This window comes from Bos javanicus, chromosome 24 (assembly GCF_032452875.1).
Source record: "Bos javanicus breed banteng chromosome 24, ARS-OSU_banteng_1.0, whole genome shotgun sequence".
NCBI classification, from domain to species: domain Eukaryota; kingdom Metazoa; phylum Chordata; class Mammalia; order Artiodactyla; family Bovidae; genus Bos; species Bos javanicus.
This window is the reverse complement of record NC_083891.1, coordinates 34,010,792-34,082,880: the sequence shown is the minus strand read 5'-3', so window position 1 is coordinate 34,082,880 and position 72,089 is coordinate 34,010,792. Positions and strand designations below refer to the sequence as shown.

At 43.6% G+C, this 72,089-nt stretch overlaps 2 long non-coding RNA genes across 5 annotated transcripts; one reads left to right on the top strand and one right to left on the bottom strand.

Moving 5' to 3' along the window:
- Positions 1-819: 819 nt before the first annotated feature.
- LOC133237577 (uncharacterized) lies at positions 820-14,305 on the top strand. Of its 3 annotated transcripts, XR_009733255.1 has the most exons (5): positions 820-1,656; positions 3,365-3,512; positions 7,058-7,193; positions 7,552-7,669; positions 11,848-14,305. It is a non-coding gene; the product is annotated as an uncharacterized LOC133237577 (long non-coding RNA). The 3 variants fall into 3 exon arrangements; XR_009733253.1 differs by lacking the exon at positions 7,552-7,669 and having other exon boundaries at positions 823-1,656; XR_009733254.1 differs by lacking the exons at positions 3,365-3,512; positions 7,552-7,669 and having other exon boundaries at positions 831-1,656.
- Positions 14,306-52,599: 38,294 nt separating this feature from the next.
- On the bottom strand, positions 52,600-62,955 carry LOC133237576 (uncharacterized). Of its 2 annotated transcripts, none has more exons than XR_009733251.1 (3): positions 62,737-62,955; positions 56,806-56,922; positions 52,600-53,809 (listed from the first exon to the last, which is right to left on the bottom strand). It is a non-coding gene; the product is annotated as an uncharacterized LOC133237576 (long non-coding RNA). The 2 variants fall into 2 exon arrangements; XR_009733252.1 differs by lacking the exon at positions 62,737-62,955 and adding an exon at positions 61,229-62,715.
- Positions 62,956-72,089: the final 9,134 nt, after the last annotated feature.

The following is a 72,089-nucleotide window of genomic DNA, read 5'->3' as shown; positions in this document are numbered from 1 at the left end:
AACCATTTTGTAAGTATCCAGTTCTATGGCAGTAAGTGCATTCAGTGTTGTACAACCAGCACCAACATCCATCTCCACAACATTGTCATCTTCCCAGACCAAAACTCTGTCCACATTAAACACTAACTACCCTCCTTTCCTCCCTCCCAAGCCCTGGTGACCTCTGTCCTAGGAATCTGAATATTCCAAGTACCTCGTATAAAAGGAATTTACACACACGCACACATATTGTATGATTCCACTTGTATGAGGTATTTGGAATAGACAACATATAGACTATGTATATACACACACACACATGTATGTAGGTATATATATGACTACACTTACAACAACATGCAGGAAGAAGGTATAAGGCAGGGAAAAATCTGAAGTTTTCCATGCATTTTAGACAGAATTGAAAGGCAAGCAAAGTGAGTTCAGATTTTTTTTAAAAAAGGAGTTGGGTATAATTTATGCTCCCAGAGGGCACAATTCATTTCAGTCCCCAGGAGTCTAAATCCCCGTTAAAATGTCTGGGCTGATTGGAGCCCTGAGACAGCCTGGTCTTGGGGACTCCAGCAGGCGGGCAGGTGGGGGTGGGCAGGCGGGGGCGGGCGGGCTGGGTGAGGAGGGCCCCGTGAAGCTGAGCCTGCCTGGAGCCCAGGCTCCTGTGTGGCGTGCCCTGCTCCCAGCACACAGACTGGCCTACTTCCTGTTCGTGTGTTTTCACGGACTTAGTAACCAGTTCATAGCAGCTGCCCCCTCATCTCATAGCATCCAGTGTAAACTGTTTTTCTTCTGTACTCTAATCATTGATTCAACTTTATGTCTTTTCAAGAAGTTGGGAGAAGAAAGGAAATATTTTTAGAGTTTGTTGTATTGACTTTCTTGTTCATTACGTAGTTCTCATCATTTGTGTCTGTAGTCAATTTGATATTTTCTTACTCCCATACAACTTTCCCTCCATCCAGGAAGTGTGAACTCTGCATTCATCTTAGCAGCCCCCGGGGCACAGGCAAATTTAGGAATTACCTGAAGAGGCCGTGGTGGCTCAGTGGTAAAGAATCTGCCTGGATTGCAGGAGACCATGTTCGCTCCTTGGGTTGGGAAGATCCCCTGGAGAAGGGAATGGCTACCCACTCCAGTAGAGAGATTCTCTCTTGCCTAGAGAATCCCCATGGACAGAGGAGCCTGGCAGGTTACAGTCCATGGGGTCACCGAGAGTTGGACACTACCGAGTGACTCACAATTCACTTTGGGCAACTCTGGGAGGTGCAGCCAGCCCAGTAGCTGGTTGATAGATTAGCAGGGATTTGTTCCTTTAATCACTTCCATTGTTAGGGAGATGAGATCGAGCCCTCAAAAGTCTGGGGTGAGGAAAGGTACAGTCTCAAGAGGAAGAAAGGAGGGAAGGCAGGGCCATCTAAGTGGGTGGGAGCCCCTCCCCATGGCACAAGGGCACCAGGTCCCCAGGAGGGAAGAGGATGGGGCCCCTGAAAGGGGAAGGGTGGAGCAGCAGCGGCCAGCTGTTTGCATCACCATTTGCTGAGCACTGCCCCTTGTTTTACTTCTTGGAAACAGCTTGTCCCATGCTGTTGGTTGGTCAGGGAAAGTGAACAGATTTGTCTAGAGTTGCTTAAGTGCTCATTGGATCTGTCTACTTCTCCATCCTGGGTAAGTGTTCACACTCTCTGTGGATCCTGCTGGGATTCTGGGAAAGACAGGAGGAGGACCAGGCTGAGCGGGGTTCCTGCTTCTCCTACCGCACCAACTGGAAGAGGGCAGAGCTGACCACCAGCAGGGGTGGGCAGGATTGATGGAGCCCTGGAAAATCGCACTGAGCTGTGTGAGCGCCTCTTGCTCAGGGTAGAGTAGGACAAGGTAAGAGGAAGGGCGTCCAAGACAGATGCTCAGGAGAGAGCTCACTCCTCTTGCCTTGGCCACCATCGGTGGAGCAGCATCCTCAATGGGAGATTTTTCCTTTCTTCTCTGGTGGTGGCTTTCCTAAATCTGTGCTGTGCTATGTCACCTCAGCCGTGTCCGACTCTGCAACTCTATGGACTGTAGCCTGCCAGGCTCCTCTGTTCAGGCAAGAATACTGGAGTGGGTTGCCATGCCCTCCTCCAGGGGATCTTCCTGACCCAGGGAAGGAGCCCTCATCTCTTGTGTCTCCTGCATTGCCAGGCAGGTTCTTTAACGCCAGTGCTAGCTGGGAAGCTGTAAACCTAATGGAGGTTTTATTCCATGATGGATCGCTCAAGAGTCTTTGTGCCCAGGACAGCAAACATATGCCTGGGTTTAGTGGACGGCCGCATTGGGTGGAGTTCCCTGAGCTGCCTGTTACAGTCTATTGCTTAACTCTGACCCTACCCCAGGAGAGAAACACCCCCCCCACACACACACCCGCCCACATTCCCCAGTTGCCAGAGAGGTAGTTTACCGCTCCCTCCCCTTCGCTGACCTCCACCCCCACCCCAACCCCAGCCATCATGATCACCAGACACTGGAGAGAATGAGAAGATGAAAAAGAGGGCAAGACAGCCCAGGACACTGAATGAAACTTGAGCAGCCTGGATATTTAAATATGGATTAGTGTCAACAACCAGAGCATGTGAACTGAGAGAAAGAGAGAGGAAGGAAGAAAGGCAGCCCTGAGGTCAGCAGAGGGGAAAGGTTTGCAAGAGGGAACCCTGGTTACCATCCCATCATTTACTGACTGCTGTGTATCGAGTGAGCGCTGGCTGTATGTTTTATTTATTTGTTTTATTATTTATTCTCTTTTCATCTCAGAAGACTTCTGGAGCCAGACTGCTTGGGTTTAAACTCTGGTTCCATCACTTACTTCCTATGTGACCTTAGGCGACTGTCTTAAATACTTGCTGATTCAATTTCCTTGACTGTAAAATAGAGATAATAGTAATACCTAGCTCACAGGGTTGTCCTGAGAATTGTCTGAGACAGGGCTCGTAAACCTTTTAGAGCAGTGCCTCCCACGCAGTAAATGACATTTGTGTTGCATGTATATCTCCATCCGTGTGGATAAAGAAACTGAAGCTCAGAAAGGTTAAGTAATGTGCCAGAGGCTGCCCGGCCAAGATTTGAGCCTAGGCCTGTTTGGCAGTCTTACTTGTGGTCGCCTCAGTTAGCAGGAAGGAATGTTTTTAGAAGCAGGATTCCTTCCCTGAGATGATGATGGTAATGAGGAGGAGGAGGAAGAAAGCTTATATTGTGCGAGGTGCCTTGAATACATTATTTAATTTAATTCTTATTATGGCCCTTTGGATTATGTATCATTTTCTCCACATACTGGGTTGAAAAGCGTCCCTTTGAGATTCATGTCTACCCAGAACCTCAAAATATGGTATTTTATTGGGCTTCCCAGGTGGCGCTAGTGGTAAAGAATCCATCTACCAAAGTACGAGACATAAGATACGTGAGTTCGATCCCTTGGTTGAGAAGATCCCCTGGAGAAGGAAATGGCAACCCACTCCAGTATTCTTGCCTGGAGAATCCATGGACAGAGGAGCCTGGTGAGTTACAGCCTATGGGGTCTCAAAGAGTCAGACACGACTGTGACTGAACTGAACTTAGAGGGCTGTCTTAAGTAGGATATGGACAATCATTTCAGAATAAATGTTTAGCCCCTGGGGAAAGACTGGCTCTCTCCAGGACACAGAATCAGCGATCATTCCTGGCTCACGCATGTGCTACTTACTTACTCGGTCTATAACAAACACCCACGACACCACCAATCAGCCCCAGAATACTGACAGTAATTCCTGGGGACCTGTATCCTCCTCCCTTATCCTCCCCCATCCCTCTTTATAAACAACCACCCTCTTGAATTCTGTCTTTATTGTTTCTTCTAAAAAATTTTTTTTTATTGTGGTAAAAGTCATACAATATAAAACATACTATTTTAACCATACTTAACTATACAGTTCAGTGGCACTAAGTACACTCACATTGTTGCACAATTCTCACCATCATCCATCTGCCAAACTTTTTACTTTCCTAAGCTCTGTCCCCATTAAACACTAAGTCCCATCCCGCTTCCTACCCCACTTCTGCCCCTGGCATCTACCAATGTACTCTCTGACTCGATGAATAAAAATGCACTCCAGTATACAGTTGGTGCAGACAAGTACTGTTTGATTCTACTTATACAAGGTACCTAGAATAGCCAATTTATTATTTCTTTTAAAAAATAAATCCTCCTGTCAGATATGGGAGTCTGGTCATTTCTTCACTGCACACCAGCCACAGAGGCCACCTTCCTGTTCCTCGAACTCGCTGAACACATGTTCACCCCACGACCCTGCTCCTCACCCTTCCCGTGTGCCGTGTGCGCTCAGTCACTCAGTCGAGTCCGACTCTGTGCAACTGTGCTGGCTCCTCTGTCCACAGAATTTTCCAGACAAGAATACTGGAGTGGGTTGCCATGACCTTCTCCAGGGGATCTTCCTGACCCAGGGATCAAACCCGCATCTTCTGCATCTCCTGCACTGGCAAGCAGATTCTTTCCCACTGAGCCACGTGGGAAGCCCCACCTTTCCCTATTTTCTCCCCTAATTGGACTTCCTATTTCTGTACATCCAGGCCCACCTGCACCTCTCAGAATTACTGTCTCTGACCCCAGCCATGTAAAATAGCACTCCCTTCAGCCCCATCTCCTCACTCTGCTTTATTTTTCCCCTTAGTACTTGTCACTGGCTGCCGTTATGTAGTTCTGCATTTTGTTATATAGTTCTGCATTTAGTTATTATCCTACTATAATATAAACTTCAGAAGACAGTGATTTTTTTTCTGTTCATTTATTTCACCCTAGTGCTGGGCATATAGTAGGTGCTTAATAAATCATCTCAGTTCTTCTCATAAACCAGCATCTCTTCTGTAGCCCCTACATCTTGGGCAATGTGCTAGGACACACAGTTGGGCAGAGTTCTGTTTTCAGGCTTCAGGATTTATAGTTTAATGTGGAACTGAAATATAAGCATTAATTCTGCCATGTGATCAGGGCATGCACAAATTGCTACAAGTTATGGTGGTGCTGGACGACTTCCTTAGAGAGCATTGGAGCTGGGCCTTCAAGGATGAGTGGACTTAATATTCAGGAGACAGAAGATAGGTGTGGCCTTGTAGGAAGAGGCAATAATACAGGCAAAGGCACAAAAGAGTGGAAGAGCTGGTAGGCATTTCTGCACGACTAGGCAGAGGGATGGGAGAAATTCGTGCTGGAAATGAAGGCAGAAGCCAGATCACAAAAGGCTGGCCGTGTGGCATGATATAGGCTGGACTCTGTCCTGCTTACACCTGGAGATGCATGGAGGGATTTGAAATCAAGGAACCACAGGATCTAGTTGGCATTTTGCATGGTTCACTGCTTGCGTCTGTGTCTAGATTGGATTGGAAAAAGTGGAGGATGAGGCAGGGAGAGGGCTGGGAAGGTGGTCATGGGCAGAAATCCAGGCAAGAAGCAGGAAGCAGGCAGGGGCTTGGATCACGGTGTGGGCTCTGGTGGAGGTGGTGGGTGCTGGGGGGTAGGGGGCAGTGCTGCCAGGTTCAGTTGTCCATGCGCTGGCTTTGGGGGTCTCTGTGGTGGTAACACTCTGCTTCACTGTACTTTGAACAGAACATTCTGAGTGTTATTTGGTAAGGAGGACTTTACAATTACGACTTCATTTTTATTAGCAAATCCTTGAGGAACGCCATTGTTAGAGCCTGCATCTGCAGTCATAGATTGAAATTCAGACTTTTTTAAATTTTATTTTATTAATTTATTTTTGAGTGCACTGGGTCTTCATTGCTGCGTGCAGGCTTTTCTCTAGCTGCGGCGTGCAGGAGCTACTTTCCAGATGTGGTGCGAAGGCTTCTCCCTGCAGTGGCATCTCTTGTTGCGGAGCACAGGCTCAGTAGTTGTAGCACGTGGACTTAGTTGCTCCAAGGCATGTGAGATCTTCCCAGATCAGGGATCAAACCCGTGTCTCCTGCATTGGCAGGCGGATTCTTTATCACTGACCCTTCAGCGAAGCCCTGAAATTTAGACTTAATCCATCTGGGAAAGACTGCTGTGTGATCGTGGGCGTTCTCCTTGCCTTCCAGAACTCCACTTCCAGGAGAGGGCAGGGTGACACCCACTAAGGTTTTATGACTCACTGCTGTTCCGACACACAGCATTTTCAGGAGGTGGGGTTTGATGGTGAGTAGGGCTTTCTGTCAGTTTCTTCCTCTTTGAATTAAGGTTTGCAAGAGTCTCGGGGGCTACCTGAACTCCAGTTTATTCATCTTGGCTTGGCAACCAGGGGGTGGTGGACTCAGCAGTGCAGATGGCTCACCAAGTAACATTTTTGCAGTCCTCGTAAGTGCCTAGCACTGTGTGCCCGCTGACCATATCCTCAGATGGTCCTCTTGCTCATCTTTGTGGTCCCCTGCAGTAGGGCGTCCTGGCTGCAGAGCCTCCTGATGGAGACTAAAGCATAACTTGCAGAGAAACGAGCGTCGGTCTGGAGGTGTCCTAGGGGAATGGAGGCCAGGTTCCAGATGAGGTTTATTCGCAAGACCATCAGGTGACCTAATAGTTCATTTAGCCCTCAGGCACCCTGGCTATTTGTCAGCTCACACTTCTTTTTGGAAAGGACTCTAACAAAGGCATATGCGGCATTTTTATACACACAGGGGCTTTTTGTTCCCAGCTTTCCCGCATGCAAATCATAATTTTAAAGCAGTTAAACAAATCTCCTGGTAACCCTGTATTTTCAAAGGGAGCAGGGGGACTGGGTGAAATCACAAGAATTTTTTACTGTGGGCAGCAATTCTGGACAGGGTCTTCTGGGCAGGTGGCTAACCCCCGACTTAAACCTCAACACCTCTCCCAGGCAGGGGAGATGCTGGAATTGGCAGGAAGAGGGGATGAAGTTGGAGATGAAGGGAGCGGGTGGCGGGCTTCGGTCAACACTATCGGTTTTTGCTGGAGGGAAGAAAGCGAGAAAATGTGTCCTGGGCTGACTCACACAGAGAACTGACTGTACCATACTTTCCCTCCTGATCATGGATATTCTCCTCCGCGAATAAACAGGGAAGGAGACAAAGCGGAAAGAAGACTTCTAAGTAATTCCAGTAAGCTGTGCCTCCAGCCAGAGCCTAGCCCAGAGCCAGCATACTTCAAAGGCAACACGATGGACTGTCAGCTGCAGCGTGTCTCTTGGTCCAAGGTAAAATATGACATGGAGGGATGAAGTGAAAGTGTTGGAAGGACAGGATGAGAATGTGAAGCCAAGGAAACAAAGGAGGAGTGTTACTCCAGCAGGGAGATGGGCTCAGGGACCAGGGGGACAATTTTGGCCTAAACCTAGAAGGTAAAAATGTCATAACAGGCGAGCAGATGTCCTCTGGCCGAGACATCAAAGCTGTTGCACTTGGAAACTTGTCACCATTCATTTTAAAAGGTGGCCATCCTCCAAATGGATGTGCAGTAACCGTTGAGTGTGATGGAGAGAAGTACTTGGGGGGAAATATCAGAATCCAGCAATGATGGTGCTTTTCTTTCCTTTTCTGGGAAATTAATAATAGGCGGGGCAAAGATGGAGGCCAAAAGGATCTAAGGGTCACAGGCAAGGAGAAGTCCTCAGGGCTCCTGAATGGAAGCTGGGAGGCTGTGTTTTGGATGTGGCTGGTGACACTTGGGCAGGTAATGCTTACTAGACACTAGTTCTGTATGTGCAGAGTCTGTGATCAAAGGGTGGAGGACGGGGGCTTTTGGCCAAAAAAGTAGCCCATAAAATGCTTTATTAAGCACAGAGAAATGAGCTCTGGCAAGAACACTCTCTTACGTGTGCAGGAAAATTGATCAAGGTAAGGAAGCCAGTAAACACCGCTAACAGCTAGAACGGTGGCCATTTTTCAACCTAGATGAAAAGAAAGAACTGTCATCCTGGTGACAACCGTAATCAAGTGACTTTTCCAGCAATTAGGGAATCACGACTTTAGGCTGTTTCCTCAGGGAAAGTTGGCTGCGGTTTTGGAAGTTTGGACTTTTGGGGGGTTGCTCTCTGAACAGCAGGGAGGTTGATAGATTTGCAGCACCTGAGTGCTGTTGGCAGCACCATCATTCGGGAACAACTTGGAAACCTGTGGTAAGAGCTGGGCCCCAGGAGGGTTCCAGCCTGGCCTGACCACTCCCTCTGGTCTCCGCATCTGTCCTGGTTTTCCTTACAGCCAAAAGCAACCTTCTGCTGATGCCTCACTGATATTTTTTGGCGTGTCCCTTGCTTGTGGTCAGGTCAGGGGATTTGAGTAGAGTTCAGTTGTACCTGTGCAAATCTTACTGAGATGTTTCTAAATGACATGTGAACTGACACCAGTTCAGGAATGGAGACAAGAAGGGGGCTGAAGGTGTGGTGCGTGTAACTCCAAGAAGGGGTTTCAGGGAGCAAAGCAGGCTAAAGTCACTTTGAGAAACCAAACCAAACTGAAAGGTGCATTAAAAGAAAAGAAGGAGAATCCATCTCTTACATGACGATGCCCTGGTTCGTTGGCTGGGTTTATGAAGCCCTCGGGGTCTCTACCTGCCTGCCTCCACCCTTCTGCTGCTGCGCCATCCTGACTGTAGGAGGCAGCCTCTCAGAGACCTCTGTGATTTCCCTTGAGCATGAGTAACTTGCTTCCAACTGTGATAAAGGTGATGAGCTGCGTCACTCTGTCTTGCTGGCAGACTCTTGGTGCCTTCCTAGTTTGCACATTTCAATGAGGCCACTGGTCACATTGGGAAGTCCCATGTGGAGAGAAACTGAAGGTGACAACCAGCCAGAAACTAAGGCTCACAATCAGCAACCCTCAAAAAACAGAAACCTGCCAACAGCTACGTGAGCTTGGAAAAGTGATCTCCTTGCAGCCTTGATTGTGAGAGACCTTGAAGGCAAGGACCCGGCTAAGCCAAGCCCAAGCTGCTGCCCCACAGACACAAGTCATAAATATGTGCTGTTTAAAGCCTCTGCATTTGTGGGTCATTTCTTAGGCAGCAATAGATATTAATGGGCTTCCCCAGTTGTTCAGTGGTAAAGAATCACTTGCAATACAGGAGACCCAGCTTCGATCCTTGGGTTGGGAAGATCCCCTGGAGAAGGGTATGGCAACCCACTCCAATATTCTTGCCTAGAGAATCCTATGGATGCAGGAGCCTGGTGGCCTATGGTCCATGGGGTTGCACAGTCAAACACGTCTGAAGCGACTGAGTGCACCCACACCCACACACACGTATTAATAAGGAGCTCTTGAAATTTTGTAAAAGTGAAGAGGTATAAAGGGAACCTCCAAAAACAAGGGGCTACCTGTATTAGGGGAAGGATGAATGAACAGTTTGATGAAATGAGTGCATGAGTGAACCTGTAGGGATTTCCAAGTGAGAATGGAGGAGGGTCCAGGCAAAGGATCAGGCACAGAGGAGGGGATGAGTTGGGAAAATTCTCTCTGTGGCCCATTGAGTGGCTGGAGGGGGATTATCCACAGGTCCCCCCTTGAGAAGGAGATCGTCTTAGTCAGCTCAGGCTACTGGAATGAACTACCCCAGACTGCGTGGCTCATACAACAGAGATTTATTCTCTCACAGTTCTGGAGGCTGGGACATCCAAGGTCAAGGTCTGGCAGGATTTGGGTTCTGGTGAGAGCTCTCTCTTCCTGGTCTCCCTATGATGTCCATACACAGTGGAAGAGAGAGAGGTTTGTCTTATAAGGCCACCAATCCTTGGATTAGGGCCCTATCCTTAAGCCTTCCTTTAGCCTTAATTACCTCCTAAAGTCCCCACCTCCAAATACTGTCACATTGGGGATTGGGGCTTCAACATAACACATTTCACGGGACACACTCAATTCATAGCAGGTGTTTTCTTCCTGGCCAGAGACAGTTCAGGTCTCCCTGCTCTCAGGCTATATGCCCAGGTGAAGGGCCAGAGCTCCTCCCTGTCCTGAGTGGGGCTCTGGGTGTATCTTCCTGGATCTGAAGGGACTTAATACCCTGGGATGTTAAAGAATATTTCAAAGCACTGACTTCTAGAGCTGGCCAGACCAGACCTGCAGCAGCCATGATGCTTGCATTAGAAGCAATCGCCCTGTCTTGGCGGTATCTGCTGGCTGATCATGCCCATTCTGCTGCTCGTGTCATTGTACAAGATCACACAGCACCAGGGAGAGGAGGGTGTTCACATCCATTATCTCCCCAGCAGTGTGATCGACAGAATGCCTCTCTCCAGGATGGGCTTGGATGTCAGCCTGGAAAACCTATCTGAAGGCTTGGGGCCCAAAGGACTTGCCCTGGGTTCCTGAGCCTCCCTCTGTGGGATGGACTGAAGTTTCTGAACTGCCTGCAGACTTGCTTCAATCACAGAAAATTCCCCTTCTCCAGGCTCCCTTCCTCCACACACTGGCTTGGTGGTATTAATACATTTGGCATCTGCAAGTGGGGACAGTGCTTTGAGCAAGGGAGGGAGTGAGGCAGTGGCAAAGAGCATGGAACAGACACTTGTCCCCTTGGGGAACTGCAGACCTCCTTGACCCAGCCTGACCTATTTGGGGAAGTAGCCCACCTTGAAAACATAAAACTATGCATAAATTAGATAACTAATGAGAACTTACTGTATAGCACAGGGAATTTGACTTAGTATTCTGTGGTGACCTAAATGGGAAGGAAATCGAAAGAGGGGATATTTGTATACGTATAGCTGATTCATTTTGCTGCACAGCAGAAACTAACACAACATTGCAAAGCAACTGTACCCCAGTAAAATTTTTTAAAATATCATGAACTATTTTTCTATTGGAAAGCAATACAAGTACATTATAAAAAGTTAGAAAATATGGAAAAGGATAAGGAAAAATTGTTGATAATCAAACTATTCAACACCATCACTATTATGATAGCTTGGTATTTTGTTCATACTTTAATCCATGATACTTGTGTTTGAATGAATTCTCAGTGGGAGTGATCATTGCTCATGAGGGGACTAAAGTTGATTCTTGGGGGTGAAATAAATCTTACTCTTTTAATGTATAAAATACAGATACAAATGCAGGACAGAAACAACCATATAGTATGTCTGTGATATAAAATGGTGGGGGAGCCAAGGGGAAAAGCATCTAAAAATAGTATCTAATTAAGGGCCACTTGGGAGAAGGCAATGGCACCCCACTCCAGTACTCTTGCCTGGAAAATCCCATGGATGGAGGAGCTTAGTGGGCTGGGGTCCATGGGGTCGCTAAGAGTCGGACACGACTGAGCGACTTCACTTTCACTTTCATGCACTGGAGAAGGAAATGGTAACTCACTCCAGTGTTCTTGCCTGGAGAATCCCAGGGACAGGGGAGGCTGGTGGGCTGCCATCTTGGGGTCTCACAGAGTCGGACACGACTGAATCGACTTAACTTAGCAAAGGCCAGTTAATAAAAAAAAATGTTATGAAACACTGCCTTGGAATAGAGATCCAGAAATGGAATCATTAACTCAAAGGACTTGAACACTTAAGGGGTTTGGTGCATAGTTCCAGTTTGCCATTTACAAAGGTTCTACCCGTACATACTATCTCCAGCAACATAATTGTTTTATCCTAATTATCCTTCACACACACACACAAAACTACCATCTCTGAAGTATCCACAAAAGAAACCTCTATAATACAATTTTCATTTTGAACATTTCATGATTAGTATTAAGAATGCAAGCTTTATAATCAAACAGGTACACGCTATGTGACTTTGGGCAAGTCCCTTCACCTCTCTGAGCCTCAAATTCCTAACCTGCAATAAAATAATTTTAATCTACTATATCAGCTGGGTTTTTTGGTTGTAAATAACACGGATTTATTCTGATCAACTTAGGTATACAAGGACTTTTCTACTGGGATTTGAGTAGCTCAAAGAATCACTGAGAAGGCTGTATCAAATCAGGCTTAGAAAATATGCTGGAAACAAGAAGAGCCATGTGCCCTACTGCTTCTGGAATCCAAATGTTGCTACCAGTGTTGCTGCTGGAACAAATTCTCCCTGTCCCCTTTATTTCTGCCACTTGCTCCTGATAAAGATCTGATGGTTACACCAGCTCACATGTCCATGTCCTGGTTGCTGGGTAATGGAGGAAGCAAGGGTCTGGGCTTTGCAGCCTCTGGTCAGCAGTGTGAGAAAGGGAACACAGAGCTCAGAGAGGGAGAACTTGACCACACCTGAGAAGGGGGATCAGATGCTGGGCAGCCAAGAACACAAACATCAGAAAGTGTCAAGATATCTTCTGCAACACTTTAGAGGGTCTTTGGGAGGATTACATGAGCTGATGCATTTGGGAAGAACTCAGTAGATGGGGGCTGTTTCTACCATGTAACTATTCATCATAATCAACCCCTGCCAAGCCACTCTGGGCTTCCCTGGTGGCCCAATTGTAAGGAATCTGCCTGCCAACGCAGGAGATGCAGGTTTGATCCCTGGGTTGGGGAGATCCCCTGGAGTAGGAAACAGCAACCCACTCCAGTATTCTTGCTTGGAAAATCCCATGGACAGAGGAGCCTGGCAGGCTATAGTCCATGGGGTTGTGAAGTGTCAGATATGACTGAATGACTAAACAACAAATCCACTCTCCATCAGTCCGATTTCCCACTCGACATATCCAGTCCTGGCCATCCTGCAAAGTCCAGGTCAAGTCCACACTCATTAATAACCCTCTCCAGACTCAGTTTCTCATCATCCAACCTTCCCACAGCCCTCTTATTCCATTTAGTGCTTAATTACCCACAGTATCATCTTTCTCTGGCATTTCCCCCTGTGTGTGTTACTTTCCCACATGACAAAAGGGCAGACCTCTCAAAGGAGGTGCTGAGGGCAGCTTCAACCTCCCCACGCGGGGGCTCAAGAGCCTGTCTTCTCTGTGACCTTGAGGTTGCCGTCTTTCCTTCGGAACAGGGTCGTCCTTGGGAGTGAGCTCTGTGTGCATTTATCCTTCATTTGTTCAAGTGTTCATTCTACTAACGTGTGTTTATTGATGGCACAGGTGCAACATTTGTAAAGAAAGAGTGCATTCTCAGAGAGTCTTCAGGCCCCTGGCAGAGGGTGTGTTCTGAGATCGGGGGTCCAATCGCGCTAATGTCACAATGTGAGAGGACCCGAATTTCTTTCTGGAAGGTTTGGAGGCGAATCCATTTCCTTGTCTTTTCTGGCTCCGAAAAGCTGCCTGCATCCCTTGGCCTGTGGCTCTTCCTCAGTCTTTAAAACTTGATGTGGTGACAGCACACCTCCCTCTTGTTGACGGCAGCACAGTAGGTTCTTTCTCTCTTTTTTTAAGGTTTCGTGTGATTACGTTGGGTCCAACCAGGTAATTCAGACACTCTCCCATCTCAGGTTCCTTAACGCATCTTCAGAGTCTCTTGCAGGACGAGGATGTGAGAATCCTTGAAGGCCTTTTATTTGACAAACAGAGGTCCGTATACAACTAACTAAGACTCCAAACTTGTGCCTCCTCAACAGAGCTCAACTACTGCTCCTGACAGAAGCTTCCGAACCACACACACACACACACACACACCCCCCTATTTAAAGAATAATGCCCTAGGCACAAGTTCCATATAGGATGCCAGGAGTGCCACAAGGCCACACCTAAGTGCCCAATGGTTGGTGCAGACAATCAGAAACTGAGAGGAGGAAGAGGAGCTGTGGGTGGGGGTGGGGGGTGGAGGGAGGCAGGTTGGGAAGAGGCTGGAAGACACAAGTGATGGAAGCGATGGTGAAATCTGGCTCATTCCAGGGAGCCACATATATCACAGCTCTTTAGCACAGGCCCAAAGCACCCAGGGGTGACTTTCAGTTTGATCTGTAGCCTCCCAGGCTTGGGAGCTGTGTTGCAGATGTGGTCCAGAGTCACACATGCTGGTGGGCCATGTGAGCCCATTCAGAAAACCCCACATGGCTGCCAGATTGTCTGAGAGTCCCAGCTCCCACTGTAATGTTTGAGTTGATACCTGTGACAATGGTCTCTAGCTCCTTCGATATTAGATGCATACCAGCCCCTTCCCAAGGGTCCCTTCCAGCTCCTTCAAGCTATCTCTGTTTCCTTCCCGAGGCTGGGGGCCTCCACACCTGCCCAGGCAATGAGCAAGACGCGCATCTCCTCGCCAGATGGGGGGAGTTGGCTTCTGTCTTTCAGTTGGAGGTGAGTTGCCATTTTATGATTTGCACAGGAAAGTCCAAGCACGCGGGGAGAAAACAGATCCACTGAAAACCTTTCCTGGGTCTCCTTTGCTGCCCTGCAAATATTGTAAAGTAATTATCCTCCAATTAAAAATACTACATAATTTTTTTTTAAAGCAGATTTGAGATCAAGGGAAAAAAAACTTAACTGGGGCAGCTGCCCTTTCAGCCAATGGATGAGTCAAGAGGAAAGAAGGGAGGTGGTGAGGTCTCAGCCACTGCATTAAACACCAGTGACTTTGAGGTGCCCCTGGAGCCTATTGCTCAAGAAGGATAGTAGAGAAACCATACTTCTTGGGAGGACGGATGATCCTTGGGAGGACCTTGACCAATAGGCCAAGAGGTAGGATGAGAAAGGAAGAGATGAGAGAGTCATTATCTTCTGCAAACAAGGAATACCATCAGCAAGGCCTTGTTGGCACTCAGGGGACAAGAGAAGGCTCGGAGTGGAGGGCTGGGGTCCAGACACAGGAGACCAGGGAGGAGGCCCAGTAAAACAGACAGAAAAAGGGATCAGCAGATCACCTTCCAAATACAAGAGGACAGAAGAGAAACAGCGTACAAAAGACTAAAGTCAAGGTAAAGAGGCTGTAACGCGAGCTGAGTGGCGGTGGCGACTTGGGTCTCTGCCCATCAGATAAGACTGCGACTCCTCCGAGTCCTCCAAGCAAAGCAGAAGGGTCAGTACCCACTGCAAAGCTGTGGTGTGCTTTTATGGCTTTAATTAAATCAAATGAACTATAATAACCAGGGCTTCTGTTTGCCTCACTCTCCAATTCCAAAGGGGCTATTTTAGCTCTAGGCACGATGCTTCTGAGCTGAAAATCAGAGCTGCACGCATTTTTTCTCATTTTTTCTTGTACTAGAAGGGCAGGCTGATTTCTTAAGAGCTGAATTAAGTAACGGGAATGGAAATGAGTTACACATGGCAGCCCCGAGTCTCTAATCCTGTCACTTCTCTGCATCTGGGAGCCCCATGGCATTGGCCAGTGCTCTGGGTAAAGTGCAGCATTTGGATGCTAGAGACCCTGTTCTCTCCTTTTACTAGCTGTGAGATGTTGAGCAAAACCCTACAGAGCAGCCCTGAATCCATACAATGGGCATGACGGCAAGTGCTTCTCAGGGGTGTTTGGGGATTAAATATTGCACATACAGCATCAGCTATGCCTCGTATTTAGCAAGTGCTTAATAGGTGTTGGAGCCTTCCCTGGTGGCTCAGTATTAAAGAATCTGCCAGCTAATGTAGGAGACACAGGTTGATCCCTGGGTGGGGAAGATCCTCTGGAGAAGGAAGTGGAACCCACTCCAGTATTCTCACCTGGGAAATCCCATGGACAGAGGAACCGGGTGGGATACAGTCCATGGGGTCACAAAGAGTTGGACACAACTGAGCGACTAGGCAGCAACAAATAGGTGCTGCCAGTGACAGACATTTTTGAAAAGTCCACAGAATCCTTCTTGTTCTCAGAGAGGCTGGGGAGGTAAAGCCCCTGTCTCCCCTTCCACTCTTGGGGATGCTGTTACTCCAAAGTTACAGCTCATTTGCTCAGGGACTAAAATTGAAGGTGTGAGAAGGGCGCTGCCGTTCCTCCAGCTCATCTCTGTTGCTCCTTGGCTGAGTTGACATGGTTGCCCCTCAATGATGAGACCCCTTCCCTGGACCTCTGTTGTCCATCCCTCTCCCCCATGGTCTACTCCGGGGTCTTTATCCGGGGTCTTACCTGCAGCTTTCTTTCTAGCTTCCCTTTGAATTTGATATTTAAATAGAATTCAAAATGATCATCTCAATAAGTCTAGTTAACATCCATCACTAACCATAGTTACAGAATTTTTCTTTCCTTGTGAAAAGGACTTTTAAGATCTACTCTCTTGGTGGTGGTGATTTAGTCACTAAGTTGTGTCCCCAAGGACTGTAGCCCACCAGGCTCTTCTGTTGAAGGGATTCCCCAGACAAGAACTGGAGTAGGTTGCCATTTCCTTTTCCAGGGATTGAACCCAGCTGTCCTGCATTGCAGGCAGATTCTTTACCCACTAAGCCACCAGAGAAGTCCAACTTTCAAACATGCACTACAGTGTTATTAGCATCGTCAGGCCATACATCACAGCCCCAGGATGTATTTAATTTTGTAACTGGAAGTTTATACCTTTTGACTCTCTTCACTTTCTCATTGCATGCCCACCAGCAAAATCAATGGAAGGTACATCTTCAATTCTCCACATCTGAAACATAAAACTCCGAATGCTGCCAGTTATTTCATATCTCATCACTTGCATGAGGCGATTATAACCTGCATTTGCCCACTTAGAGTGCCAAGTGGGTTGCTGCAGAATTATTTAACGCGTTTGCTTACAGGATGCTATTCAGGACTCCCAGACCTGGTCTTCGGGGGACTTATACATAATTCAAGGAATGCATAGAACCATCCCCCCGAAAAATGGAAAAATTCTGAATCAAAAACACAGTTGGACCCCTAGGTTTCAGAAAGGAACTGCACACCCATAGTAACAATGGCCGACCTTCTCAGAGCTCTTATACTGTGTTATCTCCACACAGTCCCTTGGGTAGGTTCTTTTTGCCTCCCTGTTTGGCAGCAGCTGAGAAAGACAAAGAAACCAAGCAAAGGTTGCACACTTGACCAGCGCAGAGTTAGGACTGGAGTGGGCAGCCTGGTGGCAGGGCTTCTGCTTTTCACCACCTGTCTTTATTGCCCATGTTTTCTGTTTCACCCTCACTAAGATATGAATTGGGCTTCCCTGGTGGCTCATATGGTAAAGAATCTGCCTGCAATGCGAGAGACCCGAGTTCGATCCCTGGGTTGGAAAGACCCCCTGGAGAAGGAAATGGCTACCCACTCCAGTATTCTGGCCCGGAGAATTCCATGGACTGTATAGTCCATGGGGTCGCAACAGGTTGGACTTGACTGAGCAACTTTCATTTCCCTTCAAGATATGAATTACCTCTTTAAACTAGAGAAACATGGGACTTTGGGGGTAGTTTAGAACACAGACTTAGGAGACAGAATGCCTAGGTTCAAATCCCAGCTTTGTCATTTAGCAGCTGTGTGACTTTGGGCAAGTTACTTGACTTCTCTGTGCTTCTGTTTTATCGTTTGTGAAATAATAATAGTAGCCGTTTTTTTTGGATTGCTATGAAAATGAGTAAGTGAAGTGCTCACGTGACCCATATTAGTGTTAACTATTATATCCTCTCTTCTACGTGCAGCTAACCAAGCACTAAAAAATCTCATTATGTGTTCATTGAATTAGTGTAAGCTCTGGGATCTAAAGCCTGAACATTTGAGGTGGGGCCAATATAATAAAAATCATAGAAATAGGACTTCCCTGGTGGTCCCATGGTAAAGAATCTGCCTGCTAATACAGGGGACGTGGGTTTGATCACTGGCCCGGGAAAAATCCATATGCCTTGGGGCAATTAAACTTGTGCACCACAACTACTGAGCCCACACGCCCTAGAGCCCGGGCTCCAACACGAGAGAAGCCACCGCAAAGAGAAGCCCAAGCACCTAGAGAGCTGCCTCGCCTGTACAACAACAAACACCCAGCACAGCCAAAAATAAATAAACTAAAAAAAGAAAGAAAGAAAGTGCATAATAAATGTAATGTGCGTGAATCATCCTGAAACCATCCCCATGCCAACCCCACTCCATGGAAAAATAGTCTTCCACAAAACCAGTCCCTGGTGCCAAAAACGTTGGGTACCACTCCTCTAGGGGCAGGTCATGACCCCTTTTATAACAGGGGTTAGTGACATCTTTGTCCCAGAGTGCTTCCCATGGGCTCAGAGGCTGGCTGCATTCTTAAACCAAGGGCTTCCAACTTCATAGCACAATAGCATGGTGAGACAGGAAATGACACTTGTTGGCCATCTGATGGCATTCTCAATTCCAAAGTAAATTTATTTTACCTTATCACATTCTTACCAGACTGTTTGTGCATTTCACTTCTAGAGGCCTAACTTTGGGAAGGTGAAAGAGTTAAATTTTTACAGTTAATGCTTTACAAGCCCAGTTTGGAGAAAAGGTAAAATAGCATGCAGATGCCCCATTTTGCAAAAGAACAATAGGAGGCCTCCACTGGCAATGTTTTCCCAGGCACTTTAGGGAGGTGAAGGTCAAGGTGTGGAGGCCCAGTGGGTCGATGCCACATTCTGCCTGCTCAGGGGGAGCTGTGCCTCTTCCCTCTCCCCAGCCGGCCTTCTCTCTTTCCTGAGCCTTGTTGAAGATTCTTGGGGGCTCCACATGGGTGTGCTGGGATTTTGCAGCTTCCCCATCGCAACCAGTTCAGGCCCAGTGGAGGGTCATCTTTTGAGTCATCTATTCTTACCTGGGCTTCCCAGTTGACTCTAGTGGTAAAGAACCCACCCCCAGGTTAGAGGTAAGAGATGTGGGTTTGATCCCTGGGTCGGGGAGATCCGCTGGAGGAGGGCATGGCAACCCACTCCAGTGTTCTTGCCTGTAGAATCCCACCAACAGAGGAGTCTTGAGGACTGCAGCCCATAGGGTCGTACAGTTGGACATGACTAAAGCGACTTCACATACACACACACACACACTATTCTTACATATTCAGGGGAAAACCTCTTGAAAATGACAGGAAAGGCCATCCTTTCTAAATAGCATATTATATTATGTTATATTATGACTCAGGGAACCTACAACAAAAGAACAGAACAGAGAAAAATCAATTTTCCTTCTGTCTTAAAAATCCAATTACAGATGACGATATATCATAGTGGCTTGTGTTTCTCCTGGGGCTGACTCTTAATAGAGCTGCAGTTCTCAAGGACTTTCTGGATGATGATGGCAACCATGGGCGGAGGAGGGTTGGTGTGGCCAGGGCTCCTCCATTGCGGGCTGGGGGCTGGGGGTGGGGCTGGGGAGGCATATGGCATGCAAGGAGAGGGCCGCGTGCTGTGGCTGAGCTCTTGCAGGGTGGCCGGCTGGCCTGAAGCTGTCGATTCACTCTGCATCTCTGGGGCTTTGGGCAAGTAATTTATTCTCTCTGCCTCAGCTCCTTGGCTGTAAAATGGGGTGAATAATGCTCACAGGATTGCCGGGAGCATTATATGAGTGAAGACATGCGGTGTGTTTAATGCCTGGAACATAACAGTTAATCACCTATGTTATTTATTATTGCTGTGCTCCAATCCCAGTTGTGCAAGCAATCTCTCTGAGTCTTCATTTCCTTCTTAAGAAATGGAGTAAAAATACTTACCTTGGGGCCATTAAACTTGAAATGGAATCGTGTACAAAGTGGTGTTTATTGAGTTGGATTCGATGAATGGCAGCCTTCCCAGGAAGGATTTTTTTTTTTCCCTTCTCTGAGTTTTCTACACTTTCTTAGATTCTTCATGACATCTTTCCAAACGCAAATCTGGTAATGCTCCCCTGCTTCTTGAACAAGACAAGGTGTGATCCTTGCTCAGAATGGCAAGAAGGAATGGCATGAAGCAGCAGCAGGAAGGCAGGCAACCCTCCAGCTGACCGAAACAACCATGGAAGAAAAACATTTATGATATTGTATGTGCGCTAGGCACCATTCTAAGCATATAACAACTTCCTTCAATCTCAGAGCACCCTTGAAGCTAGCATTATTACGGTTTCCATTTGCAACTGTGGTCCTTGGGCAGAAATGGGATTCGGGCCTGGGCATTGGGCTCTGGAGGCTGTGTCCGGAACATGTGGCATTGGCCTTGAATAGGAGCTCTCTGAGGAGAGAGACTGGGGATGCCTGGAAGGAAGTGAAAGGAGAGACTGGTTAGAGTGTTGTGAACACCAAGTCCACCTTTGACTTACAACAATTTCTTTAAGGAAACACGAGTCCAGTTATTCTTTGTTACCAAAGCAGCTGTGCTCTCTTGTCTTGCAAGTCCTCATAATCGTTTTTTTGCCACTTCCTCTCTGTGCTTCCCTGGCCGCCTCATGGTCTCAGACAGGGACAAATGAGGCCAGAAAACTCCAGTGGCCGAACACAGTGTCCTTCTGTGTGGGTCACTCACTCACAAGGTCAGCACAACAAACACCCCACTGCAAGGCCTGTCCCTGGGAGGCTAGGGGAGGTGGGGACTGTGTCTGGCTGGGTCTCCGTCTCTGCCCCCGCCCAGAAAAGCATGGGGAGGCTGCTGATTGGAGAGGGAGCATTTGGGGGCGGGCCGGAGTGAGATGTGGGAGGGGCTGGGTTTCTCTGTGAACCACTTCCTCCGGGCATTTTGGAAGATTACATGGGAGGCTGTAATTGTGATGAGCTTTTGCCTGATGATCGCTGAAGGCCGTTACCTTGCTTCTGTAAGAACTAGAGTTTGAGTCAATCACCTTGACCCTCATTATTTTTAAAACCACAAAATGTCAGAAATGTAATCCTGATTGTTAATGTTACTGTTTGGCGGGAGGTGGGTAGAGATTAGCCAGCCCTTGAATCATCCATATGTAGTACATTCCGGGGTGTAACTAGAAGATAGTATGTTCCTTTTCCCAACCAGAGATATTTCAAGAATCACGCTGCACATTTGTGTAACACCTAGTTTATAAACTATTTTACATACTTTCTTGGGATATATAAAAAAAATCTGTTTCAGAATAAAAACTCTCTCAAAATAACATCTAAATATCTTTCTTCCTGGGCACAGTCCTCTGAGGTCACAACTGTAGAATGGGACGTTCTTTACCCCCTTAATTGAAAGATTGTATGACTCGCATGAGAAGAAAGCCACCGATTTCAGGTGGCTAAAAGCAAAGATTTAGAAAGAAGAAAGAAGACTTGTTTGGAAGATCTGCCTACTTTGGAGATGAAGAGAGTTTTATTTCTTAGAGACAGGATTTATGGATTTACTTTTCCTCCAAAAGACAAATGACCCAGTAACAATTTTTTTTCTCCAGCACTAGGTCTAATCAATTACCTTTGTTAACTAAAGAAATAAATAATCTCTAGAGAGTAACAGAGTTAAAATTCACTGGGTTCTAGTGTTTGGGGTTATTTGAACACCCCCCTCCCCACCCCCCCCACCCCCGCCCCCCGGGGGGAGGAGGGTCTCTCTCTAGAGCTGTGTGTGTGTCTGTTAGTCGCTCAGTTCAGTTCAGTTCAGTTCAGTCGCTCAGTCATATCCGACTCTTTTTGACCCCATGAATCGCAGCACGCCAGGCCTCCCTGTCCATCACCATCTCCCGGAGTTCACTCAGACTCACGTCCATCGAGTCAGTGATGCCATCCAGCCATTTCATCCTCTGTTGTCCCCTTCTCCTCCTGCCCCCTATCCCTCCCAGTATGAGAGTCTTTTCAATGAGTCAACTCTTCGCATGACGTGGCCAAAGTACTGGAGTTTCAGCTTTAGCATCATTCCTTCCAAAGAAATCCCAGTTGCTCAGTCATGTCCAACTCTTTGCGACCCCGTGGACTGTAGCTGGCCAGGCTCCTCTGCCCATGGGATTCTCCAGGCAAGAATACTGGAGTGGGTAACTATTTCCTTCTCCAGGGTATCTTCCCAACCCAGGGATCGAACCTTGATCTCCTGCATTGCAGGCAGATTCTTTACAGTCTGAGCCACCTAGAAGCCTCTCTAGAGCTGAGCTTTAGCTAATTCCTAGTTATAGAGTTATTTTTCCTTTTGACAGGATTCTTGATCCCCATGAGACAAATCAGACAGGTTCAGAAGAATCTTAGAATGTCAGGACTGGAGGACCCTTGGACATGCCCTAGCCCAGGGCTCGGTTTTGCAGCTGGGACACAGAAGCCCGGAGAGTTGGAGCTACTCGCTGGTTTCACCCAACCGGAGGCGGCCCAGGGTCCTGGGGTCGAATCCAACTCGGGTCTCACGCAGCCCTTCTTGCTCTCACCCTCTGCTCCATCGGCACCCCCACCCCCGTACCAAGGAGTCTGGTCATTTGAAATATGTCCACGCTGGCCGGGCCCGGTTCCCGCCACTCCGCGCCAGGCTCGGCGAGCGCGCGGCGGGGAGCGGCCGGGCGTCTGCGGGCGCGCGCTGCGACGCCGGCCCCGGGGCGGCCCGTCTCAGCGCCCGGCTCCGGCGGGACGGCCCCGGCCGCGCCGCGCCAGGCTCGCGGGGGTCAAGTCCAGGTTGCGGCGCAGGAAGGCGGCGGGGGAGGGGCACCCGGCCGTGCTCCCATCTCCTCTGCGCCGAGCGCGGAATGTTGGGACCGATCCACCAGCGTGCTATGTCTGCATAAACATCATCAGCCTCCGGAGCCGACACGTTGTGCATTTTTAATTTCGCTCACAAACTGCAGCCTCCCCGCGGCGGCGAAGAAGCTGGAGACCTCGCCTCTCCGCCTTTCCGTTGCATCCCGGGGATCCTCCCTTTCCAGATGAGCACGGAAGAGGCGAGCTTCTCTGCTCTTTGCACCCAAGGTTAATGTCCAGGCAGCGAGCGTAACGCGCCTCATTTGTGACATTAGGTTTGGCTCGGGAGGAAATCTTTTCTGCTCACCTGGAACTGATACAACGTAGCTTCACGTTACGGTTTACTTTTTAATCTCCTGAGGTGTGAGAAGGGAGAGGAATCCTCCTGCCTCTTGGTCTTGGCCTCCGCAAGCCAGGACCAGTGGCGACGGCTGGACCTCTGTTCCGGGGCCCAGAGGGCGGGTGCACGCCTCTCTGCTTTTTTACCCGAGTCCACGCGTCGCCCTCACCTGTGTCCCTGCCACTTTCCTTCCCCCAGTTCTCCGCCCACCTCCCTGCCCGGCTCATTTCTCAGAGCACAAGCGGCATTCAGAACCTCTTTTCAAACCCAGTATCATTACAAAATCTATTTCAGCATCCCTGAAGTCTCTGCTTTTTCCACTTTGGTGGGAGGGATAGCATTCTCCTTACTTTGGGTTGTTGTGGTTTGTTGTTCAGCAACTCTCTTGTGTCCAATTCTCTGCGACCCCAGGGACTGCAGCCCGCCACGCTCCTCTGTCCATGGGATTCTCCATGTAAGAATACTGGAGTGGGTTGCCATGCCCTCCTCTAGGGGGTCTTCTCGACCCCAGGGATCGAACCTGCATTTCTTATGTCTCTTGCACTGCAAGCAGATTCTTTACCCCTGAGCCACCAGAGAAGCCTTCACTTTGGGTAAGAAATTTCAAAACTGAGAGTTCTTTCCGGGTTCATATTTTGAGGCAGATCAGGGCAAATGATGAAGACAAAATCCCATGACAGTTGTGACTTTAAACATGAGTCGAGTTAACAAGGAAGGCAGCAATAAATTCAGCCCGGGGCATGACCTAGCACTAAATTGTCTCTTACAGTGTACAGATTTCTGGCTACATTGTCAATTTGATGTCCCCTTTCTCTGCCAGCCTCTTCAATTCCCCTTTCAGGTTGTGCTGTTTTTTGTTGGTTTGCTTTGGTTTCACTGCCGAGTTATCTCTGCCCTCACTTCCCCTCCCCCATTTTCTGATTCTGTTTTCCAAGTTCCTTAAGCATGAGCAGGATGATACACCCACAAGCCTTCTCAAGCAACCTCTCAAATTGCTGCCCTGGTAGAAGTTTTGAAACAAGCTCAAGTCAGAACGATTTGTTCATCCCTCCCCACACAGAGGCCGGTGAAAGATGGAAGGACGTGGTATTTGCTGGAAATGAAAACACGGGCAGCTGCTGGAACCGATTCCAGAATGTTCTTTTCGTTCTTTGCACAAGGTGATGGTGTACCCTTCAAGTTCTATGTAAGAACAGCCCATGGAAAACATGTTGCCCCCACTGGAGATGAGCAGTCCCAGCGAGAGTTAACCCAGAAGCACTTAATGTGCCTGAGTAAATAGTCCGGGGAAGGATCAGACCATGTTAGCCTAATAGGCTGATGAGACTGATAAAGTTTTCCCAAAGATTCTTTGTGCTGTGTGATTAACAGTTACTTTTCTTCAAAGGCAGTTGGGTAAACGGTGTTGGTTTTAGGACTTGGAACTCTCATTCAGACAGCCTTGCAACAAGCCAGCATGAAACATGGTTTTATCTTTCCTGCTCCGTTAGATTGAGAAGGAAACCCTGATATTACACACACACAGTGCTTTCTTCTTGATGTTCTTCAAGTCAAAAGCAGGAGATCAAACACCACTGGCACGCTGAATAAGTGCTTCATAGAATAACTTGTCCACAAGGGAGATAACTCCCGCTGCCCACTGGATTGTGTAAGAAATGAAAAGCAAAGGAGGGTTTTTCCCAGCACGAAGGTGGCTCACAACACATCTCTGTCAGTGGTTTCAGTTGCTCTCCGCTTCTTGCTCAGCCATAATAATAAAGACAGGGATAATAATAGTAATAATAATAACTGCTAGCATTTATTGAACACTTGGGATATCCAGGCTCTGTGCCGAGTGCCTGAGTGTTGTTGTTGTTCAGTCACCAAGTGGCGTCCAACTCTTTGTGACCACATGGAATGCTGCACGCCAGGCTTCCCTGTCCATCGCCAACTGCCAGAGTTTGCCCAAGTTCATGTCCCTTGAATGGGTGATGCCATCCAACCCAGTGCCTGAATACATGATCTCATTTAATACTCAATAAACTTCAGTGAGCTGGTCCCCTGTTATCCCAATTTTCCAAATGAGGGAATGACATAAGAAAGAGATTATGTCCGTTGCCCAGGGCCACACAACCAAGAAACAGATATGAATTCAGTGCATCCTTTGGAACCCCTCTACTCTTCTGCCTCCCGTATGATTTCCTATTGAAAAGTCAATGGCAAAGTCAATCAAGAATTGAAATCAGACTGATTAAATGATCCTGAGAAAAGCTGCTCTGAAGGGGGCATTTGGTATAAGTGAGGCATTTAGTCCTCACAGTTGCCCCTCAAGGTAAGTACAATAGTATCACCTCCAATTTGAGGTTGGGGCAGAGAGTCTCAAAGGTGAGGAATAACTTTGTCAAGGTCTGGGATTTTCCTCTGCACCCTGACTTGTGTCTGTGTGCACACAAGTGTGTGTGCATGAGTGTGTGTGTGTAGGGAAGAGGGAGACAGAGAAGTCCACTTAGGGTAAAAGCAAGAAGTGAGATATTTTCTTTACTAAGCTGTCATCCTCCTTACGTTCATATCAAGTGACTGCAGTTGCTGGGGTGCCCCTGCAAAGGAGAGATGTGGGAGGGTAGAAAGGACTGCAGTGAACCTCAGAAGCTGGGGGTCTGGGGATCGTTCCTGAAGGACAGGAAAGGTCTGGATGGCAGAATGAAGGGGCACCAGGTTTGTAAGGACTGGAGGTGGAGATGGGCACAGCAGTGAGGAATGAGTCTGGCTGAGCTGGGATTCAGTTCGATGACTGTAGTCCAGTTCATCTTTGAGCCTCCCTGATCTAGCATATGCTGGCAACTACGTGTTCACTAAATGTCAAGGTGAACTGAGTTCAGTTAACTTGCCGGAACCTCCTGGATCCTCTCCCATTACCCTGTGCCCTGCTTCCTTCCCTCTTCTCTTCCTGCTTGTCTTGGATCCGCCAGTTTCTTGTCACAATCAAGAGTCAGTGCTGAAATGGAGAAACAGCAGAGCTTTCTGGGTGAGTCCCTGATGAGGGCAATGAATAGTGGCCATTGTAAACACATATATAATTCTTTACTTGCAACCTCCATTCCAAGAACTCTGTCTGCACTGATTTGCTTTAATCCTCCATGAAGTGCTTCCCTACTGGCTCAGACGGTAAAGAATCTGCCTGCAATGTGGGACACCTGGGTTCGATCCCTGGATGGGGAAGATCCCCTAGAGGAAGGCATGGCAACCCACTTTGATATTCTTGCCTGGAGAATTCCATGGATAGAGGAGCCTGGCAGGCTACAGTCCATGGGGTTGCTAAGAGTCAGACACGACTGAGTGACTGACACTTTCACTTCCAGACATTTCTGTGAAATATGCATACTTGAGATGCTCATTTTACAGATGAGAAAACTGAGGCACAGAGCTTAAGTAACCTGACTTAAACCCCGGAAATGTGGCTTCAGTGTCTATAGAGCACTCTGCCTTTGAAAATTAATTGAATGAGGCCCATCTGCATCCAAGCCACTCGCAGCCACCTCCTTGATGTGTATAGTTCTGACCTTCAAGTCAAGCAAATCGAGGTCAAGGCTTGTCTCAATCAGTTCTGAGGTGTGCCAGCCAGCCACTACCCCTCTTTCTTGCTCTTTCTCTTCTTTTTCTGCCTTTCAGTTTTCTTGGACTTTTTGTTTCTTCCCACCCTTAACCATCATGGAATAGTACCAAGTTTAGGCATCAAATCTTGTCCTCTCTAAGTCCCCCTGGAGAGCGGCGTGCAGTTTCAGATCATGACCATTATAAGATAATGCTCATTAAGACAGGCCTCTTGGGAGTCAACCTCAAGTTCAGTGTCCCGCTCTCTTGCAAGGGACTTAAACCCAGAGAAGGGATGTCTTCCACACTCTGGCTCATCTGTCTGCTTGTCAGAGTCTTACAGAAGCTCAGGGTGAGCAAACGTCTTGGGTCCAACCTTCAAACAGCCAAGAGGGTTTGCCGGCCGCTTCACCAACTGCTGCTGTGCAGTTGCATAGAAATCTGACGAGTTCCTTCAAAACTGGAAACAGGAAGCGGCCACACATGAAATTTTGGACTCCCGAATGTGAGTTAATACATCAAGCAGCTGTACTGAATGTGACCATGAACCGGTGTTCTTCCAAATGCACTAAATAGCACAGCCAAATTTGAACTTCCTGCGTTCCCCTGCAAGTGTCCTTGCAAATCTGGCCGCTCAGTGACGTGGGTGAGCTGAACATTTTTAGGTCTTGGGGACACTGTGTTACAGTAGAGGCAAAGAACATGATAGAGAAGAATGATGTGTAAGAGCAACAAGGTGATCCAGGGGAAGAGACGTGCCATTCTAACCTCTGAGACATGTATGACGTTCCCTGGACATTAAATAGACTTCCCTGGTGGCTCAGATAGTAAAGAATCTGTTAAATAAGGATGTTGAGTAAGAACAGGAAATACTTTGCTGAAGACTTATTAACATAGTAACTATTGTGTATTCCAATCCAATGCAGTGGTGGATTAATCCAGATGACATGAATTTGTAACTATTTAAAGCAAGGTCCCAGACGTGTGTGTGTGTGTGTGCACGCGTGCACGCATGCTTGCACACTTAGTCACTCAGTTGTGTCCAAGTCTATTTGACCCCATGGACCACAGCCCACCAGGCTCCACTGTTCATGGGATTCTCCAGGCAAGAATACTGGAATGGGTAGCCATTCCCTTCTCCGGGGGATCTTCCTGACCCAGAGATTGAACCCAGGTCTCCTGCATTGGCAGGCGGATTCTTTGTCGCCTGAGCCATCAGGGAAGCTCCCAGACTTATGTTAAGTTTGCATTGACCAAAGACATGGATCATCACTGCCTCATTTAGGCAGAGCAAGGAAGCATTTGAGGGATCTTCAAAATCCTTGGGCTAAAAGTCCATATGAAACAGTATTCAGGCAACTTCCTTGAGGCTAGGAAGTCGTGGAGTTTTGTATTTCTGCCAGTTCTAGAAATAAATACAATACCTTGCATCTTATTTAAGCCTATGATCTCACTTTGCCCTTCACAACAGCTCCGTGAGGTAAGTGGCCCATAATCTACTTGACGTCTGTTTTGCAGATGAAAAACAGTCAGGGGGAGATTTAGGGGCTTTGTACAAGCTTTGGAGTTGTTGATCTGTGGGGCCTGGGACCCACGTTTTCTGATAGCCGTGTGGGTACATCTCCACTATAGCCACACAGCACACACAGGCTGCTCGAGGTTGTCAGATATTTAGTGCGGGATGAGTCTAAGAATGGTGGGGGTTCTGGTAATATCTGAGTATTGGGGTGAAGTAAAGATAGCAGGGAACTTCCTCACACCTGGGGATGATATTCTACTTGTTCCCACAGCTCCCTCGGGGAGGATCGAGGCTGAAGCACGAGCACGGGGGCCCATGGGGGTTCACTCCCTTCTCAGACGCTTTCCTTTGTCCCCATAGCTGTGTCTGGGTAAGGATAAGCACCGTGATTCATGAGTTGCTAAAGACTTCACAGGAAACTACTCTTATATAAACATCACTGATGTGGAATAGCTGGAGAGGTCCAATTATTCAAATCTGACTTTTATTGTACTTTCAAAACTGAATTCATTGTCATCCCTCATCTCTGTCCTTTAGTTGAGCATTTCTTTTTTTCTTTTTTAATGGAAACACTCCCATCTCAGGAGCTTAACACAGTAAGAACTTAATGTCTTGCTCATACCAGATTGAAAATGAGTATCTCTTCTCCAAGCTGCAAAGGTGGGTAGGCTGTGTGCCCTGTCACGCTGGGGCTCATGGTCCATGAGGCCTCCAGGGTCACTGAGCTCATCTCCACGAAGCTGGCAGAAGGAGAAGAGCCTGCAGCATCCCACATGGAAAGGCTGTTGTGGCCTTTCTGCAAATGGTACCCACTACTTCTGCTCGGATCCGTCGTTTAGAAGTCATCACAGGTATACACCTTCCTGTGGCATGTGCTGGGAAGACATCTAATTGCCTGCGAGGGGAGAAGGAAATGGGTTTGGAGAAAAGCCAGCACCTGAGCCACCCTGCTTCTCACAGATGATACTTCTCCTAACAGAGCAGTGCTGGGTCAGGAGTCTGAAAGCAATATCAGAACATGCAGGATTACTGCCTGTAAGGATGAACTGCTTACATTGAATAAGTCCAACTAGGAGCTTGCCTGGTGACTCAGATGGTAAAGGATCCACCTGCCAATGCAGGATATCTGGGTTCGATCCCTGGATTGGAAAGATCCCCTGAAGAAGGGATTGGCTACCCACTCCACATTTCTTGCCTGGAGAATCCTATGGACAGAGCAGCCTGGTGGGCTACAGTCTGTGGGATTGCAAAGAGTTGGATGTGACTGAAAGGACTAAGCACAGCACACACACACAGTGTAGACACCCTCTGCTGCAAATAGACTCTTTGCAATTGAGAAAAGTTTTCAAATAATCAAGCTCATGAAAGAAATATAGGCAAAACAGGCAAGCAAAGAGAAAATAAATGCCCATAGAGAACCACTATTACCGCTTGATACATTTCTTATAGTCAATAGTTTTAAGAATGTATATATATAATATATATAATAAATACAACAATATATTTATATATAAATATAATAATATATGTTTTAAGATATATAATATATATATTAGTTTTAAGAATGTATATATGTGTGTATATATATGTATGTATACATGTTAGAATGTATATATATGTGTGTGTGTATATATATACATTCTTAAAACTAATATATATATTATATATATCTTAAAACTTATTATTATTATATTATTATACTTATTATATATATCTGAAAACTATTATGTGTATATATTGGCTACGCTGCATGGCTTTCAGGATCTTAGTTCCCCATCCAGAGATTGAATCTGGGCCCTCATCAATGAAAGTATGGAGTTCTAACAAGTGGACCACCAGAGAATTTTTTTAAAATTTATTTATTTTTTAATTGAACGATAATTTCTTTACAGAATTTTGTTGTTTGCTGATTGATCAACATGAATCAGCCATAGGTGTACATATGTCCCCTCAAGAATATTTTTTAATTAAAACAATTTTATGTAAAATACATTTTCAAACTATATTTCTACTTATTGATATTTATTTTTTATTGATTTTTAAACATAGGTTTTTTTAGATGATTGCAAGAGAAGTATAATTTTGAGGCTTATCTTTTTCTCATTCTATAATAACACTTTAGTGTTATTTCATTTTTATTTAGTACATCACAGTGGAGAGAGGAAGTTTTTGCACCCATTCTCATAAACTTATTTAAGATTTTTGATATTTTTTCACATTTGTACAGTCTTCCTATTTACAATCTTTAATAGCTTGTAGTTTTAGGTAATTAAATTAACAGTAAATAATGTTTTGTTTTACATGTTGATTATTGCATTGTTATTATTATTAGGATTATTTTGCATGTTGATCATTTAACGTAATATTCTAGCTTCTAATGACATTTTCACTTCAGCAAAACTCGAGTTATAAGTAGGGCTGGAAATATATTAAAGAGAACAGAATGGGATTATCTATGTTGCAAAGTGAAACTTCTGTTGCAGATTTTAAAATACCAACAGAGAAGATTAGTGGGTAATTTCTATCTCCATATTACACTGACTGATAAAAATATAGGAGTATTATTGATCATGTAACTTCTTAACCTAATATAAGTTTCTTCAGTACATTAAAGGCCATCTATTAAAAAATAAAAATAACAAAATCTTCAAATCAATTACTTCCTATGCTCCAAATGTATAAAACATACTGAGTCCTTCCTGCGTAAAACCCCAGCATCTTCCTTCTTGAAACTTCCAAGGCAGATTAGGTTTCTATTTTCACGAAGTCTGAGCATGCTGTAGAAAGCAGGCAGCCTGGTCCACAGCGCATGCATCTGTACAGTGCAGGGCATGTGCCTCCTTACTGTTATTTTGATCCTCATTTAGACACTCCCCTAGTTTGAAAAAAAATATATATGACTAAAGGCTGTGAATCAAGAATTCTCTGTATGGATCAATGGAGATCTGTCATTGAATCTTTCCTAAATTGCCCAAGGGAGAAAAAAATAATTGCTCTTTCTGTAGTATCACAGGGATGGAGGAAGTTTCCATTTCCCATATTAACTCTGACAAATGGGTAATTATTTCTTGGGTTGAAAAGACTTTGGAGGCTGATTTCAATTCTGGGTTTAGTCCGAGTGCTCTGCTGCTGCTGCTGCTAAGTCACTTCAGTCGTGTCTGACTCTGTGCGACCTCGTAGACGGAAGCCCACCAAGCTCCTCCGTCCCTGGGATTCTCCAGGCAAGAACACTGGAGTGGGTTGCCATTTCCTTCTCCAATGCATGAAAGTGAAAAGTGAAAGTGAAGTTGTTCAGTCATGTCCACCTCTTCACAACCCCATGGACTGCAGCCTACCAGGCTCCTCCGTCCATGGGAGTTTCCAGGCAAGAGTACTGGAGTGGGTCGCCAGTGCCTTCTCTGAGTCCGAGTGCTCTCAGTTCAGTTCAGTTCAGTCACTCAGTCGTGTCTGACTCTTTACAACCCCATGAATTGCAGCACACCAGGCCTCCCTGTCCATCACCAACTCCCGGAGTTCACTCAGACTCATGTCCATCGAGTCAGTGATGCCATCCAGCCATCTCATCCTCTGTTGTCCCCTTCTCCTCCTGCCCCCAATCCCTCCCAGCATCAGAGTCTCTTCCAATGAGTCAACTCTTCGCATGAGGTGGCCAAAGTACTGGAGTTTCAGCTTTAGCATCATTCCTTCCAAAGAAATCCCAGGGCTGATCTCCTTCAGAATGGACTGGTTGGATCTCCTTGCAGTCCAAGGGACTCTCAAGAGTCTTCTCCAACACCACAGTTCAAAAGCATCAATTCTTTGGCACTCAGCTTTCTTCACAGTCCAGCTCTCACATCCGTACATGACCACTGGAAAAACCATAGCCTTGACTAGACAGACCTTTGTTGGCAAAGTAATGTCTCTGCTTTTGAATATACTATCTAGGTTGGTCATAACTTTTCTTCTAAGGAGTAAGCGTCTTTAGGACCAGCCTTTTATGCTGGACTTCTGAGTTTGCTGTATTTGGTAGAGTGACCCTATGCAGGCATTTCTCCTATGGCAAAAACAAAAACATTAGGTGAAAAAAACTGTTCAGAAAATACTTTAAAATGTATAATTGACTTGGAAGGAAAGGGAAAGCCTTGGGTTTCAAAAAAAAAAGAGGAGCTCAGAGACGAGGGAGCTATTAATATAGCCATGCTAAAATGACCTGTGGGCATAATGGACATAGGTGTCATCTAGTAGTTGGGCACTGAGGATATTACATGGTGACAAGGCACGGCCTTGAGGACTGGGATGAAGGGTTTCAATATGGGATATTCAAAGGGCCACTGACCTTCCAGAGGGGGCTGTAAAAACAGTGTCTTAGGCTCAGACTAAAACCTCTGGTTTAATAGAAGCAAAGATAAAAATTTCCTCAAAGATCCTTTGCCCAAGTAAAGGTGTATAGAACTTCTACTGAAAAACAACTTTGGCTGAAGACAAGCCAAAAAAAAAAAAAAAAGCCACAAATTCCGCAAGAAACATAGCCACCAGGATGCAAAGTCTCTGGATGTGATAAATAGGAATACTGGTTCCCAAGAAACTGACAATGAAACAATTCAAAGGAGACATAAAATAAAATGTTTAAAATGAATAGAAATTAATTATCAAAATTGTAGGAAAGAAATGACTTTTTAAGAAAAGAATAAGTAGATTTGAAAAATAATAAAATAGAAATTTAAAAAATGAAAAATACAGAAATTTAGAATTCAATGGCTGGGTCAAAGAACAAATTAGTTATAGTCAAAGGGAGAATTATTTAACTCAAAGGTAGAGTTGAAGACATTGCCTGGAATATTGTACAGAAATAGAAATGTAAACTTGAAGAAGGATTTAGTGATATGGACACTGGACTAAGGAAACCCAAAGCATATCCAATTACAGATTGTGGAATGAAGGCATTTCAAGAATCAAAGAGATGTAATATTTGAAGATGCAGAAGCTGATAATTTTTTCAAAATGAAGTAAAAATTGAGTCCACAAAACCAAGCATCACAATCTCCCTTCAGCAATTGTTCTCTCTCTCCTATTGGCTCCCAATCACCAGTCAGTGTTTCCTTCTCGACAGTCTTACTACTTTCAGCAAACACGTTGCAATAACATGTTGTGGTAAAGGAAAACAAACTTCTCCTGTCCCCCACCCTCCACTAGATGCTGTTCTACTTCTCTGTTCTTTTCACAGCAACACTCATTCAAAGTGTGGCCCGTGTGCCCCATCTACACTCTCTCCCCTCCCAGTGTTTCCTGGAGCCCCTCGAATCAGAATTTCATCTCCATTCGTCCACCCAAGGGTCACCGAGGAGCTCCACAGTTGCTAAATCCAACCGATCGATCTCAATCCGCACATGCACCATCAGCAGCATTTGACCCAGTCCACGGCTCCCCGCCCTTTGAAATCCTTTCTTTACTCAGCCCCTAAGGAAATGCTCTCTTGGTTTTTCTCGTACTGCTCTGTTGGTCTTTCCCAGTATCCTCTACTAGATCCTTGTCATCTCCTGACCTGAAGTGGTGGATTCATCAGAGGCTTAGTCTCCTGTTTGGTTCTCTAACGCAATCCCATCACGGCTGCAAATAGTAAATAGCGACTCCCCGAGTTTACACCTCCAGTTTGCACTTCTTCTCTGAACTTGGCAAGTTTCTATATCCTATATTCCTATTCTAGAGCTCCACTTGGATGTCTAATAGACTCCTCAAACAGAGAATTCAAAAGGAAGCTCTTGATTTCCCCTGCCCTGCCAAACTGTTCCACTTAAAAATTTCCCATCTTAGAAAAATGCCTATTCCATTGTTTCGGTTACTTGGTTTACAAAATTTGGTATGATCCTCGTATCTTTTCATCTCATAGCCCACCATGAATTCAGCAAATGTTGTCATTGTACCCTCAGAATATCTCCAGAATTTGACCAGTTCTCAACACCTCCGCCACTATTGCTACTGTTCGGATCCCCGTCATCTTTACTCTGGACCACTACGATGACCTGCTACTTGGTCATCCTGCTTCCATCCTTGCTTTACACAATACAATGTCTTGTTCTCCAGACAGCAGACTGAGTGAGGCTTTTAGACATACATTGCATTCTGGTATTGGCCACCACTGTGGTGGCCTCACAGAGCTTTCCCAAAGTCCTGACAATGGACTGCAGCATCCAGGCGCACCACCCACATCCCTGCGTGCCTGACCTGACCCACTGCCTTTCTCTCTCACTTCTGTCCAGCTCTGTGCTGTTTCTTGACTATATACCAGGCACGCTCTGACCTGAGGGCTCTTGCTTATACTGTATCCTCTGTCATAATGCTCTTCCCAGATATTTCCATAACTGATGTCCTTATTTTTTTCAGTTTCTACTTAAATGTCATTTAGTCAAAAAGAGCTTCCTGATTCCTTATATACTGCTTCCCCAGAACTCGCTAGCCTCATTCCCTAATTAATTTTTCTCCATAGCACTTATCACTACCAGACATAATGTATTTGTCTGGGACTGTTGTTTAATTCCTGTTTCCTCCCACCAGAAAGTAAGCTTCATGAACACAAGGACTTTGTCTGGATTGCTTTCCACTGATCCCCAGTGCTTGGACCTAGCATGTAGTAAGTGCACAATCAGTAGATTCTGAATGACTGGATGGACCCTGAGCAGAATACTATAAATACATATCTAGCCATAAATGCATCACAGCAGCACCTGCACAATATCCAATAACCAGCAAAAATATTCAAATAATCCAGAGGGAAAAAGACAGATTGCCTACCAAGGAATGGTGAGTAGTTGGGAACAGAATTCTCAGATATAATACCAAAAGATGGTGGAATAATATTATTAAATTATGAATGGCAAAACAGTCATCTTACAATGAGTACCCAGCTAAGTTATGCAGAAGTGAAAGTAGACTGAAGACATTACAGATGACGTGCACAGAGTTCCTTAAAAATGTACATGCATCACCCACTTCAATCTGGCAATTTTTTCCCTAAAAACCAGACATTCTAAATGAAAATCCTGCCAAGCCTATTTTCCATTATGTGAAATGGGAAAAATTCTAGTTTATTATTAATATATGCCACTCTAAAACTACTAACTACTTCCTAAAATACAACCAAAGAAAGCAAAACATTGACCTATAGTCATCATCAAACGCTTGAATAGACAAACCCTTAAACCCTCAAACTCTGCTGATTACAGAGTAGTGAGTATGGCTCTTAAAAAAACACCTGTTTGGAACCACAGTGCAATGCATTTCTTTAGTGCCCATAACATATTGATGTACACTTTGCTGACTTTTCAATATGCCCTCACATGATTTTTTGTTTGTTCTTTGCTTTGCCTAGTGGAGATTGAACCCATGCCGCCTGCTGTGGAAGGAGGGAATCACAATCACTGGACCACCAGGGAAGTCCAAATTCTTTTTGTTTGTTCATTCATTTTTCATTCATTTTTTTTTCCAGCCACACTGAATAGCTATCCTTACATGATTCTACCAACTGAATTTGGGATAAAACTCCAGATTCTTCTTTCACATCACTTTATTTAAAATGTTAGTTAGATTTCGAGATGTACATACATTTTTTTTCCTATAAAAACACTAGCAAAAAAAAACCCCTTAACATCCACCACCTTGTATTTGGAAATACACAAGGTTTATGAAGTTTGGGAATAAAAACAGGAAAATGCTCATCTAAGAATCAGTTTTCAGGGTAGTTTGTATTTTAATAAGAAGGAAATTGATACCAATGGAGAACCAAGACATTAGTAAATGTATTTGTCAAATAAATAAACATTGACGTAAAAAGAACAACAGCCCCAAACCAGGAGCAATAGGGCTGGCTAATGGGAGAGAGTTAAAAATAAAGTGGAATTAAGACACAAGATAAGAGCATGGCTGGCAGGAGAGGTGTGTACGTTTTGCTTTATCCAGGGGGTTGAAAAGAATCAGACATAACTGAGTACAACACAGCAGCAAAACAGCGGTAAAATAATAGGAATATAATTGATCACTTCACATCAGTAAAAGGAAACAAAGTAGAATAAATAAAGCTTGATTCAGTACAAGACATGGAAAATAGAAGCAAGAAATGTGGTTGTAGAAAACACAAAATAAAATGTTAGAAGTAAGTCAAAGTATCAGTAAACAAATTCTTCAGTTAACAGACAGGAAATCTCAGATTGTATTGAAGAATATGCCCAACCATATTCTGTTTATGAGAAACACGCCTTGAATGTAATGATGCAGAAAGATACAAAAAAATGTGAAAGAATCTTGTAAACTATGAAGTTATCTCCAAATGGGAAAGGCTGTTATTAATTTAACTTGCATCACTCACCAGTTTATTCCATGATTATCTTTATTTGATTGTCTCTCCTGCTGGAGTGGTGAACTTTTTGTATTTTTAACACTCCATGCTAGCATCTGACACATAGAAGACTCTGAGTAAATATTTGTTAAATAAATATACAAATGAATGAATGGACAAGATAATAAATAATCTTTTGACATTTACTAGGTTATTACTGGAGTTTCCCAGGTAGCTCAGTGGTAAAGAATCTACCTGCCAATGCAGGAGATGCAGGAGTCACAGTTCAATCCCTGGGTTGGGAAGATCCCTTGGAGGAGGAAATGGCAACTCACTCCAGTATTCTTGCCTGGAGAATCCCGCGAACAGAGGAGCCTGGAGTGTTACAGTCCATGACTGAATGACTGGGCACAGCACATTTTATTGTGTGGGGAGGGGGCTGGGGGAGGTTCTTTCCTTGAAGCTGGGAAAGAGTTCCATGGATATGATCTAGACGTCAACTTTATTTTTTATTGCAGCTATTATGAATATCTTAGTTATTTTGTAATATATTAGGTCTTTATTTCCTATTTTATTCCCTTTCTCATTGAATTGGCCCTATATCACCAATTATCTTCTTGAAAATGATTTGGTGCCCAATGAACCAGATTTTGTAAAAGCCAGCTTTGTGCGTAGATATTGCATCTTCTCTCAATTTTGCTTATTTGTGTTGCCCAAGGTCATGGTTACACTTATTTCTGAAAATGACAAAAATGTCTTAAGGGAGACACACCCTCATTTGTAAATAATGGTGGTGTGACTTAAAGGGTATGTACAGCTTGGTAACCGTTGGAATTAGAACAGCTCCTATCAGCACGCTCTGTGAGGCCCTGTAGGATCTGGGAGGAGTTTGGCTGGACTCTGTCCTGTACGTGTCGGGGCCCTGGGAGGTGGCCCTGTGCTGGCTCCAGGCGGGTGTGTGTAGAATGTAATGACAGTTCTTAGTCCATGCTCTGGGAAACCAGACACAGGAAACACCACACGATACCCTATTAATACAAGGAAACAAAACCATTCGCTGGTAATTAGTATTATCCTCATGACTAAAGATAGGTGTTAGCCAAGTTGTTCGGGCATGTTTGCTTCTTCTGGAGAAAATTTTATCTGGACTCGGCTTTTATCATTTTGCTATATTAAATCCAGCTTTACATTTTTGTGTGTGAAATGCTCTAAGAACATTGCCTCAGCCCCTCAGCTTAATTCCGAACGATCAACTTCGAGGCCGCGCCCGCAGGACACTAAACATCTGGATATTCCCAAACCTTCAGTTTTTCCACTGAAGTTTGCTTTGTTGGTGTGGATTTGCTGCCTTTCTTGATGCTTTTGTGTCAAGCACCAGCAAAATTTTTCTCAATAACCCATCTAGGTGTTATTCAAATGGAGAGTCTCCTTACCAAGAATAAATTACTTATACAGAAAAAAATGCAACTTAAAATGTAAGGACCTACTTGATAGCACAGGGAATTCTACTCAGTACTCTATAATGGCCTATATGGGAAAAGAATCTTAAAAAAGACTGGATATGTGTATGTGTAGGGCTTCCCTGGTGGCTCAGATGGTAAAGAATCCGCCTGCCATGCAGGAGACCCGCCCAGGATTTGATCCCTGGGTCAGGAAGATTCCCTGGAGAAGGGAATGGAAACCCACTCCATTCTTCTTGTCTGGAGAATTCCATGGACAGAGGATCCTGGCAGGCCACAGTCCATGGGGTCACAGAGATTGGGACACGACTGAGTGACTAATGTGCGCTCGCACACACACACACACACACGTATGTGTATAACTGACTCACTTTGCTGTACAGCAGAAACTAACACAACACTGTAAATCAACTAGACTCCAATAAAATTTATTAAGGAAAAAAAATGTTGCTATTTCCAAGTTCTATATTTAAAGTCCTCATGTTCTTGTCAGTAGACTCTGGGTCTGGCTGCTCCAGGGCTGGGCGAGGACTCACTCGGCAAAGTCCAGTGCCTTGGAGCCTGCTCTACGGAGGGCTCTGGTGAGCAGCACAGATCAAAAGGCAACTTTGAGCTCTGCTGAATGAGACCTTCATCAACAGAGAAAACAGACCCTGGGGCTGCTGGGTCACTAACCATCCTTGTGTATCTGGAGCTTGGAGGTTTCTCTGGACACAGGACTCTGGGTGCTAAACGTCGGAGAAGCCTGGGAAGACTTGCAAGTCGAACACACCCCCGGGGGCTGTGGAGCCTTTGAGGGCTGTGCCCGCATCATCTGGACCCAGGGTGAGATGGCTGGAAGTGCTTCTCCTGCACCACCTTTCCTGTTTATTTATTTTATTATTATTACTATTTTTTAGGCCATGCTTTTCGGCCTGAGAGATCTTAGTTCCCCAACCAAGGATCGAACCTGTGCCCTCTGCACTGGGAGCATGGAGTCTTAACCACTGGACCACTAGGGAGGTCTCTTTAATTTAATTAATTAATTAATGTTTAACTTTTTTCTCACCTCTCCCATTTAGTGCTTGTTGATTTTCTTTATAGAAGATGTAGATTATTGAATTATATCTTTGGTTTCTGAAACTCCTCTAGTTTTTTAAGGTCTGGCTGCAATGTCACATCCCCATGAACTCTCCCATGACTCAGTTCTCCATCCCCAGTGGACTAGCTTTCTGCTGCTGGAACAGGCCCATGGATCCCTCTCTCAACTTCTGAAATCCAAAATTTAACTCCGAAGATGGAAAATTTTTATGTAAGTTACTTGGCTGCCAAACCTGACCTAACTGATCCGAAGCCCTTTATAGTTGCTGTCTCACTAATTTGAATATTCATACATTTTTGCTGCAGAAACACAATGTATTTGATGACAGAGGGATACCCAGACTCTGATGTGGGTGTCAGTTAATAAATAGTGTTTACAGGCCTTTGGGCTTCCCAGGTGGCGCCAGTGGTAAAGAAACAGTGAAAGTTGCTCAGCTGTATCCAACTCTTTGAGACCCCATGGACTATACAGTCCACTGAATTCTCCAGGCCAGAATACTGGAGTGGGCAGCCTTTCCCTTCTCCAGGGGATCTTCCCAGGGATTGAACCCAGGTCTCCCACATTGCAGGCAGATTCTTTACCAGCTGAGCCACAAGAGAAATGCAGTGGTAAAGAACCCTTACACATATGCCATTATCTCTTTAGAGTCTGAAAAGTTCCTACACGCAAGTGGCCCCAAAATTTCAGATAAGGGTAGAGGGCCTGTACCTCTAAAGGGCACTGTTTCATGTGGCCAGTTGGTAGTTAATTATTTGTATGCCTCTGAGCCTCAACTTCCTCATCTTTAAAATGGGAACAATAAAGTCTATTCTGACAGATGGAAAGAAAAGTGTTCCAAACACATAAAAGGCATCATTGCTGCTACTTCTCTCATCTTCCTTATTCTAAAGTGCTTTCTATTTCAGCTGTTTTTGAGTTTTTTCAAAGAATCACCCTTTCCACAGCTGGTGCTCAGTAAACATTGTGAGAGCTGAGTACAGATATGTTCTCAAAATTATAAGTTCATGAGTGATTTTCTCAGTGTCACATCTTGTAAGTCAAACTTAACATTAAATTAATCCACAATGAATTTCCAGAAAGTAAACAGACTGTGGCATTAAAATGTTGCCTCTGAATCATGGTTTTCTCAGAGTATATATCCAGTAGTGGGATGGCTGGGTCATATGGTATTTCTATTTTTAGTTTTTTTAAGGAGCCTCCCTACTGTTCTCCATAGTGGCTGCAGTAATTTACATTCCCACCAATAACATATATACACAATGGAATATTACTCAGCCATAAAAAGGAACAAAATCAGATCATGTGTAGAGACATGGATGGACCTAGAGTCTGTCATACAGAGTAAAGTAAGTCAGAAGGAGAAAAAAATATATATATTAACGCATGTATGTGGACTCTAAGAAAATGGTACAGATGAGCCTATTTGGTGGGCAGGGATAGAGAGGCAGGTGTAGAGAATGGATGTGTGGACACGGAGGGAGGGAGGATGGGATTAACTGGGAGATTGGGACTGACTTGTGTGCAGTATCATGTATGAAACAGATAGCTAGTGGAAACCTGCTGCATAGCACAGAGAGCTCAGCTCAGTGCTCTGTGGTGACCTAGAAGGCTGGGAGGGAGGTCCAAGTGTTTGTATATATATATATATATATACACACACATGCAGTTGGCTCACTTTTTTGTATAACAGAAACTAACACAACATCATAAAGCAACTACACCCCAGTTAAGAAAAAAAAATGTTGCCTCTGCCCTGTTGACCATGTGCAGAGCCTGAGCCATATTATATGGAAGTAGCTGCTCAGGGCATCCTGAAGCATGATTAAAGGAAGAAGCTAACAGGCTCTTCAGAGTCCTGTGCAGTCACGTACAGTGTATCTGGGGCTGGGGGCTGGTGAGGAGATGCTACCACTGAAGGCGAGCCCATTTGGCATTCAGCAATCAGAAATGAGGTGACTCATTCAGAACAGAACAGTGTCCTCACAATGGGAATTTAACTAGAAGAGTCTTATTCAAACAGTTGGTCTTTAAAAACAATCCACTGCAACGAGTCATGGACCATTATTTGACTGGTTCAACACCAATGCCAAGAAGAAAATACCTTGGAACAAATCTGCATATTTTCAAATACAGAGAGACCCGATATCAAGATGCCATTGTTCTTAATCCTGAGCAATCTAAAAAAAAATAACTGCTAATCTGTCATTTTTAAAAAGTCAGTTTGTTCATAGGTGACTAGCGAATATCAATAGTGTCTTTTTCAACTATAAAGCCATAGTATAGTAATTAGAGTGCAAAGCGACCTCGAAATCTCCCAACTCATACAGAAATTCCTTCCTTAGTACTCTTCTTTGGCAGCCAGTCACCTTCTGCTAGAATGTGCTTGTGATGGGGATCATTGATTCCATGGGCAACCTTGTTTTCCAGGAATCCTATTTGCCAGAAAATTATTTATGGTACGGACCCCAAATCTTCCATTTTGTAACTGGCACTCTGTGGTTTCAGTTTTGGCTCCTAGAATGTGAACTCCAAATGTGTTTTTCTTCCCATGAAAGCTAGAAGTGTGTTTGGCTTCAATGAACAGAATGCCAAACTAGTGTGATTAACAAATAGGAGCTTGCTTTTCTCACAAAGCTAAATATCTGCAGGTAGACAGTCCAGTGGTGGAGCTCTCAAATACACAAGGGTTTTCTGTCTTTCCACCTTACCATTCTTAGTGTGATTTCTGCTGTATCCTTCTGATAGGAAAAAAGAAAGAATTAGTGCTTGGTCACTTCAATCATGTCTGACTCTGCGAAACTTTGGATTGCAGCCCAGCAGGCTCCTCTGTCCATGGGATTCTCCAGGCAAGAATACTGGAGTGGGTTGCCATTTCCTCCTCCAGGGGACCTTCCCGGTCCAGGGATCAAACTGAGTGTCCTGTGTCTCCTGCATTGCAGGCAGATTCTTTACCTACCCACTGAGCCATCAGAGAAGTAAAAGGCATGCCACTCAACTCTTTCTTTCTTAGAAGGTTAGGAAAGCCTGAAAACCTGATTCATCTTTCTCCTTAACCAGGATTGGATACATGGTCACCCCTAGACTGGTCACTGGCCATGGGGAATTCTTACTGTGGCTGGTAATTTTAGACTCATCATGATGCTACCTGGGGCATGGATAGGGCCTCGTCTTCCTGAGATCTAGGGGTCTCTGTGGCATCCTAAATGAATCTGTTTGGTGAGCAGGAAGGAAGGAGGTAGACTGTAGAGAATGGAGGGTGGGGAGGCCAGAGAATAGAGCCTGCTATAACCACACATCAAATATTCAAAGACTGCTCTCACATCTCCCTACAATTTTTTCTCTTCAAGGTTCAAATGCACTCAGGTTCTTTGCCCAGTTCTCTGCCTCCTTTGCTTGGGCCCTGTGTGCAGCTTTAGTGGGTGCCTGGACCTCTGCTTGGTCCACGTGCCTGGTACCCGCGCCCAGCACAGGAGGAAACATAGCTCTCATGGTCAGATTCCGCATTTTCTATCCACATTTCATGGGCTGGTTCTTATAGACTTTGCGGTCAATTCTTCAGTTTCACAGGAACTGCGCACAAGTCGTTTCTCTTATCCACTATCAATGTAATTGATTTTTGAAAAAAACCTAAATGAGGCCTACAACATGCTGATGTGGAGGAACCAACATATTAAGTTACTGTAAGGATTTATTTTGGTTAACCTTGAACAGCTGTTCACTAATGAAATATGTTTAGAAGACTAAGACATGAATTTCATAAAAAGCCTTTTAAAAAATTTCTGTAAAATCCATAGGTAGCATGGATATATTTATTACTGCATATGGATTTAAAAGAAAAACCCTCACCTCTTCATGTTTCTTTTTGCTTTTCCTAAAACACTTTCTTTTTTCGGGTACGTTATTGTGTGCTACCGCTAAGGCCACACCAAATCAATTTGATTTATGCTGTAACAGAGTGGAAAATAGAACGTAAGGCACAATGACTTTAGTATGCTCAATAATAGGTGTGAGGTGGAGAATTAATAGTTTTGGAAATACATTATTTCATGAAATTTTAGGGAATAGGAAATTCTTGTTCTAGGTGCTTTTTTGGCCAAAAGCATTTTTTTTTAATGCAATATAAGATTAGCATAGCTTGAAAATCAGAAATGTTAACAGTTATACTGTAATGATCACATTTGGTTTTGTGATACTCAGAATGTATCCAGCTATCTCTAGGATTGTCATAAGATATTGACTATAGATGTCAGTAATTTCAATTCACTTTAATTATATATAGGTGAATAGATACAAATAGATACAAATAAAGCTAAATATATGAATGACAAGTAGAATTTATGGAAAGAGCAGGGTATATTATGAAAGTCTGAATTCAGCATAGGGTGCCAAATATGCAAACCATTATAAATCACCGTGACATACTATAATGTGGCTTTATAAATACTGCAGTTACTCACTACCATGGTAAATGTGTGGGTCTTAAGGCCTGTCAAGAGTATGTTCTGTACATTAGAATTGCTTTACAATCTGTAAGAGATTACTCTCTTTGAATCTATAAGAAGCCACTGAGATAGTGACAAGAATATTTATTTCACAAAGCTTACGAACAGCTCTGTAAGCAACCTGGAAAGAACAAAGTTGGCTTCCAAATCCACACACAAAATTGAAAGGATTGTGTGCTTGCAGACTTTTAAAAGCACACTATTTTAGAGGAATGTGAACATGATCGTATTCTGTGAGTTATGCCAATGCATTGAAATGAATCTATAAAATAATAAGTTAAAAAATTCAAAAAATATATATATACTACTTAAGTAAGTAAGTAGGTAAGTGAAGTCGCTCAGTCGTGTCCAACTCTTTGAGACCCCGTGGACTGCAGCCAACCTATTTACAATTATGTAAAATAGATGCAAGCAGTGAAATAGGAGAATGTATAGAGCTATAATTAAAAGTTTAAGGTTTAGGTAGGTTCCTTCTGTATTTTTCAAAACTAAGTTACTGGCTCCTCCTGGCTATGGCTGGGAAACAAATTTTTGAGTGGCAAATTTTGTCCCTAAAAAGCAATTATGGGGATGGACAAATTGGTAAAACAAACAAACAAACAAACAAACTCATTCAGGGCTCGGAGACCAATCATAGAAATAAAGAATCTGCGTAGCATTTATGCTGGAAGCACAGCTAAACCTTGGTTAAGAAATGTAGGAACCTGCACTTCCCTGGTGCTCTAGTGGTTGAGAGTCTGCCTGCCCATGCAGGGGACATGTGTTAGAACCCTGGATGGGGAAGATCCCACATGCCTCTAAGTAACTAAGCCCGTGTGCCACAGACTATTGAGGCTACGCTCTAGAGCCTGGGATCCGCAGCTACCGAAGCCCATGAGCCCATGCTCTACAACAAGAGAAGCCACCAGAACGAGAAGGCCGAGCACCTTCACGAAGAGTAGCCCCCCAACTGGCTGCAACCAGAGAAAGTCTACACGAAGCAAACAACAACAAAACAAAACACACACAGTTTCCTAACACCTAAAAGAAAAAGAAAAGAAATACAGCAACCTGTGATGTTCTGGCCTAGGAATCCCTATTTTCCCTTCTCTCCACTCCAAGCTGGATCTACACAGAGGTTCTGCAGGGCTCGGGTTTTGCCAGGTTAGCCCAGGCAGCTTCTCTACCACAGTCGAAAGCAGCCCATTGGATATAGTGCTGTTGGTATTCAGCGGAAGTGACAGTCTCAGGGGCAACTGCGTGACTGTGCCAATGGCTTCAGTCTTCGATCACAGTGGTAAGTGAAACAAAATATTCCTGACTGAGCTGCCTGAATGCATAGCAAGGCAGGAAAGGGCTCAAGCCAGCCCTAGTCCTGACCAACACAGAGGAGATGCAAATGGACCCCGTGGAGAGTGATGACTGGGGAGACTTGAGAAGGACTTGATCTTTGAATCTTTTCTTCTACACACACAGATGCACTGACAGGACAGAAGGCTTACTGTCTTGAGGTGGTTGAATGCCATCTCTCTTCCATCATTGGCTGAACATCACACTTTTTTTTTTAATTCCAGTTTTGACTTTACTGAACCCATACAACAATTTGAAGAGATTGGCAGTCTTTACAAAATGCTCATTCTGTAAACAAGGTATGTGAGCCCTCCCATTTCGTACATCATCCTTGAATGCAGATTTTTTTATGTGTGTACACTTGTAATAATAGGTCATTTGTAGAAGTTTGATTTTTAACATACACAAGTTTTATTGGCAATTATATTTTGTTTTTCATTTTATTTATTTTATTTTTTCATTTATTTACTTTTAATTGAAGGACAATTGCTTTACAGTATTTCATTGGTTTCTACCAAAGTGGTAGGGGACATGGATAAACTTATGGCTGGTTATTACATTTTGCTGACACAGTGGTGACCATAGGAACCCAGGCTTAAAAATGCTAAAATCAATGTAGCCAAAAGTTGTTCTTTGAAAAGGTTTAACAAAAGACAAACTTTTAGCTAGACTGACCAAGAAAGACAGAAAGAAAACACAAATTTCCAAAATCAGGAATGCTAGACAGGACATCACTATTAGCCTTGTAGAAATTAAGAGGCTACAAGAAAACATTGTTGTTGCTGTTCAATTGCTCAGTCATGTCCGACTCTTTGCGACCCCATGGACTGCAGCACACCAGGCTTCCCTGTCCTTCACCATCTCCCAGAGTTTGCTCAAACTCATGTCCATTGAGTTGGTGATGCCATCCAACCATCTCATCCTCTGTTGTTCCCTTCTCCTCCTGCCTTCAACCTTTCCCAGCATCAGGGGGTTTTCCAAGGAGTTGGCTTTTCACGTCAGGTGGCCAGGAGCTTCATCTTCAGCATCAGTCCTTCCAATGAATATTCAGGGTTGATTTCCTTTAGGATTGATAGGTTTGATCTCTTTGCTGTCCAAGGGACTCTCAAGAGTCTTCTCCAGCACCATACTTTGAAAGCATTACTTTTTAGGTGCTCAACCTTCTCTATGGTCCAACCCTCTCATCTGTACACAGTTGGAAAAAGTTGGAGAATGTTTCATGTCCATGACTGACTGGAGTGATCTTAGTTCATGTCTATTATGCCACCGTTCTGTCTAGTTTTGTAATTTCCCTGATTTTTAAAAAATGTAAATGAAGCTGTTTTATTATGATTGCATTAAATGAAGCTGAGTCTTAGGTAAAATTTTTCATCCAGAGAAGAACTTCTTCCCAAACTATCTAGCAGTGGTTGGAATTCTCACTTGAACATGCTGTGAATTTTGCAAGAAGGCTGAAAATAATCCAGTTCTCTTCTCCTGCCTTTTCCCCCCGTTGTTCTCTCCAGATGCAGCACAACAAGGAATATCTCCCTTTCAAGGAGAGCATGCAGGATGCTCAGTGATGACTAAGTGTGGTGGTCGTGAGTGGCTCAGAACAGTCAGTACGTCCTCTTGGTCTGGTGTGCTATTGGCCATTACTGCCTGGGCTGGTCACTTGGTTGCCCACTAGCTGAGCCAGGGCCCAGGCTGCAACAGAGGAGATGCAAGAGGCCAGCGACCACCAATTTCTCTCTGCTTCCTCTGTGGAAAATAAGCAAATGCTAGGTCAGCTACCCAACATGAAAAACTGCAGGAAATAGATGCTACATAGTAGGGCATAGTCTGAGTGCTCTTGTCAGAGTTCTGTTATTGTTACTTACTGGACAGGGTACATCATGCATACTGCTTTATTTTTATTGGTTAACACCTTTCTAAAATTTTATAATAAATACTTTCAGCAGCAAGATTTAAAAAATCTGCTTTTAAAAGAATTGCATGAAGTACATGTTGAAGAAAAAATTAACTGCTGGACTTCTATTTCAGAAGAAAATTGATGATGAAAGGTATAAGTGACACAAAACATTGGTTGACGTTCAAAGCACTATGGCGTTAATACTGTACAAACAGTTGAAGAAATATTAACATCTATTTAGGCTGTGGATGTTAGCCGTCAGGTCCATCAGCAACAACTGTGGCACACAGCAAGCCTGGCTAACTAATGAACTAACCAACTAACTAATTAATTAGCTTCCCTTCTTCCTTCTCCCTTGTTCTTCCCTCCTTTTTTCTTCTCTCATTATTTTATGTGAATTTTCAAAATTACAAAAACAAATAGTATAGTGAACCCTTATGTACTTGCCATCTAGCTTCAATATCAATTTCAATATCTTACCAATTTCATTTCATCTCACTCCACCTTTCATTTTTGCTGAGGTTCAGTTCAGTCCCTCAGTCATGGCCAACTCTTTGGGACCCCATGGACTGCAGTACGCCAGGCCTCTCTGTCCATCACCAATTCTGGGAGCCTACTCAAACTCATGTCCATTGAGTCGGTGATGCCATCCAACCATCTCATCCTCTGTCGTCCCCTTCTCCTGCCTTCAATCTTTCCCAGCATCAGAGTCTTTTCAAATGAGTCAGTTCTTCGCATCAGGTGGCCAAAGTATTGGAGTTTCAGCTTCAGCATCAGTCCTTCCATTGAATATTCAGGACTGATTTCCTTTAGGATGGACTGGTTGGATCTCCGTACAGTCCAAGGGACTCTCAAGAGTCTTCTCCAACACCACAGTTCAAAAGCATCAATTCTTCGCTGCTCAGTTTTTTTGTTTTTTTTTTTAATCTAACTCTCACATCCATACATGACTACTGGAAAAACCATAGCTTTGACCAGATGGACCTTTGTTGGTAAAGTAATGTCTCTGCATTTTAATAAGCTGTCTAGGTTGGTTATAACTTTTCTTCCAAAGAGCAAGCTTCTTTTAATTTCATGGCTGTAGTCACCATCTGCAGTGATTTTGGAGCCCCCCAAAATAAAGTCTGTCATTGTTTCCCCATCTATTTGCCATGAAGTGATGGGACCAGATGCCATGATCCTAGTTTGCTGAATGTTGAGTTTTAAGCCAACTTTTTCACTCTCCTCTTTTATTTTCATCAAGAGGCTTTTTAGTTCTTCACTTTCTGCTATAAGGGGAGTGTAATTTGTGTATCTGAGTTTATTGATATTTATCCCCAGCAATCTTGATTCCAGCTTGTGCTTCATCCAGCCCAGCATTTCACATGATGTACTCTGCATATAAGTTAAATAAGCAGGATGACAATATGCAGCCTTGATATACTCCTTTGCCGATTTGGAACTAGTCTGCTGTTCCATGTCCAGTTCTAACTGTGCTTCTTGACTTGCATACAGATTTCTCAGGAGGCAGATCAGGTGGTCTGGTATTCCCATCTCTTGAAGAATTTCCCACAGTTTGTTGTGATCCACACAGTCAAAGACTTTGGCGTAGTCAATAAAACAGAAGTAGATATTTTTCTGGAGCTCTCTTGCTTTTTCCATGATCCAATGGATGTTGGCAATTTGATCTCTGGTTCCTCTGCCTTTTCTAAATCCAGCTTGAACATCTGGAAGTTCATGGTTCACGTACTGTTGAAGTCTGGCTTGGAGAATTTTGAGCATTACTTTGCTGAGGTAGTTTAACATAAATACCGGAATCATGTCACTTCACCCATAAATAATTTATTATACTTATTGACTTCTTTCTTCTAGCAAAACTAATGTATATGTTTTTATAGAAAATTTGGAAAAGCACAAGGGGAAATTAATGTAGCTTGCACCCCTGCAATCTAAGTCACCATTAACATTTGATGTTTTTCCTTCTAGATCTTTAAATTGTACATGTGTGCACATGAATGCATGTTCACTACCCACTTATGCATATGTGTGCATCTATGCATATATTCAGAGGCATTTATTTAATATACCATATCTATCATATGTTGGTCAGAAGACCTCTGTAGCAAGCAACAGAAAACTCAGTTCAAACTTGCTTAAACAATAATGGGAATTTTGGGGCTTTTACGAATGAGAAGATCAGGGGCAGTGTGGGTGTGGTACCTGGCTTCATCAGTTCTCTGCTCAGCATCTCTGTCATTCTTGGTTGTCTCTTGTTATTGATGGGCTCCATTTTTAGACTGGCTTCTTCACACTTGCAAAACCAGGGCTGCAGTCTCTTATGTCCATCTTCCTAGGGAAAAAGAGCATCACTTCTCTTAGCTCAGAGTTCTGAGCTGTGCTCTGACTGGCCCACTCCTGAGTTAATCACTAAAACAAGAGACTTGGGATTACCCTGCCTAAGCAACTAACTCCAGTATTCTTGCCTGGAGAATCCTGGGGATGGGGGAGCCTGGTGGGCTGCCATCTATGGGGTCGCACAGAGTTGGACACTACTGAAAGTGACAGCAGCAGCAAGCAACTAGCATCCTTCAGAGCCAGGGCTGGGAAGAGACAAACCACATGTCAGATAACCAATGAGGGAGGCATTGAGAGGAGGAAAGGATGCTAGAGAGGCAGCATCCTTGTGCCTTATTCTATGTCTTCCTAATTTCTCTACGTATGTATGTTTATGTGTGTGTGTGTATCTATTGATTGATCAGTCAACTGATCAACACTTTCCTTCCCTTTAAGTCCTTGAAATTTCATTCAAAGCTCCCAATCACGTTCAGGGTAAACATACTCACTCCTCGAATATCCCAAGAGAAACAACTCAGGTAAATCCTTTGTGTGTCTGATGGACTCCACTGAAGGTTGAGGCACATGGGGAGTTGGGAAGAGTTTACCTTGTAGAGATATCATTTAGAAGAGAAGATTAGATAGCCCTCTAATACGGTGGTTCTCCACCACTCTGTGGAAACATTTGGCAATGAATGGAGACATTTTTGGTTGTCACAAGTGCTGCTAGTGTTGAGATCAATGATGCTGCTAAACATCTCACCATATGCAAGGATAGCCCTCCCCACTCTTGGCCTTCCTGATGTGTGAAAATAAAAGCCCTCTTTTTAAAGTCCGTTTCAGCCAGTGTTTCATGTTACTTGAAACGGAAAACATCCAAGTGATATATTGTTAGGTTGACTTCTGTAATGTTATTTTAATTGTCTCTAGAGCATGTCTAGACTATAATACATTTAATAATCCAGTGTGACTTAACAGTTAGGCAATTTTCCATTTTCAGTCACTCTAATATAAAGAGGGTCCCTTTCTGCAAATTGTGCCAAATAAAATTGCAAGCATTTTTCTGTTTCCTAAGAACAGGAGGCTTGCATTCATCCACCCATTTTTATTTTGTGAGTGCCCACCATGGTGGGGGCTCAGGCTAGAACTGTGACTTAAAATAGACAAGATCCCAGTCCTTGTGTAGCTCATGAGAACTTGTGCTCTTTTGATTTGAAAACAACCAACCAATGGTGTGAAACTTATTTCCACCTATTGGTTCTTGGAGAAAATAAAGCAATTTTAAGTGTTTCAATTGGTAATACAAAGTAAACATATTTTAGCATAAAGAGTTAGGGCTCTAGACTTTATAGCTTCTTAGGGAAATCCACAATTTTCTGTGCATGAATTCAAATTACCTATTCCTTTACATTATTTATTTGTCTTAAATCTACTTTACTGAGGTCTAACTGATATAAGAAAAGCTGTAGTTATTTAACATATATGACTCTGGGTGTATGGAGATAAGTATACACTTAGGAAGCCATTATCATAATCAATGCCCTACACTTATTCATCAGCTCTTGCTCCACAAATCAAAACCATAATGAGATATCATGTTGAACCTGTTGGGATGGCTATTATTAAAAAAGGACAAGTGTCGGCAAGCATTCAGAGTAAAGAGCACACTTTCATACTGTTGTTGGGGATGACAAATGGTGCAGCCACTATGGAAAACAATATGGAGGACTTCCCTGGTGGTCCAGGGGTTGAGAATTCACGCACCAATGCAGGGGTTCACAGTTTTGCTTCTTGTTCGCTGTGTGATGTTGCACAAGTTACCAAACCACTCTGAGTCCCCATATCCTTATTGACTAATATTGAGATAAAAGTGGAGTCCTTTACTGAGTTATTTTGAAAAATCGTATCATAATGTATATGAAAGAGCATGACCAGGAAAGAATGTGAAAGTGTTAGTCACTCAGTCGTGTTTGACTCCTTGCGACCCTATGGACACAGGCTCCTCTGTCCATGGAATTCTCCAAGCAAGAATACTGGAGTGGATTGCTATTCCCTTCTCCAGGGGTTTTCCCTACCCAGGGATTGAACTTGGGCCTCCTGGATTGCAGGCAGATTCTTCACCATCTGAGCCATGACCGGGAGACATATCAACTTTAGTCTTTGCTTGTTTTAGAGGTTAGTTAAGAGGAAAATATTTTGAAAATTGAGTCCCTAGATATTTGTTGTAAGAACATGATTCTATTTTTATTACACAAAAATACACAAGCATTATTCTGTGACTCAGATCATGAACTCCTTACTGCCAAATTCAGACTTAAACTGAAGTAGGGGAAACCACCAGACCATTCAGGTATGACCTAAATCAAATCCCTAATGATTATACAGTAGACGTGATGAATGGATTCAAGGGATTAGATCTGATAGATAGAGTGCCTAAAGAAGTACGGATGAAAATTTGTGACATTGTACAGGAGACAGTGATGAAGACCATCCCCAAGAAAAAGAAATGCAAAAAGTCAAAATGGTTGTCTGAGGAAGCCTTACAAATAGCTGAGAAAAGAAGAGAAGTGAAAGGAAAAGGAGAAAAGGAAAGATATATCCATTTGAAATCAGTTCCAAAGAATAGCAAGAAGGGATAAGAGAGCCTTCCTCAGTGATCAATGCAAAGAAATAGAGGAAAACAATAGAATGGGAAAGACTAGAGATCTCTTCAAGAAAATGAGAGATACCAAGGGAATATTTCATGCAAAGATGGGCTCAATAAAAGACAGAAATGGTATGGACCTAACAGAAGCAGAAGATATTAAGAAGAGGTGACAAGAATACACAGAAGAACTATACAAAAAAGACCTTCATGACCCAAATAACTATAGTGGTATGGTCACTCACCTACAGCCAGACATCCCAGAATGTGAAGTCAAGTGGGCCTTAGAAAGCATCACTATGAGCAAAGCTAGTGGAGGTGATGGAATTCCAGTTGAGCTATTTCAAGTCCTAAAAGATGATGCTGTGAAAGTGCTGTACTCAATATGCCAGAAAATCTGGAAAACTCAGCAGTGGCCACAGGACAGGAAAAGGTCAATTTTCATTCCAATCCCAAAGAAAGGCAAAGCCAAAGAATGTTCAAACTACCACATAATTGCACGCATCTCACACGCTAGCAAAGTAATGCTCAAAATTCTCCAAGCCAGACTTCAACAGTACGTGAATCGTGAACTTTGAGATGTCCAAACTGGATTTAGAAAAGGCAGAGGAACCAGAGATCAAATTGCCAACATCCATTGGATCATCAAACAAAGCAAGAGAGCTCCAGAAAAATATCTACTTTTGCTTAATTAACTATGCCAAAGCCTTTGACTGTGTGGATCACAACAAACTGTGGAAAATTCTTCAAGAGATGAGAATACCAGACCACCTTACCTGCTTCCTGAGAAATCTGTATGCAGGTCAAGAAGCAACAGTTATAACTAGAAATAGAACAACAGACTGGTTCCAAATCGGGAAAGGATTATGTCAAGATTTTATATTTTCACCCTGCTTATTTTACTTATATGCAGAGTACATCATGCAAAATGCTGGGCTGGATAAAGCACAAGCTGGAATCAAGATTGCTGGGAGAGATATCAATAACCTCAGATATGCAGATGACATCACCCTTATGGCAGAAAGTGAAGAAGAACTAAAGAGCCTTTGATGAAAGTGAAAGAGGAGAGTGAAAAATTTGGCTTAAAACTCAACATTCAGCAAACTAAGATCATGGCATCTGGTCCCATCACTTCATGGCAAATAGATGGGGAAACAATGGAAACAGTGAGAGACTTTATCTTTTTGGGCTCCAAAATCACTGCAGACGGTGACAGCAGCCATGAAATTAAAAGACATTTGCTCCTTGGAAGAAAAGTTATGACCAACCTAGATAGCTTATTAAAAAGCAGAGGCATTACTTTACCAACAAAGGTCTGTCTAGTCAAGGCTATGGTTTTTCCAGTAGTCATGTATAGATGTGAGAGTTCGACTATAAAGAAAGCTTAACGCCAAAGAATTGATGCTTTTGAACTGTGGTGTTGGAGAAGACTCTTGAGAGTCTCTTGGACTTCAAGGAGATCCAACCAGTCGATCTTAAGGGAAATCAGTGAATATTCATTGGGAGAACTGATGTTGAAGCTGAAACTCCAATACTTTAGCCACCTGATTGGAAGAACTGACTCTTTGGAAAAGACCCTGATCCTGGGAAAGATTGAAGGTGGGAGGAGAAGGGGACAGCAGAGGATGAGCATCACCGACTCAATGGACATGAGTTTGAGTAGGCTCCAGGAGTTGGTGATGGACAAGGAAGCCTGGTGTGCTACAGTCCACAGGGTTGCAAAGAGTCAGACACGACTGAGCAACTGAACTGAACTGACAGAAGCATTGTTGAAAAATGAAAAGACACACTCGCAGACATGTGCACACCCACACACATACACACATACTCTCTCAATATCAAAGTATTAATATCTACCCAGGGTCTACTGAACTATCCTGCCCTTGGCTTCTATTAATAATCAAAGGACATCAGTGACACTGTACATCTTGTCTTTACATGGAAGAAAATCTATCAACATTATCCTTTAAGCTTTCTTTCCCTATGATTCTTCTTAGGAAAAATTTCTCCACTCAGGTTGCATAAATAGTCAACCATATTTTATTCCAGAAATTTGAGGATTTTTTGCAAACATTTAAATTATTAGTCCATCTGGAATTAATTTGATATGGGGTAGGAGAGATGTATCATATTTTTGCAAATGGTAATCCATTTGCAAAATGGATATCTTTGCAAATGACACTCAACACCATTTTTGGAATGACCCAGCCTCTCATCACTGATTTGAGCTGCAAATTTTTCCATACACTAAGCTACTAAATATCTCTGAGAATGTTTCCGGAGGAGCTATCTTTTCCACTGAAATGACTGTCCTCTGCTCAATCAGTCTCACATATTTTAATAAACTTCAGAGAAGATTTTAATATCTTTATGTGAAGATTTCAACTTTTCTTTTCCAACATCAGTTGGCTTTTTAGCATGCTTCTTTCTGATGATCTTGTAGAATCCTTCTATTTTCACATCCCAGACTTCCATGACAATGCAGAAAAATCTTCAAACCTGCAACAATATAAAAATTTAAGGTGACAGACACTATAATGTCAGAGGCAGTGTATAAGATTTCCAAATTTTAAGGAAATTGGAGCAGGATTTAGAAAATCTCCAAAACGTTTGATCTCCACTTGAAAGAGTCCCAGCTTTGCTGCCTCCGGATATACTTTGAGTATATACACTTCTGGGCTTCCCTGGTAGTTTAGCAGGTAAAGAATCTCCTGCAATGCAGGAGACCCCCTGGAGAAGGATAGATTACCCATTCCAGTATTTTTGGGTTTCCCTGGTGGCCAGACAGTAAAGAATCTGCCTGCAATGTGGGAGACTTGGGTTCCATCCCTGGGTTGGGAAGATCCCCTGGAGGAGGGCATGACAACCCACTGCAGTATTCTTGCCTGGAGAGTCCCCATGGACAGAGGAGCCTGGTGGGCTACAGTCCATGGGGTCACAAAGAGTCAGACATGATTGAATGACTAAGCACAGCACAGCAGCCTATACACCTCTCTTACTGCAACTGGTTTGCATTTTAGTCTTTTTAGAAAAATATTGGCTTCCTGCCTCAGAATATGAACTCATGTCAGGCAGGGACTATTTCTTTTTAAAAATTAAATAATTAACTTTAATTGGAGGATAATTACTTTGCAATATTATGATAGTTTATGCCATACATCAAAATGAATTGGCCACACGAATACATGTGTCCCCCCATCCTGAATCCTCTTTCAACCTCCTTCTCCACCCTATCCCTCTGGGTTGTCCCAGAACACCAGCTTTGGGTGCCCTGCTTCATGCATAGAATTTGCACTGGACATTTATTTTACATATGGGAATATACATGTTTCAGTGCTGGTCTCTCAAATTATGCCACCCTCGCCTTCTCCCGCTGTAGATATCTTCTGTGCTACTGCATGGTGATCAGGACATAGTCAATGCTCACAGGACGTTTAGTGAATGAATGCATAGTACACAAGCTTCTTCTGTTCTGCAAGTCCATGCATGGACTTTCCCTCTGTCTCTGTTGAAATATAAATTCCTGAAATATCTGAGGTCCTCCATCCCCCATCTCCTGCAGCAGCTCCTCTGCGTGGCTTGGTGAGATTTTATATCGACAAGACCTCAGGCCCACTGCAGACTTGGTCCAGAGATTTGTGCTATTGGATTCTTCACTGGTTTCCTTCTTTGGTTTCTTTCTTCTTGGCAGTCTAGCCTTCTATAGGCACCCGATAGTCTGAAGAATGTCCTGGTCTCAGATTGGGTGGGTTCATCTTTGACCAGACCCGCAGCTCTGCAGTGGAGGAGGAGAAAGGGCACTTGGGATAGTTAACACCAAATTAATTCTGGTAACCATGGGGTGACACGTTGTGGCTGGTTCTCCCTCTCTCACAGGAGCAGAGGACAAGTGAGTGTCATACAGCAGACACAGGCATTTGCCTCTTGTAACCCTGGAGGTCAGTTAGGAATGGATGTTCAAGAGTTCTCCATGATTCCACTGTGCTCTTGTCCTCCAGAGATGAAACTATGGTGCTCGCCAGCGCCCACCCTATGCCAGGTCTCAGATTTTATCTTGTGTGTGGTTTTTTAAATACAATTTTATTTAGTTTGTTATTTGGGGCTGTGCTGGGTCTTCATTGCTCTGTGCAGGCTTTCTCTAGTTGCCCGAGTTGGAACTACTCATTAGCTCCGGCGCATGGGTTTCTCATCGTGGTGGCTTCTCCTGTTGCGAGGCATAGGCTCTAGGCATGAGGGCTCAGTAGTTGCGGCTCATGGGTTTAGTTGCTCTGAGGCATGTGGGATCTTCCCAGATCAGGAATGGAACCGGTGTCCTCTGGGTTGCAAGGCAGACTCTTGACCACTGGACCACCTGGGAAGCCATCTTTTGTCAATCTTAACAAACCATATCATCTTAATAAAACCTACAACACTGTCTCTACATAGCACTATTGCTCATTTTCCCTTTCCTTTTCCCTTTTGTTATTTTTTTTTTTACCATTAGAGAAACTGAGGCTCACAGAGGTGCAGCAACTTGTCCATGGTTACAGAGCAGAATTCAAAATCATGTCACATACCTAGAGTGGGGGTGGTCTATGAATGCTTGTTGGGAATGACATTTAAAGGAAAGTAAAAGACAGGTGATTTTGTGCTTTTATTCATTTGTTATTTACTTGTTTACTACCTCTCAGGGGCAGAACATTAAATATTAGCATCATCCTAATTCATTATTCCTTTCAAGAGCTGTGTCCATTGTAGTTTTTACTTTTTCTCTTAAATCTCCCATCCCCGTTTCTTTCACCACTAGAGGCACCACCCTAGTCTGTTTGGTACATGTCCTTGGGTGTGTGTGTATACATGTATATGTGTGTGTGTGTGTGTGTATGCATTCTTGAATATGCATATAGCATTGTCTTTCAGAGGGGTGCACATTAAGTTGTATACATAGCATTTCACTATTTCTTTCTTTTTTTCTCAAAGATCATAAGTTCTTCTTGTGGTGCTTTCTATCCATCTGGCTCCTGGCTTCTGAACACTATGTTGTATTTCACAGTACACATCTATATTTCCCTGAAGAGGGTACCTGGACCACCTCTACCTCTCTGCCACAGAAATACTGTGGTGTTGGGCATCCTTGGATATGTGGGAGTTTCTCAGGGGGAAATATCAAGTCACTGTACTTTCTGTAGCAGGTCAAAGCATGAAAGGAGAGCTGGACAGCTGGAGATGGTGTAATATTTATTTTAAATGGAACCAATAGGAACCGGAGGGCACCCCCATTAAAGGGACTGCTCTACAAAGGGAACCATTAAAATGAATGTAAATCACAGTAGCTTCAGGGACAGTTTAATAACTATCTGACTTTTTATTGGGTGAGCAGGAGATGTGCCAGCTTTCTCCTTACAGAGTCTTCTGGATCCTTCACAGAGAGAGATTCTATCTGAACCGCTCTCGAGATTACCAAGGGCAGAGGGCTGCTCTGGGAGTAATGGCCATAAATCCAATTAGTAACTCACTTTCTCTTTTGCCACAGGCTCTGTTTCCCCCAAACACACAGAAGATAACTCCATACTCTGGAAGCTGGTAGATCCCAAGGGTTCTGTGATAGCACGCCACCAGGACACAAAGGTTTCCTGCATGAGGAAAGGACTGGAATTATATACAGTAAACTGGTACCAGTGGAAACCCCCACACAAGGGAGGGGGTGAGTGCTCGGGTGGCTGGTTGGGGCCTCGTCACAGTTTATTCTGCATACTATGTGTCAACTCAGGCAAAAGTGTGTTCCTATCTTACTTGTGAAATAAGGAAGAAGAAAACCTGCACAGAATCTCTGGAGAATTTGAGCAAGATTAGAGATCATTTCAGCCATGAAATTAAAAGACGCTTGCTCCTTGGAAGAAAAGCTATGACCAACCTCGACAGCATTTTAAAAAACAGAGACATTACTTTACCAACAAAGGTCTGTCTAGTCAAAGCTATGGTTTTTCCAGTAGTCAGGTATGGATGTGAGAGTTGGGCCATAAAGAAAGCTGAGTGCCAAAGAATTGATGCTTTTGAAATGCGGTGTTGGAGAGACTCTTGAGAATCCCTTGGACTATGGAGATCAAGCCAATCAATCCTAAAGGAAATTGTCCTGAATATTCATTGGAATGACTGATGCTGAAGCTGAAGCTGTAATACTTTGGCCACTTGAAGTGAAGAGCCGACTGACTGGAAAAGACCCTGATTTTGTGAAAGATTGAAGGCAGGAGGAGAAGGGGGCAACAGAGAATGAGATGGTTGGATGGCATCACCAACTCAATGGGCATGAGTTTGAGCAAACTCTGGGAAATGATGGACAGGAAAGCCTGGCATGCTGCAGTTCATGGGGTCACAAAGAGTTGGACATGACCTAGCAACTGAACAAAAGATCAGAGAAACCTTACTTTTTAAAGATGAGGCAAAATAAGGCAGCTGGGGCACCCAGGTCACATGAGCCTGCTCTGCGTGGGGTGGGCACTGGGCCTCGGGACGCATTCTCTCAGGTCCAGCGCGGTCGTCAGCAGAGCCACTGGGGGAGGGGCCCTGTCTGAACCACAGGAGAAGGGTCTTGGACTCAAGCCAATACTTGTTTGGAAACTTACTTAAGAAAACAAATCCTTAAGATTTCCCTGCCAGTCCTGTGGTTTAGACTCCTCCTTCCAATGCAGGGAGTGCAGGTTCAGTCTCTGGTTGATGAGCTAAGATCCCACATACCTCATGGCCCAAAAATACCAAACATGAAAAACAGAAGCAATATTGTAACACACTAAATAAAGACTTTAAAAATTGTCCACATCAAAAAATTCTTAAAAAAAAAAAAAAAGAATACAAACTCTTTAATGACTGCTGCTACTGCTGCTGCTAAGTCGCTTCAGTCGTATCCGACTCTGTGGGACCTCATAGACGGCAGCCCACCAGGCTCCCCTGTCCCTGGGATTCTCCAGGCAAGAACACTGGAGTGGGTTGCCATTTCCTTCTCCAATGCATGAAAGTGAAAAGTGAAAGTGAAGTCACTCAGTCGTGCCCGCTCTTAGCCACCCCATGGACTGCAGCCTACCAGGCTCCACCATCCATGGGATATTCCAGGCAAGAGTATTGGAGTGGGTTGCCATTGCCTTCTCCACACTAAATCTTTATAAACTCAAGAAAAGAATGAGAGGGCTTCCCAGGTAGCACAGCGGTAAAGAATCTGCCTGCCACTGCAGGAGATGCAGGAGACTCCAGTTCAATTCCTGGGTCGGGAAGATCCCCTGGAGAAGGAAATGGCAGCTCACTCCAGTATTCTTGCGGAATGGAAAATTCCATGGATAGAGGAGCCTGGCAGGCTACACCGTCCATGGGGTCACAAAGAGTCAGACATGAATAAGCAATTGAGCACAGAGAAGCCCAAAAAACTGAGATCCCCAGGATAAAAATAAAATCTGTATCAGCTTAAGTGTGTTTTTTAAAAATTGTGTAATGGCTCTACTTTTGTTTCCTCTAAGATTAAAAGGATACACCTTGAGAACAGCTTATTTGGAGGATGAATGCCCTCACACAGGGTCCTTTCCATCTCTTATTAAATCTACATTTGTTACAAAGATGTTTCTTGAGGGTTGGTAGTTTTGTTAAAATTATGAGTGAAATGAAGATATGAATGACTAAATCATTCATATGTATGATTTGTGTGTGAGCTTCTAGGAGAAAAAGCAGAAAGGATCTGGGTTTGAATCCCAGATCTGTCATTTGCTAGTAACCTTGAGCAAGTGAGCTAACCCTCTGAAGCTTTAGTTTTATTATTAAAAAATATAAACAATGTGGAGTTCACATGATTACTGTGCAGATTCGATAAGATGCTACTGTGAGAAGATATTCCAATACAATACCTGGCACATGGTAAACTTTCAGTAACAGAGTCTATTAGTATTTTGAGTGTGTACTCGGTTGCGTCAGTTGTGTCCAAATCTTTGCGACCCCATGGACTGTAGCCCACCTGGGTCCTCTGTCCATGGGATTCTCCAGGCAAGGATACTGGAGTGGGTAACCATTTGCTTCTCCAGGGGATCTTCCTGACCCAGGGATCAAACCTGGGTCTCCTGCATTGCAGGCAGATTCTTTACTGTCTGAGCCACGAGGGAAGCCCCATTAGTATTTTAATAGGTACATACTTTAAATTATTATTTTCCCTTGGATGACTCTAGGGATCAGCAAGATATTTGTTAGGTAATTTGCTCTCTTGAATTCCTCAAACGCAGAGCCTGAGATGAGGACTTGTGGACAGTGTTTATTCAGGTGATCCCAGGAAATGCAATGAGGAAGGGAGTCCAGGGAGAGAAGAAAGCCAATCAGTGATCATCTGTGGGCAACTGGACTCCAGCCTGGGGACTTTGTGGAATCTACTTTAGAGAAAAGGGGCTGGGCACCAACAGTGTCTCTCACAGCTCCACAAGCACAATCTCCTCCAATTGGAATTTGAGTGTATGCTGTCATTGTGCTTAGAAACCATTTCTGTGTTAAGTTAGACAACTGTCTTCGTTAGCTGACTTTCTCCTTGGTTGGATGGATCCACTTGGCTGCTGCCATCTGCTTCACCAGCTCTTTCTCCATGAACTGATAGAGGGCGTGGCATATGTTACAGCATGGTAAAATCACCCACGACACCAAGTTTACTTCTCCATTTAAAGTGGAGGTAGCTTATCTCTTAGGCTACAGTTCATAAAATTTAAGTGAAGGAGCTTCTGGAAACCATGGTACTCTTTGCAGAGAACACCATGCTCCTTGCAGAGGATCACATAACATGGATATATTTCATGCCAGATGTAAATCAAAAACAATTTCAAGGAATATGACAGTATGATGAAATTATTAACATGAACATACAAACACACATATCAGTTCAATGTAATTGACTTTTCATGGGTTTCCACTAATATTTGTTTGCTAATAATCATTAACTTGTTATCTACTGGAATTTGCTAGCAGATAAGCAATGGTAGGCACCATTGGTGCCTGGTAGGTATAAGAAAAGTATGTGAAGAGAAATATTAAACACGGATCAACATTTACCCATTTTTACATTAATTTGAGACAAACAATCCCTAATTCTTTTTCAGGGACAAAACACCTCTGTTTAATTTATAAAACACTGGCATGTGAGAACTCCTTTAAAGCATCAATTAAATCATCTCATGGCCAGTTTGGGGCAATGTTCCACTAATCAAAGGAAGGAAAATCCCATGGTTCTAAGAGTGAATAAAATCCCATGGTTCTCAGCTACTCAGAAGTCTCCAAGAGCGGCAGGTCATGGAGACTCTACTTCACCACAACTGTGACAGCAAAATGTGAACCTCTGATCAGATGAGTGGGCAGACACCAACTCTTCACTTGGGTCACTTGAAATTGTCTATATATAATACATTGCTTTTACTGGGAAAGTTTTAATATTTTGCTCTAAATGGGGCAGTAAGCAACTGAATATAACTAACACCACTGCCTCCTGTGTCTACACCATTTCTTACTTCAGACATCCATTTCCTAAAACTGGAGTGCCTTATCTTCACTTAAGGACTAGCTCACATCTCATGTCCCCACAGAGCTGTACGCGGTCATCTCTGCCACTGCAACCCAGTCCTCTCTTACGACGCTTTCTATACTGTTCACTTGACACTTAATGTCGCCATATGTTGTTTGTGAGTTCTCTCTCCCTCCCTCTCCCCCTGAGTTCTCTCTCCCTTCCTCCCTCCACCCTACTCTCTCTCTCTGTCTCTCTGTCTCATTCTCTCGTGCACATGCGCACACATATCCTCTTCCAATCTCTCCAAACTAAACTAACACAGTTAGCGTCTTATCACTTTGTGTCCAGCACATGCCCCCCACACAGTAAGCTTTTGCAAATATATGTGAATCATGCCATAGGGCATTGCCCCCCAAATTACTTACAACCTCACTCTGCCAAATGTCAGTGTTTCTCAGAATTGAATAATGTAGAGATCACTTGCTGCTGCTGCTGTTAAGTCACTTCAGTCGTGTCCGACTCTGTGTGATCCCGTAGATGGCAGCCCACCAGGCTCCCCCATCCCTGCTTAAAGGCAAAGAAATGTGTGCACCTCTAGTGTTGGCTTAATATTTTAAAGTATTAGTTAAATATGTTTAAGTATAAAATAAAGCATAAGCTCATTCTGCTTACACCTCTAATACAACCATGAAATTGAAAGTTTACAATTAGATGCAAATAAGCCTAATAAATTCAAATTAATTTCATGTGACGGATCCATGCCTTTGCTGGTCCATTGTTCAGAGGATGAATATGGTCCTGGCTCCTCTCGTGCAGGCTTCCTCTGACTCAGCTGTGCCATTTCCCCATTCATTTTCTCTATTTGAACCACTCAATCATTTGAACTTCATTTGGCACAGATACATCATTTCCATATTCATTCTAACCTTTCTTTTTTCTCATTTACCTATAACAATGAATGTACTTTTTGGAACCCATGTGGACTTCAACACAGATATTGTGAAATCTTATGGCAGTACTTTGTTACACGACAGTCATCCAAATGATGCTTGTAATATTACTAGCTGATATTTACAGACTGTTTACTTTGTGACAAAGTATATCTCACTTAATTCTCACATAAACCCTCTGATAAAGTGGCTATTATTTTTGCTATCTTCAGTTCAGTTCAGTTCAGTCACTCAGTTGTGTCCGACTCTTTGCAACCCCATGGACTGTAGCACGCCAGGCCTCCTTTGATATTTTTTTGAGGCTCAAAGAAATCCAATGATATTCTCAAATCCATGCTACTCATAAAGAATTTAAACCCATAATGTCTGACTGCAGAACCTGAACATAACACTTGTATTTATTTATTTATTGGCTGCCCTGCAGAGCTTGTGGGATCTTAGTTGCCCAACCAGGGATCGAACCTGAGGCCACCATAGTGAAAGTGTAGAGGTCTAGCCACTGGGCCATCAAGGAATTAGCATGAGCACAATACTTATAATAATTTGCTTATTTATCATTAAAATGAACACAAAATTAAAATAAGTTGTACAGAATCAACTCGCTCCAATGTTTTCTATTGCCATATGCTCACAGCTCATCGGGTGCTCAGAAATCATGCCTGTAGATTTTCTGAACCACTAAGGACAGGAGCAGTGATAGCAGGTAAAATATGACAGAATCCAGCTTAGTGTCCCCAGGGAACGAAGGGCTTAACTGATAGAAATGTACAGTGCTAATTGCCGTTCTTAGTAAATGTAATATATTCAAAAGAGTTGAGCAATATGTGTTTCATACTCTCCTCTATTATACTGTCCAGACAATGTTGTCATTCAGAAGTTTATTGACTCTCCCAACATTCAGCTTCAGTGCAAGCCGTCAAGGACAGCAGAGTGTTGAGTTCACCCATGAAGTGGAGAACAACCACAACGGCACACAGTCTCACCTGCAGAAGCAAAGTGCTCCCAGAAGTGGAGTTCGACCTTTTCCTTCAGCTTACTGATTCAAGCTTGCAAAATTCAGAGTGTCCTCCCGCAATCTGTGGAATATGCTGACTGCCAAACTAAGGCAAAGGATCTCTTAAAATATGACTTACTACCGGTGTCTTTCCTTGTTCAGTAGACTGGTTCTGTTGAGAAAACATCTGGACAAGAAGAGAGCATACCTTTAGTCCCACCCCCGGCCCCCACCCACCCTACAGTACACATTCACTCAAATCTCTTCTTATTCTTAAAGAAATATGTATCTACTAATGTGATTGGCTTCTGTTTCCCAAGTAAATAGGCAACGTAGGAATGAGAAAAAAGCTTGTACATTTTAGACCTGTAAGGAATAACGATCATGCTCTTAGAAGAGTGCAAAAGACCTTGATTTCTCTGATTTGTACGTCATCTGCTGTGCTCCCAGCACATTGCACTGGGCAAGGCTGAACCCAGTGAAGTATTAGACAAGGTCTTTATCCTTAAGAATAGTACAAGCTTTATAGCACATATTGGAGCCACACACATCAACAAAATTAGCTACATACAGAATTTGGCTAGTATTCCTTCCATCTTACAAACAACTTGGTAGGGTAAAATTTGAGTGTTATTACCTCACGTAGACACAGCTATTGGGTACAGGAGGTGAAAGCCAAGGTCATGAAACTAATTAGTGGCTGAGCCAAATCTAGAAGTCAGATTTCCTTGTCTACAGTTTCTCCCACTAGACCAAATTGTTTCCTCAGACCAACACAGAAAAAGCATTCTAGAAGGTATTTAGATTTATTTCTAAAGTTGATCTGGCTCCATCACAAATATATAAAAAAAAAAAAATCCACCTGATTTGTAATTGGAGCCTGGAGTAACAGCCACTGCCTAAGTTGATGATTTCGTTACCAGCTGCTGAAACACTTCCATGGGAAGACATGAAATTCCTGCAGGAAATGACTCTAGGCAGCTCTGAATAAGTAAGGAAATTAAATGACTAACTTCAATGTTTCCTGGTTTTTGTCTATCTTAATTAACAACTTATTTTGGTAAAGGAAAAACTGACCAACTTTGTAACAGGCAACATGTAAAACTTAATATTTGTTTACAGTAAAAACATGACTCTCATGTCTGCTTTTATTTAAAGAAAAGAAAAATAAATTTTTGAATCATTTTCAGTAACCGTATTTATTAAGTTGTCCCTCTTTTGAAAAAAAAAACCAATTACAGCATATGTGTGTGGGAAATATCAATTTCCTCCTCATAGTTCCCAAAGGTGCACTTGAGAAAAATGTGTTGATTATTAACAGACTAATATTTTTGTGGTAATGTTATTATTGAACATCTACAATAATTAGGGTTGGGGGTTGATAGCAGAATTGCAGTCAGAATACATTATTGACTTCTGGGTCAGATTAAATACAGCATGGATCTAATTGAAAATTGTTACTAGTTTTGATATATATTTTATGGGATTCTTATTTTGCCTTCATTCATTTATTTTAAAAATTCATTTATTTAACAGTATTTATAACTCAGACGGTAAAGCATCTGTCTACAATGTGGGAGACCTGGGTTCAATCCCTGGGTCGGGAAGATTCCCTGGAGAAGGAAATGGCAACCCACTCCAGTACTCTTGCCTAGAAAATCTCATGGACAGAGGAGCCTGGTGTCCATGGGGTCACAAAGAGTCGGACACGACTGAGCCACTTCACTTTCACTGAATGTCTGCCATGTGCCAGGCATTCTGCTGGTGCTGAAAGAACATGATAAGTTAAAAAAGTGGTAAAGAATCCGCCTGCCAATGCAGGTGATGTAAGAGATGTGGGTTTGATCCCTGGGTTGGGAAGATCCCTTGAAGGAGGAATTGACAACCCACTCCAGTATTCTTGCCTGAAAAATCCTATAAACAGAGGAGCCTGGCTGGCTACAGTCCATGGGGTTGTAAAGAGTTGGATGCAACTGAGAGTGTGGAGTTTACATGCTAGCTGAGGGAGACAAATGATTAACAAAAAGGAACGGCAATATGTCAGGTAGTGGTAATTACTATGAGGCAAAACAGAGTGAGCTGAGAACGATGGAGCTGTGGAGTAGGCAGGGAGTCAGAGTTAGTCCCTCTGCAGAAATTTAATGACTAAAGACTTCATAATTCATGGTGGACAAGTATCTTTGTGGCATTCTGTCCAGTCCTGGACTCTACAAATGTTTAGGATAAACGTTTGAGTTCAAGGATAATGAGAGGCAATTTTAAGAATGCTGATTTTTATATTTGTGTGATTTTTTTTTCTATTTTTCTTTACTAACTAACATCTCTTAGGAATGAAGTGAAGGAGCCAAAGTTAAGATTCTCATCACAGAGTGAGTTAGCTTTACTTAGTTTTTAATTTTTTGGCTTCACTGGGTCTTTTGTTGCAGCAAGAACAAAAGAGAACAAAAGAACAAAAGAGAACTGTTGTTCTCTAGCTGCTCTCTAGTTGCGGTGTGCAGGCTCAGTTGCCTTGAGTCATGTGGGATCTTAGTTCCCTGACCATGGATTGAACCCACATCCCCTGCATTGGAAGGCAGATCCTTAACCACTAGACTGCCAGGGAAGTTTCAGGGCAAGTTAACTTTAATGCCACACAAACTTGTATGCAAACTTTGATTGCTAGTGTAGGGGTACCAACTCTATTTTTACTGAAATTAAATAAAGGCAATTGTATTCGATGTGACCAGCATGGCTATTGACAACAGTGGGTGGTACCTTTTGTTCAACAGTATAATATGCCAAGTACAAAACTTCACGTATGTTTGTCCTTAGTCTCACGACACCCTTACATGAGGTTCGATTGTTCCCATCTTATAGGTAAGGAAATTGGGACTCAGATGTGTTGAATATGCTCCCTGAGGTTCCGGAACTAACAATGCCAGTCATAGCTGGAGTATGATGTCACCTCCACCTTCTGAGAGGAATGCAGGAGACTGTCTAACTCCTGGTGGTTCAGTCCATAAAGAATCCGCCTGCAAAGCAGGAGGCTGCCTGTGGCACAAGAGACCAGAGTTCGATCGCTGGGTCTGGAAGAACCCCGGGAGAAGGAAACAGCAAGCCCGTCCAGTATTCTTGCCTGGAAAATCCCATGGACAGAGGAGCCTGGTGGGTGACAATCCATGGGGTGACAAGTGTTGGACATGACTTAGCGACTGAACAACATCAACAATATACCCAACAGAAAGAGTCACACATGTTCACCAAAAGACATATACAAAAGTATTCCTAGCGACACTATTTATAACCTCAAACTGAAAATAACTCAAATATCCATCTATGTAGAGTGGATAAGCAAACTGCTATATCAATAACCTCAGATATGCAGATGACACCACCCTTATGGCAGAAAGTGAAGAGGAACTCAAAAGCCTCTTGATGAAAGTGAAAGAGGAGAGTGAAAAAGTTGGCTTAAAGCTCAACATTCAGAAAACGAAGATCATGGGATCTGGTCCCATCACTTCATGGGAAATAGATGGGGAAATGGTGGAAACAGTGTCAGATTTTATATTTTTGGGCTCCAAAATCACTGCAGATGGTGACTGCAGCCATGAAATTAAAAGACACTTACTCCTTGGAAGGAAAGTTATGACCAATCTAGATAGCACATTGAAAAGCAGAGACATTACTTTGCCAACAAAGGTCCGTCTAGTCAAGGCTATGGTTTTTCCAGTGGTCATGTATGGATGTGAGAGTTGGACTGTGAAGAAAGCTGAGTATCGAAGAATGGATGCTTTTGAACTGTGGTGTTGGAGAAGATTCTTGAGAGTCCCTTGGACTGCAAGGAGATCCAACCAGTCCATGCTAAAGGAGATCAGCCCTGGTTGTTCTTTGGCAGGAATGATGCTAGAGCTGAAACTCCAGTACTTTGGCCACCTCATGCGAAGGGTTGAAGAATTACTCAGTTTCTACCACAAACAAGTAACATTAAAAATAGACAAAAGGCAGGGGAACTCCCTTAAGGGATCCATCAACCATATGCAATATGTAAATATTTTCATGATCCAATTCAGACGATTCAGTCATAAAATGCATTTTTTAAGACAACTAGGGAAAATTGAAGACTGAGATGTTGAACAGTTACTGGTAACTGTGTTAGGTGTGGTAATGATATTGAGGTATGATTTAAAATATAAGTCCTTGCCCATTAGAGAATTGTGAGGTGGAGGTATGCTGTCTGGTCGTTGCTTTTAAAAATATTCCGGCAAAAACACTGTGTGTGTCTGTGTTTGTGTGTGCTGGGGGAGACAGAAATGAAAGAGGAGGACAGAATGTTGATAATTTTTAGAGCTGGGTGATGAATAAGAGGGGACTCCCCATACTATTCTGTTTTGTGTGTTTGAAAATTTCCACAGTAAAAAACATGATTTTATGCCAAAGCAAACAGATATTACAAATCAAATTTGTATATAACATTTCTGTGAAGTTTCAAAACAAAATACTTCAAAGTTTCCGGCTTTTAGTCATTTTTTCTCACGCCCTAGGCAACTGGGGATACACAGTGGAGGTTGTCCTCTGCCTCTGGAGGTGGTTGGAAGGTCTGAGAAGTTCTAGAAAGTGTCGACGGGAACTTTACAATTGATGGGTCAAGCTCTGAAAACTAGAGAACTAAAGGTGTGTTTCTCAAACTGCTCCTCATAACCTTTATTGAGACACAAAGTAAATTTAGTGGGTCCATCACTTTTTCAAAAAAAGAAGCAGAATAGACAGAATAGAATAATATCATACAGCACCTCCCATAATAGTAAGTTACTCATCTCAGTTCTTCACCACTGATGGTACTTCTCAGTTCTGCTTTTTCTTTTTCATTACAATATATAAATACAGCCTATGTTGTGTGCAAGCTCAATTGTGTCTGACTCCTTGGGACCCCATGAACTGTAGCCCACCAGGCTCCTTTGTCCGTGAAAATTTCCAGGCAAGAATACTGGAGTGGGTTGCCATTTCTTACTCCAGGGAATCTTCCCTACCCAAAGATCAAACCTCCATCTCCTGCATTGGCAGGTGGATTGTTTATCACTGTGCCACCTAGGAAACCTGTGTAAATATAGTAGTTATCATGAAGAATAACTTTGACATAACTGATTTGGGGGTGTGATGACAACTTCTGAGAAAGAATTTGGGTTTCATTGTAGGAAATGTAAAAACTGTAGATTTATAAATCTAACAAGCAATAGGAGAGAGTTACTCACAAAAATTTCAAGTTGATTGGACTGTAAAATATATATGTGTATATCACTGACCTAGAGCCAGACATCCTGGAATGTGAAGTCAAGTGGGCCTTAGAAAGCATCACTACAAACAAAGCTAGTGGAGGTGATGGAATTCCAGTTGAGCTATTCCAAATCCTGAAAGATGATGCTGTGAAAGTGCTGCACTCAATATGCCAGCAAATTTGGAAAACTCAGCAGTGGCCACAGGACTGGAAAAGGTCAGTTTTCATTCCTATCCCAAAGAAAGGCAATGCCAAAGAATGCTCAAACTACCACACAATTGCACTCATCTCACACGCTAGTAAAGTAATGCTCAAAATTCTCCAAGCCAGGCTTCAGCAATATGTGAACTGTGAACTTCCTGATGTTCAAGCTGGTTTTAGAAAAGGCAGAGGAACCAGAGATCAAATTGCCAACATCTGCTGGATCATGGAAAAGCAAGAGAGTTCCAGAAAAGCATCTATTTCTGCTTTATTGACTATGCCAAAGCCTTTGACTGTGTGGATCACAATCAACTGTGGAAAATTCTGAAAGAGATGGGAATACTAGACCACCTGATCTGCCTCTTGAGAAATCTGTATGCAGGTCAGGAAGCAACAGTTAGAACTGGACATGGAACAACAGACTGGTTCCAAATAGGAAAAGGAGTTTGTCAAGGCTGTATATTGTCACCCTGTTTATTTAACTTATATGCAGAGTACATCATGAGAAACACTGGACTGGAAGAAACACAAGCTGGAATCAAGATTGCCAGGAGAAATATCAATAACCTCAGATATGCAGATGACACCACCCTTATGGCAGAAAGTGAAGAGGAACTCAAAAGCCTCTTGATGAAAGTGAAAGAGGAGAGTGAAAAAGTTGGCTTAAAGCTCAACATTCAGAAAACGAAGATCATGGGATCTGGTCCCATCACTTCATGGGAAATAGATGGGGAAACGGTGGAAACAGTGTCAGACTTTCTTTTTCTGGGCTCCAAGATCACTACAGATGGTGACTGCAGCCATGAAATTAAAAGACGCTTACTTCTTGGAAGGAAAGTTATGACCAACCTAGATAGCATATTGAAAAGCAGAGACATTACTTTGCCAATAAAGGTTCGTCTAGTCAAGGCTATGGTTTTTCCTGTGGTCATGTATGGATGTGAGAGTTGGACTGTGAAGAAGGCTGAGTGCCAAAGAATGGATGCTTTTGAACTGTGGTGTTGGAGAAGACTCTTGAGAGTCCCTTGGACTGCAAGGAGATCCAACCAGTCCATTCTGAAGGAGATCAGCCCTGGGATTTCTTTGGAAGGAATGATGCTAAAGCTGAAACTCCAGTACTTTGGCCACCTCATGCGAAGAGTTGACTCATTGGAAAAGACTCTGATGCTGGGAGGGATTGGGGACAGGAGGAGAAGGGGACGACAGAGGATGAGATGGCTGGATGGTATCACTGACTCGATGGACGTGAGTCTGAGTGAACTCCCGGAGTTGGTGATGGACAGGGAGGCCTGGTGTGCTGCGTTTCACGGGGTCGCAAAGAGTCAGACATGACTGAGCGACTGATCTGATCTGATCTGATATATATATACATACATATGGCATATACCACATGTAATTTAAGGGGTACAATATGTTAATTTGATGCATTTATATGTTGTAATATGAGAGCCACTATAGTGATCATTAGCACACCTCTCATGTTCCATAATTGTCATTTCTTTTCAGTGATTGAAATAATTGTTCTAGTATCTTAGCAAATATACTGATGGTAGGACATTTCCTGTATTCCCCGAGCTCTGCATTAGATCTTCAGGGATTATTTATTACTCCACAGGAGCTTGTTCCCTTAAACAACATCTATTTTATCGCCCCACCTCTATCCCCTGGTGACCACCATTTACCCTCTGTTCCCACTACAGCACTGCAGTAAAGTGAGATAAACTGGTGTTGGGAGAGTTTGCATGAGCATGTAGGTGAGCCCCAAATGAGAAAAGTGAGGGCCCTTTGATCAGTCTCCTCCGTGTCACTGAGACATTAGACACCACTGCTCCCTTCGATACTCTTTCGTCTCTTGGTGTCTGTGATGCTGTTCTCTTCTGGTTTTCCTCTAGCTCTCTTGCCACATTCTGTTTCTGCCGTCTATACTTCCTCTCTCGTGTATAAGCACTGATCACGCTCGTGTCCTTGGTCCTCTTTTCTTTATCCCTCCAACTGTTCTCAGCTGAGTAAGTGTTTGTCCCCAGGACACCCTAAATGATGCCAGAACACTAGAAGCTCCTCCCTCCCAGCCCATCGTCCCCCAGGGGAAAACTCGCCCCTCAGACACCCCAAATACTACCTTAGAACACATATTCTTTCCTTGTCCATCTCTGCCCACTCTAAGGTTGTGTCTTCCTTTGAATCCACAATGTATTTTCAAGATTTTGTTTGAACAGCCCATATGTTACAAGGCCTTATATCCCCAGATCACATCTGTTAACTCAACACCATTATCCCAACTTTACAGTGGAGACTGGGCCTGCCTGAGGCCCAGCCACCTGCCCAGGGTCACGTGACTAGTATGTGATGGGCCTGGAAATCTGCATGCAGGGCAGCCACACAGCTTAGTTTGTGCCTTTTTGGGGCACCTGTCTGAGGGCACCTTCTGCTGTGGTTATTTTTGTAATTATTTGATTTCTGTGTATGCAAGGCCTTGAAGAGCTTTCTCGTTTTTCCTTTCAGCTTCTGGTACCAAGTTTGTAATTTGGAATTTTGGAGAGAGTCTCAAGTTCAAATATTTTATCTCATTCTACATATTAGGACTCTTGACCCAACTGGGGGCTTGTCAAGTGTGGTCAGTGCCTACCTTGAAAGTTGCAGGAAATCAATTAATATCTGTAAAGTTGAACTGAATAAGGTAGACAAACAAGTCAGGCTTATTTTCAGATTTGAGTGAGGGAGTAAATGATCTGAATTCAAATAAAATGCTTTATTGAAACAATAAACATAAGCTTCAAGTTGTCACTAATTACTAGCACCTGTGCATGTTTTGAAAGATGGATGCAACACAGAAGAAGAAAGAACTTTCTTTATGCATCATTTCATGTCTAACATCTAACAGAGGGGGAAAATGCTGACCATGGCCTAACTTCCTCTGTGCCTGTGACTTTGTTCTTAATAAAATTATTGTTCCCATATAACTCCCCCTCTAACTCGTTCTTTAAGTTCAGGGTAAGTATATCTGCTAATTTGTAAGAAATGCTAGTATTTTCTATTCTCTGCTCTCAGATGTTCCTCAAATCTGCTTCTGATGGGTAGTATACCTTTTTCTAGACATTTCTGGAAATTGAAAATTATAAGTGATGTATGGCAAAACCATCATAATATTGTAATTATCCTCCAATTAAAATAAATAAATAAAAGGACACCTATTCTGCAATTTGGCCATATGATTTACTAATAATATTTACCTTAAAAAAAAAGAAAATGAAAGGTATGAACTTATTTCTTCCCTCAATTTTACCATTGATTGTCTTTTTTACGCCTTCTTTCCGGACAGCATACAGACAAACCCCGTGTTCTCCCCAGTAGCATTTCTCAAATCACCTGCGTGGATGGTGAAGGGTTAATCTCACCAGCAGTATGTGAATTCTCAGTAATTGGAGACAGAAAGGGGTCTGCTGTCTTTACCATGACCTTTTCTCCTAGACCTTGGGCCTAGTTCATTTCAGAGTTCAACTTCTGCCATTAAATCTCAATGTGGAGCTGCTTTCTTCAAATGCCAAAATTCAGGAGACTGCCCATGTGGCAGGATCGTGGTCATCTATTTGAAAGTAACTGCAGAGTTTTCTTACCCTTCCACTCTACTGGCCTTTTAAATCCGGTAGCATCCTAAATTCCCCCATTGGAAGGGAGCTCAGTTCTTGTCCTAACAGACAAATGGGAGAAGAGTTCTCAGAAGGTCTGAGAACGCAGCAGTAGATAAATCGCCCTACCCGTTGTCATTCAGCAAAGCCCTTTACAGACAGAGCTATTCTGAAGCCATTAAAAAATGCTATTCATCTGGAACTTGCCATCTGCCTTCTGTTTGTGGGATTCGTCCATCGCCTTAGCTAAGAGCTTAGTCTCAG